Source organism: Zea mays, chromosome 10 (assembly GCF_902167145.1).
Source record: "Zea mays cultivar B73 chromosome 10, Zm-B73-REFERENCE-NAM-5.0, whole genome shotgun sequence".
Taxonomy (NCBI): domain Eukaryota; kingdom Viridiplantae; phylum Streptophyta; class Magnoliopsida; order Poales; family Poaceae; genus Zea; species Zea mays.
In genome coordinates, this window is record NC_050105.1 from 9,802,995 (window position 1) to 9,875,083 (window position 72,089).

A 72,089-nucleotide genomic window follows, 5' to 3' on the forward strand; every position below is an offset into this window, starting at 1 on the left:
ACTTTGAGAATATATCAGAATATCATCAATAAATACCACCACAAACTTGTCAAGATAATCCATGAATACACTGTTCATCAGATTCATGAAGAAGGCTGGTGCATTTGTTAGGCCAAAAGACATCACAGTGAACTCATACAACCCATATTTGGTAATGAATGCCGTCTTCGGAATGTCTAAAGGTCGAATCCTGAGCTGATGATAACCTGACCTCAGATCTATCTTTGAAAACACGCTGGCTCCTCTCAACTGGTTGAACAGATCTTCTATTCTGGGCAAGGGATACTTGTTCTTGATTGTGACTTCATTCAGAGCTCGATAATCGATACACATTCTTCTGGTGCCATCTTTCTTCTCCACGAATAAGACAGGGGCGGCCCAAGGTGAGGTGCTTGGCTGGATGTATCCTTTCTCTGTCAGCTCATCGATCTGCTTCTTAAGCTCAACCAACTCTGGTCCTGATACTCTGTAGGCTCTTTTAGAAATGGGAGCAGTTCCAGGAAGAAGCTCTATGGCAAACTCAACTTTTCGCTCTGGTGGCATACCTGGTAAGTCCTTTGGAAACACATCTGGGAACTCAGACACAACCTTGATAATCTCGAGTGGATTGGCTTCACTGCTATCAATAGCCATCCGATAACAACTTCCTTTCTTTGGCTCAGGCGGGACTAATTCGGTCACCACTTCCCCTCCAAGTGGGGACATCAACTTGATTGTTCTCTTATCACAACTGATATCTGCCTGATATTTATCTAGCCAATTTCATCCCTAGGATGACATCTATTCCCTGAGTATCCATTACTATGAGATTAGCGAGAAACAATATCCCCCTTATTTCCACACTTACATTCAAGCAAATGCTATCGGCTCGAATTCTACCACCGGCTGAGTCAATTTGAATGGGGGTTGACATGGTAGTTATTAGAAGATTATGCGCTTCTACCCATGATGCAGTAATGAATGAATGCGTTGCTCCAGTATCAAATAACACTTCTACAATACGGGAGTCGACTGGAAACATACCTACTGTCAAGTCGGGGTTTTCCTGAACTGCTTCAGCCTCCAAGTGATTCAGTCTCCCTTGGTTGTAGCGTGGCTGAGAGCGGTTGCCTGCTCCAGGCTGAGACACATTCTGCTTGGCTAGGGCATTGGGGCCTGACTGCTGCTGGGCTGCCTTCTTCGGACATTGCATCACCCAATGTCCTTGCTCTGCACAACGGAAACATGCTCTGTTTCCACCTTGAAATGGTGCTGCTTGACTGTTCTGCTGGGTTGCTGGGGCAGGAAGACGAGGTGCCTGCTGATTCTGTCTCTGGAACTGACCTCCTCCTGACTGATTGTTCTGGCGATTCTGTTGCTGGTGCTGAGGATACTGCCTTTGGAACTGCTGCTGCTGAGGTGGATGCTGGTTCTGCCTGAACTGCTGAGGTGGATTGCCTGAGAAACAAGGGCGATTGCTGCTTCCAGGCTGAGGCCCACTGATCTTGCGCTTGCGATTTTCCATTTCTTTACGCTTCCTCTCTGTCATGATTGCTCTGTCAATCAGGTGCTGAAATGTGGGGAAGGTATGATTCATCAGCTGATACTGCAGAGGGTTGACCAAGCCTCTCAGGAAACGATATTGTCGCTTGGCGTCGGTGTTGACATCTTCAGGAGCATAGCGAGATAGCTACAGAAACATGTCTCGATACTCACTGACAGACATTGACCCTTGCTTGAGTGCCAGGAACTCCTCTTTCTTCACTGTCATCAGACCTGCAGGAACATGGTACTGACGGAAACTAACTCTGAATTCTTCCCAGGTGATGGTGTCGGGGTTGGCATGGGTGGCGAGCTAGGACTCCCACCAAGACTGGGTTGCTCCTCTCAACAGACGGGGACCATACAGAACTTTCTCCCTGTCATCACACTGAGCGGTATGCAACTCCCGCTCCACAGTGCGTAGCCAGTCTTCAACATCCATGGGGTCAGAAGAGTGAGCAAACGTTGGGGGATGACCTCTCATGAATTCAGCACGCTTGTCCCTGGGCATCTGAGGCATCTGAGGCTGGGGTGGTGGCTGCTGCTGCTGCTGCTGAATGGCGGCTAGAGTTTGACCGATGGCTTGAACCGCATGAGTCTGCATCAGGAACATCTGCTCAATGGACATCGGGGGCGGGGGTGGCAGCTGCTGTTGCTGGGGTGCCTCATCCTGCAGGGCTGCCTGCTCCTGCTGAGCACGCCTTCCTCCTCTGCGCCTGTTTTCTGACATCTGCAGAATGCAACCACACATCAGAACTGATCTTGCAAATCTTGCAGCATAAGAAAAGAGTATAGAATTCTCCACAACACTGAACAGATGAACGTCTTCACTGATCTCCAACACAAACCAACAAAGCTTCTCAGATAAAGAGGAGAGTAGAATAAAAGGCTTCCCAACTAGATAACTAACTTCATTAACATATAACAGGTAAACCAAAATGCAGGGGATACCCACACTCTGGTGACAGTCATTACAAAGATCCAAATCCAACATAGTTCATCATGACAAACATAAATGCACAGGATAAGCAAACTACCCTGTCTAACTAAGACTAACTAAAAGCAAGACTAACGCTAAGACTATAGCTTTTATGTATATATTTTCGCATTAATTACAAGGTCCGACGCTGACGATCTATGGTTCTAAATTTATCTTGGTCCTGCAGTCGGGGTTGCCATAAGACTGGTGTCCACGCCGAGGTGAGCGGTACGGGTGCTGAGTCCCGACGGGAGCGAGGGAGCCATCATCCAGGTGACGACGCTCCGTGCGCTCAGCCCGCAACTGGGCGATCTCAGCACGAGCCCTACTCAGCTCGTCTAATGCATGGTCCAGCTCCGTGTTTAGCACGGCAGCTAGGTTGACTGTGCTGCTCAACCTAGGATTGTCCTCACCAACAGGTGAGACAATCACGCCTCCTGTGATGCCAGATGGGCGGCGGGGGTAATACTTCAGGTTGAGACCATCAGCTACCCCACCGAGCACTGAACAATAGTGCGAAAGTGCACGCCGTGCGGCATCTTGCATGGCCGCCTCAGCTGAGTCCCGCTCAGAGATGGAATAGTGCTCTGAGCAGATCTCCGCACCCCAGAGACTGTTCTCCGGACGGTGCACCAAGCAGGTCGTCTCCCAGCAGTCCGGGTAGACCCCGCGACTGTGCTGGAAGACCACACAGCGATACTCGATAGACCAAGTACGCCGGTCGAGTGCCTGGCATAGCAGGGTGTCGAGCGCGTCGTGGAAGTGACACCCGCGAGCAGCATCGTGAGTGATGGGTCGAGCAACCCATCCTTCCAACTCCTGCTCCTCAGAGAGGTCGGTGTCGTGGCTCGAGCTGCTGTCACCACCTCCGTCGTCTGGGTCTCCTCCAGTAGCTACTCCAGGGGCTGGGGCACTCAGTGGTGGTGCAGGGGGCGCCTCCAGCGGGAGCACACGGGAGCAGCTCCTCACAGACTCTATCTCCTGCTGGAGCGAGAAAAAAGAGCCCTGCTGGTCCTGCTCCTGTCGTCGACGCTCCTGCTCCTCGTGCAGGTGGTGGTGCAGCCTCTCCAAGTGGCTGGACTGACCGGTCACTGGACGGCGAAGCGGACACTCCGCGAGACGAGAGGGTAAGAAGGGGATGACAGACTTTCGTGCAGTGTGTCTAAGATGAGCCATCTACAAAATACATCGTAAGCATAAGAGTGAGAACAGAACTAATATGACCAGCAAGTAATAAACCATAAATAAAATGAGGAATTAGAATAAGCAAAAGATTTTTACCAAGGTATAATATATAGTAGAACATAGGTTTGGTCGATATGACCAACTTTTGAAGGGATACCAAAGTCAAGGCAGGAATAGGGGTCTATAATCCTTAGAATGACCATTCTACTCTAGGTTAGCGGTCCTACAGTCAGCACGGCTCTGATACCACCTATGTCACACCCGGTTTTAGAAGGCAAACTGAATGCGAACCATGTACGTGCCAGGATCAGCAATTCACGTACACAACAGTTACATAACTGGACATCATCACACAGTGCTCAAATAATAACATAAAAGGGTAATAATATTCGATTACATCATATGTCTGAGACATCCACATAGTCTTTACAATAATCAAAGTGCGGAAAAGAAACGTAGATACACGCGACTTCACAGGCAGCCGACTGGGGGTTGCCGCTAACCCACGCCTAGAACTCGTCGTAATCTTGGAACTCCTGGAAGTCTCCTTCCATGGCTTCATCTTCTCCTGAGCAGTGGTTGCAATGTGGACAACCTAGGGGGTTTGGTGTGTAGAGCAAGGGTGAGTACACAATCAACATACTCAGCAAAATGTCCCGTTTGGCTGTAGTGGACTAGCTTTATGTGGGGGTAAGTCAAGCAGTTGCTTTTAGTTGGTCAGATTATTATTACTAGTAGAGAAAGCCAAGTTTTAGAATTAACCCACGTTATTAACTCAAACGTACCCTTTCCAAACGGAAGGAGTACCACTTACCATTACCAGAGTCAATACCAAGACCATCATTCTCATTGCCACCTATAATCCGAACATCTCTAATCAAGTATCACTAATCACTGGAGCTCCCTTGGCCGCTCATAACCGCGAGAACGGCTGATATATCAGTTTTCAAACACTCTGCAGAAGTTGCGCACTTTACCCACAAGCCATGATTCCCTTTCTGCCCGGAGATCATGACTCTCCATTGATCACTACCAAGGTGACCCAACAGGGCATCACTACGTAGCCTTTACAAAGATTCCCCGAGGCTGTAGCCGCCCGTTAGGTTTCCTAAATGTACCGCACTCCTCCCCAAGGGGCAAACCAACCTTGGCAGAGCGAGCCGCATACACCGAGCCCCATTGACGGCACGACGGCTAAGCGAACTACACCCTAGTTCCTCTAATTATTCAGCTAAGGGCGTCATATTCCACCCTCATGGTTCCACTGTTTTCCCGGGCGGTCATCCAACGAACAGGTCCTTACGGAGAGGCACTCGAGAAACCGCTCGAGCCCCCTTGAATGCCACAAGTATAATATCATAATAAAGAAGGGAAACAATGTATCATTGATAAATCTCATCATGTTCATTGATTAATATTAAGCACTAGCATAAAGCTAAACAATAATAATCCAACCCAAATAGGTAAACAAGGACATGGATAACAAAAGCTAGTCAATCCTTAGGTATAACTGTGTAAATGCGGGTAGTGAATTATAGAATGTATAGGACAAAGATAGGTCAAGGGACACTTGCCTCCACCAACCAGCTGCTGCTCAGGGGCTTCTCATGCGAGTTCTTCAGGTTCCTCAACCAGATCGTTCTCTATACGAGTTCAAACATGCATTCCACACATTTAATACCAAAAGAACAGTACACCATACAATGGAATGCAGTAAATAAACACACGTTCGACGCAGGGCTCGCAATTATGGTTAAGAGAGAAAGAGGAAATGACAGTCGAGTCTACAGTCGAGAAGCGATCACGTTACACAATTATAAATTAAACTACTCGTTTAAACAGAAGGGTATCAATTTGGACACTGCATTTAGCATAAAGTAAGGTCATGTTCCATATTTCATCATTATAAGCAGATAAAGGTGAATTAGAAGAAATGGTCGCGCGGCGAGACGCGCGACGCAGCATTTAAATGGAATTAAGAAATAAACGACTCGCCGCGCGACAGAGCGCGCAACGAGATTCTTGCATTAATTATAGATAAACATTAAGTGTTGCGCGACGAAACGCACGACGGCTTACGTCAACAGAACTGCATTAAAAACGAATCGTCGCGCGATGAAGCGCGCGACACAGCACCTTAATAAATATAAATTTAAAATGAATCGTCGCGCGACGAAGCGAACGACACAACGCATTAATAAAGACGAATTTCGAATGAACCGTCACACGACGAAGCGTGCAACGCAGCACATCGATTAAATAAAAATTAAAATAAATTAAGACGAGGGTTGAACGCAGCGCGACTACGGTTGCATGCGCGAGAGCACGCTGCGCGTGCCGAGGGCCAGGGCGCGGGGCCGGGGCCGGGCGCAGCCGCCGGGGAGGGGGTCGCGTCGGGGGCGGGGTTCGCCGGGGAGCAGGGGCTTGCGGCGGGGCGGGGCGCGCTGGGGGCGGAGCTCGGCGGGGCGGGGCGCGCGGGGAGGGGTTCGCCGAAGCGGGGCGCGCGGGGCCGGGCCGAGCCGCTGCCAGGGGCGCGCGACGGGGAGGGGAGGGCGCGGTGCGGGCCGCCGCCGCCGTGGGCGGGGAGGACGCGGGGAAGTGGGGCCGGGCGCGGGAGGGCGCGGCGCGGCCGAGCCGCCGCCGGGGGCGCGCGACGAGGAGGGGAGGGGCCCGGCCAAGGGGAGGGGAGGGGCATGGCCAAGGGGAGGGCGTGCGTCCAGGGGAAGAAGAAAGGGAGGGGGAGGGAGAGAGAGAGGGAGAGGGAAGGGGAGGGGAAGCTCACCTCGGGGATCCAAACTCCGGCGATCACGTCTCCAAACCCTAGGGCACCACGGGGGAGAGGGAGAGGTGGGAGAGGGAGAGGGAGGTTAATGCGCGGGAGAAATCAAATGAGAGGAAGAGGGGATAGGGGAGGGGGCGCGCGCATGGGGAGGGTAGGGGCGCCAGGGGCGCGCGGGCCGAGCTGGGCTAGGCCGGGCTAGGCTGGGCCACACCGCGTGTCAAAAACCCGTGGCACGCACAACCACAGATCAGGATCAATCCGCGAAGCAAAATCCAAAATGAGACTATGCAACACATGCGATTAAGCACGAAATCAGACAAAGAAATATGATTCAACATGATGCAACACCCATGTCAACTTAGGTTTTGTTTTCACATGACATGGACACCGGTCACTATACTGCTTTGAAATTAGGGACGAAGGAGCGAAACGGGAAGAGAAAAGAGAGTAACGCCTGAATTTGGTGAGTAAAAAGAAGAAAAAAATTCTACCCCCAAATTCAGGGCGTTACATGCATGAAGAGCTAAACAACTTCAAAAGGAATGAAGTATGGAGCCTGGTGCCACGTCCAAAGCAAAACGTTGTGGGATCCAAGTGGGTGTTCCGCAACAAGCAAGACGAGCACGGAGTGGTGACAAGAAACAAGGCTCGACTTATGGCAAAAGGTTATGCCCAAGTCGCAGGTTTGGATTTCGAGGAGACTTTTGCTCCTGTGGCTAGGTTAGAGTCAATTCGAATTCTATTAGCCTATGCCGCTCACCATTCCTTTAGGCTATTCCAAATGGACGTAAAGAGCGCTTTCCTCAATGGGCCAATCAAGGAGGAGGTATACGTGGAACAACCCCCTGGCTTTGAGGATGACAGGTATCCCGACCATGTATATAAGCTCTCTAAGGCACTCTATGGACTTAAGAAAGCCCCAAGAGCATGGTATGAATGCCTTAGAGATTTTCTTATTACTAATGCTTTCAAGGTTGGGAAAGCTGATCCCACTCTTTTTACAAAGACTTGTGATGGTGATTTGTTTGTTTGCCAAATATATGTTGATGACATTATATTTGGTTCTACTAACCAAAAGTCTTGTGAGGAGTTTAGCAGGGTGATGATGCAAAAGTTCGAGATGTCGATGATGGGCGAGTTGACCTACTTCCTTGGATTCCAAGTGAAGAAATTCAAGGACGGCACCTTCATCTCCCAAACGAAGTACACTCAAGATCTTCTCAAGAGGTTTGGAATGAAGGATGCTAAGCCCGCGAAGACACCGATGGGAACTGACGGACATCTTGACCTCCACAAAGGAGGTAAGTCCGTTGATCAAAAGGCATACCGGTCAATGATAGGTTCATTACTTTATCTTTGTGCTAGTATACTAGACATTATGCTTAGTGTATGCATGTGTGATAGATTTCAATCCGACCCCAAGGAGTGTCACCTTGTGGCCGTTAAGCGAATACTTAGGTATTTAGTTTCTACGCCTTGCTTTGGGATCTGGTATCCAAAGGGGTCTACCTTTGACCTAATTGGATACTCAGACTCCGACTATGTCGGGTGCAAGGTTGATAGGAAGAGTACATCAGGGACGTGCCAGTTTCTAGGAAGGTCCCTAGTGTCCTAGAGTTCGAAGAAACAAACATCTGTTGCCCTGTCCACCGCTGAGGCCGAGTACGTTGTCGCAGGACAGTGTTGCGCGCAACTACTTTGGATGAGGCAAACCCTCCGAGACTTTGGCTACAATCTGAGCAAAGTCCCACTCCTATGTGACAATGAGAGTGCAATCCGCTTGGCGGATAATCCTGTTGAACACAGCCGCACTAAGCACATAGACATCCGACATCACTTCCTAAGAGACCACCAGCAAAATGGAGATATCAATATTTACCATATTAGCATCGAGAACCAGCTAGCCGATATCTTCACCAAGCCTTTGGATGAGAACACATTTTGCAGGTTGCGTAGTGAGCTAAATGTCTTAGATTCGCGTAACTTGGATTGATCTATAGCATACATGTGTTTCATGCCTTTGATCATGTTACTTTGAGTTTTTTCTTCATTTATTTGTGGTGCTCAAGTTGTACAAGTCATCCCTGGATCTCACAAGTTCGTATGCAAATGATGCACATGTTTAGGGGGAGATGAGCTACAACTTGACTCTTTTGAGACTAACGTATTTGTTTGAGTACACTTGAAGTAGTCTTGAAGGACCATTGAAAGGGAAAATGAACTTGGACAACGCAAAGACTTCCACTGCACTCCAGTGTACGTGTATTACATTCCAAGTTCATCCTAATGCTCTCATTGCTTTTTTTGCTCTTATTTGACATTTTGGTGAGGTAATGAGGTTAAAGGGCCAAAAATGATCCTGTTTTGGTGCTTAATGCCAAAGGGGGAGAAATTAAGGCCAAAGCAAATGGATCAGCCAACCACTTGTGAATTTTGAAAATAGAATAGAACTAATTTGTATTTTTGTCAAAATACTCTTATTGCAAAATTTGGTCTCTTATGGGGGAGAGTTTTGACTATGGGAAAAAGGGGGAGGTTTTTGGCACTCGATCAATCTTACACTTAGAATATCTCTCGATTTGCCCAAACAAGTGTGTTTGACTTAGAGACAGGAAAAAAGAATTTGATTTGCAAAAACAAACCAAGTGGTGGCAAAGAGTGATCCAAATATGCCAAATACTAAGTCAAGAGAATTTAGTCTTCAAATTGAATTGATATCGCACTTCTTTTGTTGCTTTTTAATGTGTTGGCATAAATCACCAAAAAGGGAGAGATTGAAAGGGAAATGTGCCCTTAGGCATTTCTATAAGTGTTTTGGTGATTAGATGTCCAACACATATTGATTGAGTCCTTATGTGCTAAATAAGTGAGAAGTGCAAATCGAAGAACAAGGTATGTTTCTAGACTTAGTAAATTGTTTTTGAATACTAACGTGTTTCTCTAAGTGCTAGAAATAGTGACAAGAGAAGAAGAAAAGAAATGGAGAAGAATTGGCTAAGTCAACCAAAACCAACTCCAGCCTGGCACACATCGGACAGTGTCCGGTGCCCCAGACTGGCCCGACAGTGAACTAGCTGCTCTCGGGAATCGGCCGGGCGACTTCGCTAAATATCACCGGACTGTCCGGTGGTGCACCGGACTGTCCGGTGAGTCATCAGCGCCCGCGCCACTCTTCGGCGACGAACTCGTCGCTCTCGGGAAAAGAATAAAGCGCCGCAGCTAAAATTCATCGGATTGTCCGGTGATGCACCGGACTGTCCGGTGAGCCAACGGCGCTCGCGGCCAACGGTCGGCTGCGCAATCATCGGGCGACGCGTGACCCGCGCCAACGGTCGGTTGGGCACACCGGACTGTCCGGTGTGCACCGGAAGTGCACCGGACGGTGTTCGGTGCGCCAACCGGTCCCGAGGACCAACGGTCGGCTGCGCCCGATATGGAAGGAAATCGTGCACCGGACATGAACAGTAGCTATCCGGTGGTACACCAGACTGTCCGGTGCGCCACTCGACAGAAGGCAAGATTTGCCTTCCAAGTTGATCTCCAACGGCTCTTAACTGCCTTGGGGCTATAAAAGGGACTCCTAGGCGCATGGAGCAGAACACCAAGCATTCACTAAGCATTCTAAGACTCCCAGACTCCGCCTCCACGCATTTGATTGACTGTGTTAGTGATTTGAGCTCCGTTTGAGTTGTGAACTCTCTGTGTTGTGTTTCGAGCTCAAGTCTTGGCTTGTGTGCGTGCGTGTGCTACAAATTTGAGTCTTGTGTGTGTTGCTCTCCCTCTCTTACTACTGTGCTTCTTATGTGATCATTATTGTAAGGGAGAGAGGCTCCAACTTGTGGAGATTCCTCGCAAATGGGAAGAGTACTCTAAAAGAAAATACCATGGTATTCAAGTTGATCATTAGATCACTTGAAAGGGGTTGAGTGCAACCCTCGTCCATTGGGATGCCACAACATGGAAGTAGGCAAGTGTTACTTGGCCGAACCACATGATAAAACATCGTGTCTCTTGTGCTGCTTTTCTCTGTGATTGTTTGTTAGCAAGAGCTCGCTTCATAGCAACTTGATTAACTCGCACTAACACTTTTATAATCAAGTTTGTGGTTATTTAGTGTTTGATTTTACAGGATCACCTATTCACCCTCTCTAGGTGCTCTCAACTGTGACAACACTTCTATGTTGCTGAAAGTGAATAGTTGAAAGGACAACCAAAAATCCTCGAGGCATATCAGAAGATGACTTGATTCATGTCAGCATGCTAGGGAGACGGGTGTAATAATCGTAGATTACATCAAGTCTGAAAGGAACCTTGCTGATCCTTTCACCAAAGGACTGGCTCAAAAGCTAATCCAAGCAGCATGCATGGGAATGGGACTCGTACCCTTTTAGCAGTTTCAACTGCGGATAACTAACCTGTGTGACCGAAGGTCCCGAGATCCAGGCTCCAGGAAACGAAGCACTGTGGAACCAAGAGCACAACAGACAAAGAGTCTCATGAGTTGTTGTGCTCTGTCTGTATGGCAGGTTGAGCGATATGCTCTTAATGAAGTTAATGCTATAAGCAGGGAAATTGTCCTATAGAATTTCCTTAATGATTTCACCTATATGAGCTGACTGTGGGGTCGCAGTCCAGGAGAGAATGGGGTTTTCTCTCTAGTGAGCTCATGAATAGATATTAAAGGGCATGACCATAACGCCCTACCCCGTAAGAGAAGCAGATAATCTGCCTAGTACTATGTGCCTTTTGTGCGAAGATTCTCACACTAGGGTTTGTGGATCAAGGCGTAGTCCTCCGCTTACTCGTGCAGGGTTGGAGTACACTGGGATAGGCTTTGGTTCAAACCTAACAAGTACCTTTGCCGAAAAGTAGTATATAAACAGTATGGGGAGCTCAATGACATTGATCAAAAAATAAGAGTGAAAATGGTGGGGATTGCTGTCCATTTTGAGGTTTTCACTTTATTTAAAAAAAAGGAAGGCCAGCCGGGTGGGCTGCTACAAGGCCTGGTGGCCGAGCAGCCCACCAGGAGGCACGTTCCTAGGGTAGGCAGACGGCACGCGCGAGGAAAAGCTAAGCTGCTACTCAGGCGGCGGCGCTGAACAGCTCGGCGACTCGTTCGCCGCTCGTCCGATTTCTACACCGCCCCTGCGCAACCTCCTCGAGGTCGGCTCCTTAAGATGGGCGGGCTATCCCCTGGCTGGAGGTATGGGCCCTTCCTCTAGTTCGCTCGGCATACTGTTGTTCTTCCTCCTCTCTCCTGGCTTGCTGATCCGGTGACGAACTCTACCGGTTCGGTCGTTCTCTGGTGTGCGTCTCACTGGTGAGCAAGTGAAAGAGGGAAGAGTTGCCTCTGTGCTCGTCGAGTTTGGCATACCTGTGCTCTGTTGCTGGAATCGTGCATCTGTGTGGTGCTGCGGTTCTTCTCTGGTCTTTGTCCACCGTGGCCTAGTGCTTGAGCTCCCTACTACGCGGTGTTCCTCTTCTCGGGCTGGTGCCGTGGACGTCTCCCTCGGCTCCGGCAGTGGCTCTAGTATCTCTGTCAACCTCCCGCCGTGCAGGTCCGAACGTGGGCGGCGGAATTAGTTTTCTGGGACAGAACCTTGTGTTCGCTGAGTTGGTCTTCCTACGTAGACAATCTACGTGTTGTGAGTTACCTGTTGCCTCTCTATATTTATTGAGTAATTTTGTGCAATCTGCTAGTAATTTTACTTGGGTGTGATTGCACAATTTGTGGGCGGATTTGATTGCTCGATGATGATAGCGGTGTAGTGAGACGACGTGACAGTCTGAGTTTTAGTGTGTTGTTATTTTCAGCATTAATAGTATTTATGCCTAGTTATTTATTTCACTATTGTGCAGGCTGATTATTTAAGTTCATTATTGTTCTTTAATTCTTGTGCATACTGTTTTGTCTTGATAATCATGCTTGATTTCTAGGCGTATAATATTTGTTCTAAAACCCGAATTTGGTAAGGTAGGACTGTCACGTTAGTCGATGATCTCTGATCACCAATTAGCGTTGGAGGACTGTCTAGTGCAGCAACCCGCTATTTTGAGAGCAATATCTTAATATAAAATTTATGTTTATGTGTTTAATCTGTCTTCTTCATCTACAAGTCATGTTTAATTTACAAATGGATCTGAGTAGCTATGTTTCATGTTTTCATTTACTGGAATTGCTATTGTTCGTTGCTGTTATAATTGCATATAGCATTTATCTGAGTTATATGCTTGTTTTATTCGGAATTAAAATATTTAATATAATTAAATATGTTGGAAGCATGTCACTTATTTTTCTAAAATTACAACACTTTAGATGACACATCCTTCACAGGACTGACAGGAGCATCATCATAATCTGCAAAATGAATGAATGCTTGACATTTCACGAACCAAATTGAGAAAACTTCAATTACACAGAAACACATTACACCGGAGGTAAACTGCAAATGTGACTCTTTGCATATTTTTGTCCGTATTTTTGAGCAATGTAGCATTATCTAAGTGCTTTGATATCACTGGAATGAATGACAGAGCAATAACTTTTGTACTATCTAAAACATTCAAGATCATGTTCTTTGTCTCACTATAACAAATCATGTTCTTTAATTGTCTCACCTGAGTGTTAGATTGGACGCACTAAGTAGTTCAAAATATGAGGTTGGATGACTTAAGAAAAGAGTTAGTCCAGCTCCTAGAAAAACATAAGAACTAATCTCATAGTTCTTGATGACCTATCCTCTATTGAAGAATGGAACTTGGTTAAAGATCAATTGGAAAAAGCTAAACGGATCATAGTCACCACAAGAGAAAATAGTGTTGCCAAATATTGTTCGGGAGGAGACAATAACACGCACAAACTTCGAGACCTGAAACAAGAGTTCGAACAACTGTTCCAAAGCGAACGGCGCCAAGAGGAGGCACTTGAACTCTTCCAAAAGAAGGTACTTCTGAACATTTCTTTGTCAATTATTATTTACTAGTCCATCAACATGTACTCTCACACCGGTTGGAATTTTAGATGGTGTAAGTATATTATAATGTCTAATAATCCTTTCATTCTAAATTACAAGATTTTTTTTGTTTTCTCTCTCTCTAGGCTGTTGGTAATGAAAGTCTTGGGCTTCCGATAGACGCGGGGGAGTAGCGGATACGCGCCGGATCGGTATGGGCCGAGCGGGTTGCGCCAGATGGTGGGACGCTTTTATGCATGTATAAATATTTGATATATTTTGTGTAACAGAACGTGGGCCAGCGACGAGAACGTGGGCCGGTGACGTGTTACCCGCATATCAAGGTGTTGGTTCGTAACAGTGTTTATGGTAGTATATGTCCTGATTCGAACTTGCATAAACTGATGTTAGGCAACAAATACTTCTATGATTAGCGCGCCCACGATCCTAGAATGTAGCAGATACGCACACGATGTCGCCAAGAATAGCGCACCCACATTGATGGATATGTGTATGGGAAAAAGGTAAGAATCCAACATTTCCAAATTAGATAGACACTTAGAATCGTGCGTCACGGCAAGGTGACTGCTGCAAACGGTGCGACGGCCAAAGGAAGTACTCCAGCACTGGAAAATGGCGGCATCATGGGGTAAGGAGTCCATCGGAGAGGACACAACGCCGGCAAGTGTTAGACGAGCAAATCCATGCTTGGAGATCGTATCAATGGTGCCGGAAGAACAACTAGCTGCAAACGAGTTTGGCTCGGATGCAGCTGAACATGGGCACACAGAAACTGTTGTAGGGGCAATTACTCCACCAGCAGCATTAAGGGCGCCGGGGGTTGATGATCATAACATAACAGATGCGTCGGGGATGGCAATAAATCAAGGAGGACAACAGCTGCCTGCGAACTATTGATGAGCATGAACAGGACACACTAGTGATTCTGCAAAGACATGGAAGTACCTTATACCTGTTGGTGATTGTGATTACTGTATATTAGATTGCAGACGATATATGTAGACGTGTAGTGTGCAGCGGTAATAGTAAAAATTGGTCGAACACCATGCATCAGACAATTATTGTTATTTGTACATAAATTTACTTTTTATTAAATTGCACAAGCAGTGACAATTGATCCGAGGTTAGTACCTAAAGTTGGTATGACATTCAGTGGTGTAGATGAAGCATATCAATTTTATAGTCGGTACGCATATGAAGTTGGTTTCCCATTGAAAAAATATAGGGAACGAAAAAACTGTAAGTGGTTGAATTGTTCGATGGAAGGAAAGAGTGCGGTAAGGGGAATAGCGAATCCAAAGGTACGTAATACCAGCTCAAAGCGGACGCAATGCAGGGCCAGGATGAAACTTAAGAAAATTTATGATGATGCCAAAGAGAGAGTTATATCGGTGCGTATTGATCTGCTGCACTTGGATCATAATCATGAATTTTTTAAGAAGGATACAGAAAAGGATCAATTGCAGTGAAACAAGACTCATGATCCTGAATACATGGAGTTCATAAGTTCAATGCAGGAAAGCAGAATCCCGCAACATTATATTATGGATTATGTTTCAAAAATGCACGGTGGTCCTGAGAGCATCCCTGTAATAGCACATGTCATGTATAACATGTAAGTTGTATTTTTTAGATTCTAATTGTGGATTGAAATTTGCATATATGTTGATATCGCATAATGCTGAAAATTGACAATAATTATAGGAAAAAGGCAAAGCAACGAGAGAGAAATGCCAATGATGTGGCTAAGCTACTATCTTTTTTGCATTATATGATAATTCACAATTTATCTCTGACTTCCAGTTGGATAAAGAGGGAAAGATTTTGAGCATATTTTGGTCACATGCAAGCCAGCAAGGGGACTACATGGATTTTGGTGATGCAGTTACATTTGACACAACGCATAAGACTAATCTGTATGAAAAACCACTAGGTATGTTTGTTGGTTCAATTCACCACCTGCAGTGCACCATATTTGCCTTCGCATTATTGGGGGATGAAACGGTTGATACATTTGAATGGGTATTCAACGCCTTCAAAACATGCATGGGAACCGAAGGGCCACGAGTGATGCTGACAGGTACGACTGATAATAATGCAGACAATGTATATACATAACATATGTTTTAAATTTATTTTTAGTTTCTTTCTAACAGACAATAAGGTTCATGCAATTTTGTCATTTATGATTGCAGATCAAGATCCTACAATGCCAGTAGCACTCGAGAGGGTATTCCCAAACACAATCCATCGGTTGTGTCTATGGCATGTGCAAAATAGGTATATGCCTTTTCTAAACGAGTTGTATGCAAGGTTTGAGAAGATGGACTTTAAGACAAGGTTCCAATCTATAATACATCATCCTTTGACTGAGTTGGAGTTCGAGACTGCATGGTCAATGCTGCTTGAAGAGTTCCATCTACACGATAACATTACTCTCAACAAGATGTATGGAATACGTAAGGATTGGGTGCCTACCTTTTTCAAAAATGATTATTGTGGGCTGATGTTGTCTACACAGCGTAGCGAAAGCATAAACAAGCTGGTGAAGAGTGCACATGTCGATGCAAACACTTCGCTACATCAATTCGCCAAGCAAATGATGAAGCTTCTACACAGTAGGAAGATGAAAGAGTCAAAAGAAACAGTGGGAAGCATGGTGAGTATAAAATGTTATGTAGTATTTATATTAAAATAAGTGTCGTCTAATCTGAAGTATGTATGACACAGGGTCAAAAGGAAACAAACACGCTATATATGTTTGAGATAAGGGTTGCAAGAGCATACACAAGGGTTGCGATGAATAAATTCCAGGAGTCTTTGAAATATGCAACTGTGTTCAAGATAATGCATGATCAAGAAGGGGGGTGCAAATGATTGGGTAGTGCAACATACTACAAGATCGAAGAAAATTGTGTGGGGACAACACCAATTCAATGTGACAGCTGATGAAGAATCCAGAAAGTATACATGTGAATGCAAACATTGGGAACATACAGGTATGATGTACGCAATAGTAATTATATACATTTATGTGAAAAACATATATAAATAAATTCTTATGATCGTTATTGTTTTCTAGGACTATTCTGTGTACATATATTACGCACATTTATGCATCTTCAGATCGAACGGATACCTAAGGAATACATTTTACAACGATACACGTACTCAGCAAGGCAAGATGTTCCGTTTTCAAGAGATGATAGGAATTTGAAGTGAAAGGATGGAGAAACAAAATCATATGGACAGAAGATGTTGCTTAAAAAAGCAATGAAAGTAGGGCATCATGCTAGTCTATCGAAGGCGGGGAATGATAGAGCCCTAGCAGTAATGGATGAGCTTCTCGAGGTACTTTGGCGTTTGGAGACAAATATAGGAGTTGAGGAGACTTGTGGAACTAGTGGGGGAGATGGTATACAGGTATGTGATGTTTTTCTATTATTATTGATAACATAGTATTCGTCCTAATACATTGATGACATATAAAAAAATAACAGGACGATGGTGAAGAAAACAGAGACATTCAAAAAGATGGTGAATCGGGTGAAAGGAATGGCAACAGATTAAAAGTAAATATTGACGCATAGTGATTATATTGTTGTGTATGTTGAATTGTAAATGAGATATAATGCGCTTTCAACAATTTTTTCAGGAAATTCAAGTAGTATCTAATATACTTGAAGGGGGTGTGGACAATGTTGAAATTCCTATACTGATACGTTCCTTTGAACATGTAATAACTTTAATCACGATATTGATTTGTGGTTCTACATAAAAATGTGTTATTGGTTTATGTTTGTACTTAAAAATGTGTTGGTGGCTATAGGTTAATTTGCAGGATCACGCGGATATGAATGAGAGTGGTGGCCATGAACAAAATGTAGATGCTAGAAAGGTAATAATGGTATTAGAGTGAATGTGAGACTGCATAATATTATATGCTGAAAAACAATTGTACTTTTGAACTGCAGAAACTGGATTTTGCTATCGATGGAATAAGCTTGGCAAGACCAAATAACGCAAAACCAAAGGGAAGAACAATCAAGGGGAGTGAACAAAAGGTTATTAAATTGGGCGCAAAAGGTACAAAGAAAATGAATAGGAAATGCCAAAAGTTTGGTATTGCCGATGGTCACAATAGTAGAACATGTTTGTCATTTGAGGAGAATAGAGTTCGGTTAGCTAGCCTTGCTGGACATAAGAGAGGACGACTACACCATGACACAAAATTAGCGTCAAACATCTGTCGGTAAAAAATGACTTTTGGCGACAGCCAGTCTATCGCAAAATATTACCATCGCACTTTCCGTCGGTAATTGTTGTGTTGGCATCAAACAATCTGTCGGCAATAATGTCGTGCTATTGTGGCAGTCTATTTGTCGGCATAAATGATTATGCGTGGCGCAACATCTGTCGGAAAAAAATTTGCATCGGATCATTTGTCGGCAAATGGACGTCCTGACCCGGTGAAAAAATGATTTTAACGTGAGCTTACAAGGAATCAAACTCGTGACCTTTTGGAAAAAAGGAGCATATATCCATTGCACTAGTGAGGATTATATGCTATATTTTTCGTATATTTTCTAATAATCATTTTTTCGTTAGTTTATTGGCAAAATCTGAGGAGTGCGTACACGAGGCCCATTTTGTCACAGCCCACCGTATAACCTAGAACACACTCATTGTCTAGCACGCCTCGACGGCAGCAACTTACAGCCAGCTGGAGGAGTTGGCGCCAGCGGTGGCAGCGGCAAACGAGGAGGCGCAACCGACCGTAGTTGTAGTACCCGCGTTGTACATCGACGATCTGCACGAGCGAGGACGTGGTGGAGGCACACCTATTCGAAGCCTTCAGCAAGATCATCGGCACGGTCATGTCCGTGCGTGTTTGCCATGACAACACGTCAACGCCACCAAAAGATCTATTTGATATGGATACATGAACTACTTCTCTCGCGCCGATGGTATATGCTTGTCGATCGCGCTTGGATTTTGATTAGTAATGCAACTACCACCTGGAGGGCGGGTAGGAAGGCCTCATGCGTGCTGCATGCAGGGATGAAAATGGTTTCGGATTTTTTTTGGAATTCCAGAAACCGTTTTTGATTTTTTTTCGATCGGATTTGTTGGTAACGATATTTCTCGGAATCGAAATCGGTTATCAGAATTTTCTGTCAGAATCAGTATGGCAGTTTACCAATCGTTTTCTTTGGTTACCAATTTTGATCCGAATTTACTAGAAATAGTAACTAGCCCAACCCAGTCATGGTGTTAGTCACGGCCCAAGAGCTCACGATGGGCCACCGGCCACTTGACAAGTCTGGACTCCAGGTTCTCTGCTATTCGCTCGTTCTAGACTTCTGGTTCCCAGCACGATTAGGGTTCTGGGTTCCCAAATTAGCGTTGTCGCTGATGCACAGACGCGGCATGCCACCCGCCGGCCCGTCGTGGTCCCTCCCTTCTCCGGTCATCTGCCCATCTCGCCGGCAGCCATCGCACTTCGGCTCCACAGGTCCGTCCTAGCTCCCAGCTCCTCGTTTGACCGCCATTGTCGTCGTCCGTTCACTGTCGATGTTGCCGCTCGCTAACTCGCCTTCAACCTTTGCAACCTCGCCCTCCCCTCCTGGCCTCTCTCGCTCTACTCTTAGTCTCACCGGGCCAGCGACCCCTCATTTGGTCGTTCCTCGCCTTCACGATTGTTCAGCAGTTCAAGACTACATGTTTTGTTTGCTTATATTCTACTGATGTCATTAATTCAGATCGTTTGTATTTATTATGCTTGTTATTTTAAAATCCTGCTAGTTGCATGCTTCACTCGTGAATACTACCTAGGATGAGACAAGAAAATTCTTTCCGAGTAGTACAAGTGAACTTGACGTCCAGCTGCATTCTAGAAAATGTAGAGCACTATCCCTGTGGTTTCCTTTATGCTACTTCCAAATGCTAAGCGCTGCATTCTAGAAAATATGTATTATATCTTTTTTATCTTCTAATTCCCTAGTTTTTCTTTCTAGACGATCTTTTGTTCGTTAGTAGTTTTTTTTTGTCTGGCCAATAGCTAGTGAGGGTGAGGCTTCACCTCCAAGAAAAACTTGCCTTGTAATTTAGGCTTCCTTATCATTTAGATATTTAATATCCTTTATATATATTTTAAATATTGCATCTTGTCACTAGTATTTGAACAATTTTACTTTATAATCAATTATATGCACTAGAAATCAAGGAGTGCGTGCGAGTGCATGCGGACAGCCGGCGATGACAGATTCTTGGATGACATGCATTGGTCATAGTGGTAATATCTAGTCTTAACTTTTCCATCTTTTGTTGATTAGAACTATCGGCACTAGAAAAAACTACTTAATTTGGCTTTTATTTTTGACAATTGTAATGATTCCCCTTTTTATGCCCGTTGCATGGCCAATGAACAAGGTAATACTATAGCATTGTATTTTATTTATGTAATTGATGGATTCTAATGTTCTGTATTTTTAGATGAGTCGTAAGAAAAAAATCAACATTGGCCCAAGGTTTTGCAGGTAAATATAGATGTGACACTATTTTCTTCCCACCATATATAGATGTGTATATGTGTAGGGCTTGATTAAAAAAATTATCTTCTACCTGCCACCATATATAGTTGTGTACCATGAACCAACATCCTGCCATATTAAAATTGCAATCTACTCGCAGTAAGTCTTCCATTAAAAACTGCAATAGTGTTTTCAACAGTTAAGGTTGTTGTACACTATTAATCGGGATAGCATTAGCGTCGTTATAATGGTTTCAGAGATGATGAAGATATGTAAAGAGGATGAGCTGAGGAGATAATTGAGTCTCAAGCTTTTGATTATCTGTTGGGAGCCGCATGTGTACTTGCCTGGGGTGTTCCAAACTTTGAGTTTGTGTTTGTGGTTGGGCTTTAGGTTAGGTGATGCTCTAAAATTTATTAGTCTGCCTAATGATTTGTATTATTTGGTTCATGGTAGGTTTGGCGGAGAGTTTGTCATGTTGTTAAGGCTTCGTGGTTCTCCTGACTGAGTGTATCTATACATATTGATTGATCTAGTGAGTTGTTTATTTCTAGGAATATAGATAGCAGTAAATTTTCGAGTTATATCTGATTTAGTTCATTAGATCGTTCTTTTATTTTGGGTGGCCATATTTCCATTTTTATTGGAGCATGTTTTCATGTTCTATTTCTTTGTAATCTTGTGCATTCGGTACATAAATATATGCACTAATAGACCTTTGTTGCACTTTCAGTTTGTATTTTTGTTGGGAGTTTATAGACATGTTGATACAGTAATTAACAAATTATCGGAATCTGCTGCAGGAAGAGGTGCTTGAAGCACGTAGGATCAAACCGAGTTGATGCTTCAAGTGCGTGAGAAAATGATTACTAGCATGCATGCTAGCCGTTGGCGTAACACCCAGCCGATGGAGAGATTTTAGTAGGGAGTAGATGAATCTTTAGACTTTTTTCATGTAATAGAACTGAAAGATCACTTCAGAATTTAGGAAGCATGTATGCTATTATATTTTATACATTCATCACACAAATTGTGTTCCAAACAAATATATGTTGGAATCCAAAGTCAAAGGTCGATCTCTCCTGTAGTAATCAAATTTAATATATTCTGAGCTACATATTATTCAAGTTGTTCTGCAATGTTTATCATAATCACTTTATTATTTGTTTCATTAGCAATATTTATATGCTTGGATTTCTTTTAAATGCACATAAGGAACAACATCAGACAATCTGTCGGCATATAGACTTTTAGCGACACACAGGGCGTCGACACAAGGAATATGTCGGCAAAACGTTGTCCGACGGCAAAGATATGTCTGTCGGCAATAACATCAACATTGCCAACAGATAGTCTGTCGGTAGATCTATGTCTGTCGGTAAAGGATATTGTCGATAGGGCTTTTGTCGACACACATTATTTGTCGGCAAAACACTTTACCGACGGACTATGCGACGTTATTCAGTTGTTTTACCATCAGACAATCCGTGGGCAATATTGTGTCATGGTGTAGTAACGCTCCTCATTGGAATGAGACAAGGTTGGAAGTAACACTCCTCATTGGAATGAGACAACAACTTCAAAAAACAAGCAATTGATATCGACAACAGTGAGTCACCCAGTGAGTAGTATGTCGTATGTTATGTGAACATATTGTTTGAAATGAACATTACATGTGGCACAAATGATGTCTATAAAGTTGATTGTTGAAGTCTATGAAATGTGACATATATTTTGTACTAATGTTGCATAAGTGGGACTAATAAAACATCGTATATAATAGGATATGAGAACTGTATAATGGATAAACTATATGACCAAAAAAGTGATGAATGAGCAATATGCATTGTGAATAAAAAATAACAAAGAGTGTGACTGTGGTCGGCATACCAATAAGTATATAGACAGATTAACCAAAAGTATAACATTAAATGAATTGGTCATAATAATAAGAAATGTGGTATGCAGAAATCATGTATGTAAATTCACAAAATAAGAACATCATAACATCTAAAAGATCATATTTAAGCTTAACCAAAGTATCGGAACATCTGATGTTCACAAAAAGAAAAGCATCGTCACAGCCTAACCAAAGTATCAGACCATCTGATGTTCGCAAAAGTAGATGCATAACCGCCTAAGTAAAGTATCATAACAACTGGTGTTAACAACCCATCTAAGGAAGCGCCCTAACATTGTTAACTAAGATGCATGACCAAAATACCACAGTACGATACATGGTCCGCTCCATGACTTAGATATGACACAAACTTGACTACTTGCACGCAAAATAAATCTCTGAATGTCTATTGGAATGTGAGGTAATATAGGGCATGAGCACGTAGGTCTCGAGAATTGTCATGCAATAAAACCATAACATTAATTAGACACGCATATAGCTAACATGTACATCGAGGGCAACATGAACAAAAATCATTAGCATAGTCACTTACTGGTTGAATGTAAGAAGTGATAGCACCTGCATTGTGGTCATAATACTTTATGTAGCTCATTACATAAAAGCCACAGTCGTTTGACCCTGTTCTCATTGTTGGACAATTTGGTGGCATATCCATTGGAAAGTTACCAAATTTGGGGAAGGATGCATTGGGGCAAACATGTTGTAAAGCTTTGCTCAACCTACTCATTATAACCCTAGCCCATGGGAATTTCCTTCCACATATATACATTTGGTCATAATGATAGTCCTTCCATGTAGTGCCACCGAGTTCTATACCATACGGATTCGAATCTAAAATGTGGATACATCGATTCTGTAGGTTGATTACGTACAGTGACCAATGTCCCCTACTAAGCATAGGTACCATTATCTATTTATGAAAAAATGTAAATAAGTTACATGTTGTTGTTACACTACCATGATGAGTAAAAAGTATAGTTAATGTGATATGTGTTTTCAAAGGAAAGATAACAATGAAGTTGCAAATATGAATACTGCTCAATACCGATTTGCATTGATCTAAATTGACCAACGAAGGCAGTGTGTTATGTAAGCAATTCTGCAACACATTTTGGTCAAACGGCTGAGGGTTCTTACTATGACGTTCCTGCTCCTCAAAATTTAGTAGAGCCTAGAAACAATATAGAGAGTGTGTCTGTATATTTAGCAATGCATAATTAAAATAGTTGTGAAACAAGAACATACCCCAACATTGACATCAAGTATTAATCTATTAGTAGTCATAGTTCGACGATGATTTTTGGAATCATCGCAAACACACTCAATGAAACACTGCATGAACACGTTGTCAAGACACTTCCCATTTGAGAAAGATTCATAAATATCGAGACAGTTTCCACTGTATTCACCATAATCTATGACAATCTCGTATGATGATTTGAAGAATATTGTTATATATTCATATTACATACGTCAAATAAACTAATAAATATGGTCTTCATAATTTATGTAATATGTACCTGCTTGGGTCAATGTCCTTGGAACACAGTAGATCCCACAGAGAACAAACACAGTCAAGCTCTGTAAGGAGTGGAGCAGTTCCAGAATGTGTTGTCCATTTGAATGTTTCATCCTGAGATGCAACCTGGAAATAAGTGTTTAGCATTAGAAAAAATCGTTTAATGCCATAAAGTGCAGTAGAGAAGATGTATGTTATTATACTGACATGGGAAGTTGGTGTCTGGTCAAATACTGGTCCATTGTCATTGTGTTCTATGTCATCTGCAGTCATGTCACCTCCCTACTTAAAGGTATATGCTTAGTAAAGTATTTACTATTTACTGTACTAATGTAATTGTAAACTGGAAGTATAACATGAGGCAGAGGCTGCTAAACAAACATTTTTTGCGGTGTCACGTCAAATATCGGCAAACGGGTAGACATATTTGATCTCATAAAGGTGCATGCTGATGTGGGTTGAGGTGCGATATTTGTGTTCCTCAACATGTTGTTTTGAACATAAAAGCAGAATTCCTGTTGACAATTAGTGTGGTTCGTGTCCAACTAAAATAAAGATGCAAACAATATACGTATGATGCGTAAAATCCCATGGGATTGTATATATTACCTGATGTACTGTATCAATGTCCGCTTCGTCAGGGCAAGTCTCTAATACTCTCCGAATATGATGTTGTCTTTCATGAATTTCCTCAACCTGGGTACCACCCAGCTGCGTCTCAAGCTGCGATGCTTGGCTTGATAGGTCCGGAGTGGGTTGGGTGTCGTGGGCAGTGTGTCCTTATACAAAAGTATATTATAAATAATGTATGTGAAAACTTACATTATAGGGTAAACATTGCTGCATATGTTAAAAAACAACATGTCTGTACTTTATGCATAATGGCATTATTATATCCATTATACTTGAATACATATAAGCAAGATGCATTGATTTAAATAAACCGAAAGTACTAAGTGTTAATTTTGTTTACTGTGCATATAAAAAAACCCCTTTACAAATGTACTCTAGGTAATGTTCTGTATGTATGAAAAATAGTGATAATTAGATGACTGACCTACTGAATCATTCGAATTTCTTGATTGTTGTGGTGCATCTGTCTCATTTTCTAAATTATCAGACTTAACACGTAGTACCTTGTCGATCAGCTCTATAAAGTTGTCTGCTATATCATATTGCTTCTCAACAATTTTGGTAAGGGTATCTTTTATGGCTAAGCATGCCTTGCCAACCTCCAAGTCATATCCAACAAGTTTCTCTGTGAATTTAGTACAGTGACAGGGTGGGAGCTGGTTCATCTTACTTGACATCATATCCTTGATCGATGGAAGTTAGATGTTAATGGTGGGCCGAGCAGTAGGGGCGGGGCGTGGGGCATCATAAATGTTAGTCCTGCAGTTCGGCTGGTTTTCAGAAAAATTAGTAAGAATCCATCACCACATTCCTAATCCATTTGTTTTCATAGATCTTAAAAAAGATGTAGATAATACAGCATAGACTTGCCTCGGATTGGCGATCGAGCTAAGGTACAACTGAATAGCATGTCTCGGTCGAGCTTTGAAACTAAAAAATGTAAGTGTAAGTTGAACTTAACCATGAGTTTTTATTTGAAACAATGGTACTCAAAACTAATCACGTATATTTGACATAAAGTTTGTCAGAAAATGAAAATACACTTGTTTAAATGTGAATATCTTACTTCACAATATCTGAAAGGTTTGACCCCATGGCGTGTCTTCCTCTTGTTAGCTTTAGTCAATGCTTTTATGATATTCTTATCAAAGTATTTTATGCAAGGTGTACCAAATTTATTTTGAGGGGCAGCGGCTGCATGCAGGTGATCCAGGTAATATAAATATAGAAAAAAATTAATGCGCAAATGTTGTGTAAGTAAACATAACAAACATCATAAAATATGATATAACATGCCCCACAAAAACAATGAGCTAAAAAAGGCAATATATGTACAGAAGACAAAATCTATACTTACAAGGACAACAATCGAGCATCTGTATATCGTCGTGGAGACATTTGTGGTGCTTCTTGTATGCCACTTCACATAGGTCATTGAATATAAGCTGGCACCAATCGGTCTCGTGGAAACGGTGCATTTCTTCAGAAGCACTTCATGGTTTGTTATGCCCCAGCTAGCAGTGGGAAACAACAGACGATTGAATAAGATAAGGAAGAAACATCTAATGGTAAGGTCGTCATCATCCCCTTTCCTTAAACGATCCTGTAGCAATGTAACATTGAACTCATCTTTAGCCAATCCAAGCTCTGACCTCAAGTTACTTGCAGCAACTGCTTCATCAATCCCCAATGGTTTTCCACCGCCATGATTTGGTACACCAAGGATAAGATGCACATTATCCTTTTTGATTTTTAATTCCTTTTCTGGACCAGGGCGAATTGTCATGTCCTTGTGGTCAAGCTTATCCATCAACCAGCGAAGGTGGGATCTACTACACAGCGCATCTACTGTCATATCAAGAATGTTCGAGAACCCTTTTCGCCTTATGGCCTGACGTTGTCTGTCATTCAATATGTGAATGCTTGCAATTACATCTTGTGGGTTGCACCTGACATTGAGCCTCTGGTATAAAATATAGAAACAAAAACAGTTGTGTTATAACCAAAAAAACTAATCAGAAGCTTAAGAATATGATATTCTTTGATGAGTATGCATAAAACAAAATAACATTTCACTCCACATATCTTTTTGACAAAAAAATCATCACTACATCTAGCCGCAACAATTTAAGAAAAAAGTAGTTGCAACCAACGCTGTAATCGTAAGTGGTAATCATATACATATTACATATTACACCTAATTACATAAAATAATTATGAATTGTTATATTAGTTGTAGTTATAATTGGTGCGCAATAATAATAATAAAGCACATAAGAATAACAAATTAAATCCATAACTAACCTGTCGGGGGAGATCCTTCACTTTTATCCTCCTTGTCAGAACCTTTCTGAGAACTCTTGTATGGCTTCCAGCAACATTACGCTTCTTAACAGCTGGCATAAAGTCATCGTCATCAGAGTCCAGCTCTACTGTTTCGTTGAGAAAAGTTGGTCTCTCAACATTTGAAGGATTTCCCACAAGTTGACTTGGATTGGACTGTTCTGCGCGCGGAATGTCAACGCTGAAGCACTCCTGGCTTGACTGAATTATTATGCGCTTGGGATTATTCGGAGGACGGTCCACGTGCTTCATATTTTTAGCAGAATCTGCATGCATAATACACAAAACTATAAACATAAATCTGTTGGATATGCGAATGTATTGATTGTGTGGTATGATTGAATCCATTCAGTTCGTGCATTCTTAAATTAACCTAAATGTTTTCAATAACATGCATAAACAAATCTGGAATTTTTGCATAATACTTGTAATAGTGGTAATAAACCTCGTTTAACATGTTAGCTAGGAACAAATGCATAAAACCAATGCATCATGCACACATTCTGTCATGTTTTATTGCTACCACTACCATGCACACATTCTGTCCTGTTTTATATGCATAAAAATCTGAATATGTTTGTATAAAAAAACTGGATGTAAACAGTAATGTATTAACAATAACCTGATGGAATGGTAAATGTAAAAGATCACTAAACATATATGAAATTTTGAATAAGTCATATACTCTGTCAAAATCAACTAACTGTCTCCTCCTTTATCGCTCCAACATCATCCACACATAAAAAACCTATAACTGAAATGCATAAAAATTTATGGTAATTTGCATAACCATCTATGGTAATTTGCGTAAATTCCTTACTGCAACTGCATATGTAGTTGTACATGTCCAGAATCTGTAAAATGCAGTATGAACCAAATGTCGAATTATAAACATACACATATCTAAAAACAAAAAACAACACAACACATGTGTAGATCAGGTGATCTATTTACCCTTTTAGGGTATGATACTTTTGTTCACGGCCGAAGATGATCCTGGGTAATGCGGCTCACTAGGGTTGGGGAGAACCTCGACGAGGTTGGCCGAAGACGACTACGTAAAATCCGCTTCGATGGTTGGGGGAGGTCGAGGATGCGGCTACCTTCGGACTGGTGCAGGAGCGGCGCCCGTTGACGGCGGGTTGGACCACTCTTCTGCCGCAGAAGTGTGGAACGACAGTGAACGGCGAAGAATGGGGTAGCAGTCGCGTCGGCGGAGAATGGGGTTTTCTGCGATCCCGTCAACTGTTGCAGCAGCAGCGAGCGTGGACCGCGGAATGGGGACAACCAGGGGGCACCGCTCTACTGCCGATTACGACTGGAGCGACAGCGAGCGGCGGAAAAGTGCGGAGTCATCGGGGAGGGTGGAGTCGGCGGAGAGGATGGGGTTTTGCTGTGGTATAGGCGATTATGGAAACTATGATCGGGAGAAGAAGCTGGAGCTAATGACGGCTGATTACGATATTATATATGGGATATGAATAGTCAAGGTTTGGTCGGATGTCAGTCCACGTGTGGTACGGTCAGATTTCATATATATATATATTATATATATATATATATATAACATCTAAATATATAGCAAAAGCTAAAAAGTCAAAACATCTTATAATTTAAAATAAAGAATAAAGGGAGTACATCTCATTGATAAAGAATTACTTATATTATATTTATTTATTTTCTAAATGATAGATATAATATATAGATTTCTTATAGTCTATATCTAGTAATCATAAATTTATTAATTACTATTTAATTTAACAAACTATTTTATTTATTTTTTATCCATATGCATATGCATCTCCCTATATTTTAATAGCAATTACTTTGAAATCTTACCATTAATTGTGGTGGCTCTTGCTGCGTTATATACCATACAAAAATTATAAATTAATTTTCCTTAAATTTTATTCTTATCTACTGCTATAGATTTTTTCTATCTTCAAATTAAGTTGAAAATCTCGTGCTTATTTTATTTTTCATTAACTCTCTTTTTCCCATATTTTGAAATAAGGGTTCCAGGTCATAGCATACGTTCTTAAGTGCTACAAAAAGCATAAGTCGTTATTTAATTTTTGCACCGTATCGCCTAAGATAATTTTTAAAGTGGAACCTCAAATTGGGTAGGAGTGCTAACCTCAATAAAATTTTAATACTTAAACCTTATAATGGTTAACTTTTTACTCCAAAGTATTCTTAAAGAGCACAAAAATATAGCCACAAGTAGTCACTCATATTTCTCAATATAAATGAATTTTGCTATCAAGAAATTATATTTACGATTATGGTTATAATATGGGTATAGACATGTAAAACATTTAGTTTTTATAGGGAAGAGATATTGAGAGCCTAGAGCTTCCAATAGTTACAAGAAGCTCTGGCCAGGGCGTAGTCCGCCACTACCAGTCATGTGCATGTCCAATTAGGCTCGCATGTAGGATTTGATTTTATGGCAGTAACGATTTTTATGGCAGGTACAATTTGTTGATTGGTTTCATGTTAGAAAATTATGGCAGGTTTTAGGAATTGATTAGGGGATTTGTTTTTTATGGCAGTTACGGACAACATAAATCACATGATTCTTTTTTGTTGTACACACGAAAAATATAGCACGTGGGACATTGGTGGGCTCACCTCAGTTTTGATCGTAAAAATCCTCATGTTTGAGCGTAAATAATGTCAGATATAACATAAATGTTGTTATAGTGGTTAACGAGATGTCACGTACGAACCCGTGTAACACAAGTGCGTGAATCAATGTAGTTACCGTAAATACCAATGTTATCCTAAATGGTCGTTTAAACCGGTCTAAACGGTGAACAGGGGAACACTGCACATTTTAGGGCCTAGGCGGTCCTCTAGACGGTCAACAAACGGTTTTAAACAATTTTAAATAGAAATTTATGTACTGTTTTGTTGATAGGAGAAATGTGATGGATTGATAATGAATTGTTGGTGTTTATATGTTGCAATTAATAAGATATGTAAACATTGGTTGGTTATATTTATCATAGTATTGCTGAACCAAATATATGTGGATTTACTCATCTACTCTTGTTGAAAGCTAATTTAATTTTGTTGAAATGTAGCTACATTAGAAAACCGTTTAGACTATTTAATTATGTTTAAACACGTTTAGACACATCTAAACACTAAATAGAGCCTCTCGATTCGGCTATAGTTTACTGTTTACGTTAACACGGGTAAATACTGAGCCAACATGAATGTAAAAATCCTCAACTTTAAGCGTAAATAGTGTCATGTATATCGTAAATGATGCTAACCCACCGTTCCACCCACATCCACGCATAAAATTAGGGGAGTTGATTAAGGGATTTGACTAGGGGAGTTGATTGGAGGTTGAATTTTTATGTCAGTTACAGACACCATAAATCACGAGATTATCTTTTTGTTGTGCATGGTAAAACATGGCATGCATTACATTGGTGGACGCACCCGCTAGGTTTGAACGTAAAATCCTCAAGTTTGAGTGTAAATAGTGTCAAATATAGCATAAATATTATTACAATTGTCAGCGCGATGTCACGTCCGACCCCCCCCCCCCTCGCGTAATAGACGAGTGTAACAGACATATGTGGTGAGGCGCGGTGGTTACTGGTGGTATGCAGCCGCTAGGTCGTGGCGCATGGTGCACCATATCTTATTCGGTATGGACAACAAGTGAAGCATAAAATTGTGTGTTAACTATCATAATTTTAGATGGAAAGTGGATGTAACAGATGGAACCGAGCATGTTGTTCGCATATGCAGATATATGACCATAAAAATCATCTATACATCTCGTAAAAATGTTGCACGAGTATCGTAAGTCCATGAAAATGTGTTTAAACATGTAACAAAAATCCATAAAAAGCTTGTATTGTTACCATAAATAGTAACAACATATAACAGAACTGATACTCCGAAGGAGTAAAATAGGAGATCGCTATATAGCATAAGTACTTAATAAAATTAGCATAAATGGCTACCAAGTTATCATAAATAGTACGTTATAATGTTGTTACTAATGAGACAGCTAGGATTGATAGCAAATGCCACCACCGTCTACCTCCAACGGATTTAATTTCCTCGTTGGTGGTCGCCATTCGTGGCTGGTTCCCAGCCGTCGACCTGCTCCCCCTCGATCTCCACTCTCAAAGTGGCATCCTCCTTTCATCATATTACAGCGTTCGTGTCTGCTTCTCCCCGCTTGCAACATGAGTGCAAGCGCTCATCCGCCTCCATCTAATGCGCGGGAGCTCCCCCCCACGCAGCGCTGGCACGGTGCCCATGTCGCCATTGGTTGCGCCCACTCTCTCCACCAGCGCGGTGCTTGCGTGATCGCACCACCTATCATCATTGACCATATTTGCCTCCATTTAGAACGTCGCGCTGATGTCCCTCCTGTCTGCCCCTGTTATGGCCTCCTGGTGAGATGGCTAGGGTTGAGAGGAAATGCTGGTGTTGCAGACAATCAGGTTGGTTATATATATATATATATATATATATATATATATATATATATATATATATATATATATATATATATATATATATATATATATATATATATATATATATATATATAGGAAGCCCCAACCGCCCCTTGATCTGCACTAGCCACCCCCTAGTCCGCACCAACAACCAGGCACTAGGTCAAACCTTCCCCATACGCCTTAGTCAAACCTCCGATCCAACATCCACCCTAGTGTGGGATGCACACCATAAATTATTATTCTATTTTTTTGCGCAAATAGCTTAAACAGTTCAGAGAAATAGCGTGAATATTTCATTTAGATAACATGAAATCCCACCTAGCCACTGGACCACATCCATATGCGTAGGCGCATGCATACATATCCTATTTTTATGGTAGACGCGTCTCATAGGGGACGGGTTTGAATGCATGTTCTCGGTGCAGTGACGATATACAATCACGTACATATTTTAATATCACTTTGTATACATATATATGCCAACATCAAGAGGTTTTCAACAGATTTCATGTTGTATCAGTATTTTACGCTTAAAACTAAAAGTTTTTATGGTCCAACATGGAGATGCGTCCACTAGTAAACCATATTTTATGTAGTGTACCGCATTGCATAAATACATACACCGTATACCATAATTAGTATGAGTATATATCATAAACTGGTTCTAAAGAACCTAGCTGCATGGGTGTTGTATATGATCCTATATTTATGGAGGAAATAAAACATTTCAATAAGATTTTTTGTTTTCATGCATGCCAATCTATTTTCTTTCATCGCACATTCCTGCCAATTGACATCCTAAAATTTGTACGCATACAGCAGGAAACAGATTTTCATATAGTATACTGAATTGCATAAATACCTACACCGTGTAGCATAATTAATATCAGTATATATCATAAACTTGTTCTAATGAGCCTATCTGCATGGTTGTTGGAGCGATCCTATATTTATGGAGCCATCCAATTTTTGCCTGCATGCTATAGAAACGAAAATACCATTTAAAATTTGTGCATGCAATGAAAATACACACAATCTGTCATAATTATTGGATTTACTAAAAATAGGATATGCATGCATGCGCCTACGCATGTGGACGTGATCTAGTGGGTGGGCATGTTTTTATGCTATCTCTATAAAATATTTACACTATTTCTGTGAACTATTTATGCTATTTGCGAAAAAAAGAACCACAATTTATGGTGTGCATCCCACCAGGAGTTGAGTATTGCACCGAAGGTTTGACTAAGACGCATGAGGGAGGTTTGATCTAGCACTACAGTAAAAACGTAAATCTCCGACGGCTTTCTTATGTCCGACGGTCTCGTAGGAGACCATCGGAGATATGGTTATATCCGAGCACCTGTGGTGGCCGTCGGAACTAACGAAGTATCTCCGATGGCTGTTAGACAGCCGTCGGACATAAGCTAATGTCCGACGGCCAGCCATCGGACATTAGCTTATGTCCGACGGTCAGCTGTCGGAGATAAAGGATTTTAACCACACAAGCCAGGCGGCACCGTTTCATTTGCATCTTCACCGCGCCTTTGAATCCCCTGCCCGCTGCCGCCCCATCGCCGCCCCGCCCACCGTGCTGCCCCGCCGCCCCCGCCACCGCCACCGCCGTGCTGCCCCGCCCGCACCGGTCACCAGCGCAGTCGTCCCCGCCACCGCCGTGCTGCCCCGTCGCCGCCGGCCGTAGCCCCGCCCGCGCTGGACGTGCCTCGCCCCGCACTCCCAAGTGAGTAATTTAAGTATTATTTTGTATATGTTAATATTGTTTTGTAGTTGCAATTTTTGTTATTAATTAATTAGTATGTTAAATATTATTTAATTTATTATGTGCGATGGCCGAAATTTGATTATGTAATTAATTTAGTTTGTTTTCGTTTACTTAGTGGTGCTTAGATAATTTAAACTTTTAATTTCCGAGGGTAATTATTATGCCCTCGGAAATAAGATCATTTTATATGATTTGTCACCCGTGACAATGTTATGTAGTGGTGCCTATATAATTTAAACTATTAATTTCCGAGGATAATTATAATGCCCTCGGAAATAAGATCATTTTATATGATTTAGGGTCCCGTGAAATGATTTTCCTTGTATTAGTGTGGTTTATTAGATTAGAGGTGTGATTTACTTAACTAATCAAGTTAACATCTTGTTTCTAGTATGGAGGAGGATCGTCGATGGATGTGTGAAGGTTGGAAGAAAAGATGTGCTCTATCAAGTGAGTGGGTTGCCAAGACTGATGCTTTTCTCGACCGTGCTTTTGCTCGGTCAGAGACTGGAACCGATGTTAGGTGCCCTTGTAGCAAGTGTCGGAACATTTATTTCCTTGACAGGAGGACTATGTCGATAGATCTTTACAAGAACGGTTATATGCCAGGCTATGAGGTGTGGGTGCACCACGGTGAGGACCCACCTCCTCGTATTGTATCGGAAGTTCAGTCATATGAAGAGGGGGACTACGATAGGATGGAAGAGATGTTTGACGATGTACGCCATGAGCTTCTAACCGTCGATTCGGAGAACCCCGGTCAACCCACCGATTATGAGGATCCAGCTACACCTGAGGTTCAGAAGTTCTTTGAGCTCCTTAAAGCTGCCGAAGAGCCGTTGCATGAGCACACGAAAGTGACCGTCCTTGTATTTGTGACTCGACTTATGGCTATTAAGTCTAAGTTTGCATTCTCAAACAACTGCTACAAGGAGCTTTTGAACTTGATCAGTGATGTACTTCCGGAGAATCACAAGATGCCAAAGGACATGTATCAGTCCAAAAAGTTGCTCTCTGGGCTCGGTATGGACTACGAAAAAATCTATGTCTGTGACAATAATTGTATGTTTTTCTGGAAGGAGACCGCGGGTGAGAAGAAGTGTATTGTATGTGGTGAGCGTAGATTCGTTGAGGTTGAAAACGACGATGGTTTGACCGTGACGACGAAGATTGCACGTAAGCAACTTCGTTACATGCCTCTTATACCTCAGTTGAAACGTTTGTTTATCTCCAAGAATACAGCTAGACACATGAGGTGGCACAAAGAAGGGGTACATGAGAATCCAAATATCATGGCGCACCCAGCTGATACAGATGTATGGAAGGCACTAGATGCTTTTGATTCCAGCTTTGCTGATGAAGTGCGGAATGTCCGCTTCGGTTTGGCAACAGATGGTTTCTCGCCTTTCAATCTAACTGCAAAGTCCTACTCATGTTGGCTCGTCTTTGCTGTTCCATACAACCTTCCACCAGCTCTTTGCATGAAATATGAATTTATTTTCTTGTGTCTTGTAATACCTGGTCCGGATCATCCTGGAACAAAGATCGATGTGATGATGATACCCCTGATTGAAGAATTGAAAATTTTGTGGGAAGGAGTCGAGGCGTACGATTGTTACAAGAAACAGAAGTTCAACCTGAGAGCCGCGTTTTTGTGGTCTATTCATGATTTTATGGCTTATGGTATCTTTGCTGGATGGAGTTGTCATGGGATTTTGACATGTCCGATATACGTTGAAGACACTTTATGCTTTCGACTAAAGTTTGGTGTAAAGATATGTTACTTCGATTTGGATTTCAAAATTATCCTCATATGCTTGCGATTCAACTGAGCCATGAATTACTATACTAAGTGCATGGTTCACTCTTGTAGGTTGGGTATTTTTGATTCTACGATTGATTCCAGGGAGCTGAGACCAACTGAGCCATGAATTACTATACTCTTGTAGGTTGGGTATTTTTGATTCTTGGATGAACAACCTTTTCAACACGCATAGTCCAGCCGGAGGAAGTGGCTATAACTCAAACCAACCAGGCGATGGATATGAGTGATAGTTCATCAAATGTGTTTAAATTGGATCTATTACTATTTATGTGAAAGACTATGTCGTCGAACAATGTCAGTTTTTATTTTGGACCTATATGTTGATGTAAAACACTTGTTGCAACCATTTGGAACTATATGTCGTTATGTTAAATTTGTGAATGTGAATACTTATGTGAGTATATTTGTGATTGTGAATACTTATGTGAGTATATTTGTGATTGTGAATATGTATATCTGCATGAAATCTGTTTTGTTTTTGTAAATATCAGATTTTTAAAAAAATATAATTTTGTGTAATTTCTGAAATTTGTTATGTTCGACGGCCTTAGCCGTCGAACATAACGGCATCTTATGTCCGACGGTTTATATTTAAGCCGTCGGACATAACGGGTGTGGGCCCACCAGTCGACCGGTAAAACGGTTGATAGCCGCTATCTCCGACGGGTGGTTGCGGCCGTCGGAGATAAGTTATGTCCGACAGCTGCCGTCGGACCTAACACTATTTTCGACGTGTTATTTCCGATGGCTTTAATCGTCGGAAATTGTTTCGTTTACTGTAGTGTAGTGTCTGGTTGTTGTGTGTCAGTGTGTGAACCTAGGAGTGGCTAGTGCAGACCAGAGGACGACCGGGAGGCTTCCAATATATCCACTCTATATATTAATTTTTTCTATAGGTCGTTCTTGACTCGTTGGCACGATACATCAATCCACTGTGCTTTTGGATCATACTATAACCGAGCTCAAAATTGTTTATTATCATGCTGGTTCGAAAAAAAATAACCCAAAACACGATGGTCCGGACTGTGCCGACCCAACTTTCAGCTGTAGGTGTACTCGTGCGATCCTCAATCTGGTAGAGTGGTTGGTGTCCACGACCGTCCGATCATTCACCGCTCTACTACCACCTGCCCGGTCTTCCTGAATCCTGCCCAGTTAACACCACCATCAGTTCAGTTGAGCATGTCGTCGCCGGCGGCCGTGCTCGTCAGCAATGGCGCCATCTCCCCGCACGCCCCTCCTTCCTCGACTCCACTCCGGGCGCCTACGCCACTGCCCCTGGAACCCTCCTCTGGTCGACACCCCACCTCGGCCGCCTCGCCGAATTTGCCACGCTCCTTTCCCGTTCCCACCCCAACCTGCTCGGCCTCCCCCTCCCCCGATCGCTCGCCCTCGACCTCGACTTCCTATCCATCCATTCTCTCGTGAACCCCTCCGTACGGGTCGCCATCTGCGAGATGCGCACTAGGATACCCATGACCAGGACGAGGATTTGGCGCTCACGGCCCTGATCAGGGGAGCCGATCCCATTTCTGGCGGTGGCGGGCCCAGCCTCGACGTCGTCCACGTGGGTACGTATACCCCGCCGGTATTCGGAGAGTCGGGGAAGGGACGCCGCCGCTGCCAGCCAAGTACGCGTCCTGGGTTCGCCTGTTTCTTCTTTTATTTAATCTTATTCTTCTCCTATTTGTTCTATATAACTGATGTGATTCATTGCAATCTTCCTGCAAGTTTTGGTTGCTGCCTAAGATGGTGAGCTGATGTTCCATTCCTTACCGCACGTAGGATCCGGAAGAGCTTGGAAAAGATGAGGCCCTCCTGGGGTCACTGAGCTCTTGCTGACTAATGAAGGGGATCACATTCTTGAAGGCGCTGTCACAAACTTCTTTGTTGTCTGCCAACAAACAAGTCCAACTTCTAAGACACCTTCTTGTGATTTTTTTTACCGATACAATATGAAGGAGAATCCTTCTGCACTTATACTGATGAATGCCAATGATATTATAGAGTTCTCAGTACTCATCACTTAACTAGTATTATGCTGTTTTTGTTCCTCAGAACCGAGAAATGAGTATAACCATCCATGTAATGGCAACCACAAGTGAAGGTCATATGCATTTTCCTTTCGCAATTTTTTTCACCATTTCAGATCCTTCTACTCTACTATTTACGTCTGCTGCTGCTGCTGCTGCCTTAATCATTGTCCTATCATCATATAAACGCACTTACTGATTAATTGTCTGGGCTAAAATGACAACCCTTGGTGCCTTCCTATGAGTGGATTCTAGGATGTCCAAGCCTCCAAGGAATTACCAGATGTCTCTACGCTTTTCAGATTTTATTGTTGTATTTACCTGATGTCTCTAGAATCACCCGCAGCATATAGCCAGCCACATGGATCTTCACTACTAGTGGTGTTTACTGCAATTTCTAAACTTAAACAAGTGCATTGTCATTTTGGAATTTTGAATATTTTTTTTACTTCTGTACAATAACTGATGTATTTCTCCATAGGAGAGGGACGCGAGAGGAAAGGAAAATTCTCGAATCAAACAATGCCTACTAAGTTTGAAGTGCAAACAGCGCCATTGAGTGATGGAGTTCTTGGGATTATACGTCAGATAGTGATAGAGTAAATATTCTTTGATACTCTGAATTCCGCGTGCTTTGGCTTTATCATCTTATATGATTTTGGAGAGAGTGAAGAAAATTTCAGGATACTGTATACTGATAAAGTAGCTGAGAGGCATCTTATGCTTGCTTTGAGATTACCTTGTTTGATCTCATACTTTTGCACTCTGTACTTTCTGCACTAGGTCCAGTGACATATGCTAGACCTAATAATCGCATACTAAAGGAGTTGCGTAAGAGGGAGTGATTGACGTTGTTATCCTGACTGAGTTATCATGAGTTAGAGATAATTACCAAATGCTGATGCCTTGCAACATATGCTGTATTTCTTTGGAACAGGGTGTGCCATGATATTGGAATCCCAGTACGAGAAATCTCACAACTGCAAACTACTGAAAGCAGTACCATATGTTTGTCATTTGTTCAGAAACAATATTATTTGCACCTGCAAGTCTGCAGGCGAGCTCCAACGACGAACACTGGCGTCCAAACGAGTCCCCCCGGCGAGCAGGCGAGCTCCAACGCGGCAAGAGGGCGATCTTCGGCGCAGGGAACTCCGGCGCGGGCGGCGGCTGGGTGCCCGCCGGAAACAAATAGATCGCTCAAAGCAAAGTCAGGGGTAGCATTGGAAATAGAAAAATACGAATACTTGCCGGTGCACGTGATTCTAAAAACCAGCACAACATACAACATGGTATATTCTAAATCTAAGAAAAGTTTAATGGCAAAATTAAAAGCCTAAAAAGTTCAATGGCATGTATCAAAACCAGAAAAATTGTAATGGCACACGTCTTGCACGTGATTCTAAAAACCAGCACAACATGGTATATTCTAAATCTAAGAAGAAGTTCAATGGCAAAATTAAAAGCCTAAAAAGTTCAATGGCATGTATCAAAATAAAAAAAAAAATGTAATGGCACCCGTCTAATTAACCCTTGTTACAATTAATAATACTCTCTCTCTCGGATAACAAGACCGGCTGGTATATGATGAGCTTTCACATGCCAAGGTACATCACTCCATGTTTTAGATTATATGTCCTCCCAAAATAAAGGCACTTGAACTGACTCTACATGCTGGATAAACTTTAAGCTACCTGTTACTGCAGCTATAATTCATAGAGACGAAATACTATAGAAACTGCAGCCGGATTAAAGACACAGCAAGCCACATACATGGTCTACCGAAACATCTAGCGTTATGCAGTGTAGATAGCCTAATAGGCATCACATGATCGATGGGATCAATTACACATTTTTTTTATCGTATATATGATCGATATACTGGTGCTAATCCAGCAGTAGAGTAGTGATACGGTTTATTAAGACCCACTCTGCTTTCTATAATACAAAAGTGTCTCTGCACAGAGCCACAGAGTATAAAACTAAGCCTAGCCAGTACATCAATGATGCACCTGTATGTATAGATAGGCAGCGATATTTCATTTAAATAAGATTTAATTTAGTGATATATATATAGATATCGTAGTAGACACTTAATTGTTGACGGAATCCAGGAGAGTTAGAACGAGGGGTTAGTAGAGTCTTTTATTTTCTTAATCATGTATTTGCTTTTAGCTAATTGGGTGTGAAACTAGGGCAAACAGTGCTAAAAATTATAATATTTAGGGAATTTTTATTGAAAATTATTGGAAAGAGAAAGAGCAGGGAAGTTTCCGACCACGTTGTCTTCCTTGGTTCCTCCGGTCTTCCCCTTCCCGCTCTCGGCCGTTAACTATTTAGATAAAATACATCTAAATAGATCGTTAACTATTTAGATAAATCTTTACCTAGGTAGTGAATGTTAGCTACCAATATCAAATGCCCCACCATAAAAAAAATATGCACTGCTCTCGGCTAGAGATGGCAATGGGTAAATACCCACCGGGTATTACTACCTCATACCCATACTCACGATAAAAAATAACATCATCGGATCACCCATATACACTGGTGGGTATGGATTTACCCCATACCCATACCTATGTGGGTATGGATCACCCATCGGGTCACCTGTACCCACAAAAATTAAACATCTATCAAAATATTATATTATACAAATGTCAAGTATATCTATCCAAATATCATTACAAAATTTATAGCATCATTTAACCATCCATTCAACACCAAAGAAATTAGATAAAATAGTAACACTAGGACAATACTACATAGCACATTATATGTTCCATTACATGGTCATTAAATTGTCGTTAAGCCTTCTATGACATTATGGCCTAAAATGTTGTTAAATAGTAAAAAAGATGGATGACTAAAGTCCAAGTTCATGCTTGGGCTAAGTTTATATTGGGTATTTTATACCCATAAGTTAACGGGTATAGGTGAAGGTAGAACGTTTTAATACCCGTTTACCCATTGGGTGAAGATTTTTGCCTAACAACATACACATAGGTAGAATATTTAGTCCACATACATACCCTAATAGAGTAAATACCCATCGGGTATCGGGTCGCGGGTACCCATTATCATCTCTACTCCCGGCCGTTGTGCGTAACACTTTCTCTCCCAAATGAAATTAAGGCCTGCATGATGCGTGCAGCAGCCAAACCGAGAGAGAAAAAAATACATGTAATATATATAGTTATTTATCATCTTCTTGATGAATTATTATTGGTTAAACGATTAAGATAATTATATGTATTATTTGCTCATCTAGGAAGAGGAAGAAAAAATAGTATCTTCTTCAATCCACTTATACATGAATAATCGAGTTTCATATATGCGCATCCAAATAAAGCTAGGGAAACACGTGGGCTTGGAGACGAGCTGCTGGTACAAGCTGTGTTGTACAGCTATAATCTATAAAGATAAAATACTGTATAAGTTATAGTTATAACTGGATTAAAGCCACAGCAAACCGCAGCGAACAAACAGTCACTGCTCCTGGGTAGCACTCGTACTCATTGCGATCGTTTTGATGTAATCTTTCCTGACCTTCTTTAGCGTCACCACCACATCCTTCATCGTCGTTCTTTGGTCCGGCGAGTCAGCTGAACAGAGCAAACCCAGCTCCATCACTGCCACAAGAAATCCATTCAGGCTGCTGGTAGCAGCAGAAGCATCATCGAGTAGAATACGAGCATCCACGACCTGGACAAGCCCTTCAGGAAATGCCTGATGGACCCAATGCCTGAGGCTCAGTTCACCAACAAACATAGCATCTGTGGGTTTCTTTCCAGTGAAGACTTCAAGGAGCATAATCCCATAGCTAAACACGTCGCTCTTCCGTGAAGCTTTTCCAACAGAGCCATACTCTATCCATAAAATTCATATACACAAATAAATAAGATGGAACAATAGCATCACACTTACACATGCTACATGATTAAATATAGCGGGACAACTCAATGCTGGATGGTTATTGTTGATTAATCAAATGAATGCAACAGCTGTGGAGAAGAGGTACTGAGTATTTCCCAAATGTCTAGGAAATGGGTTTGATAGACCCCTCAAAAAGCAGTATTTGTATTTCCCTTCTATTTGGTAATTGGCCAATAGGAATTGATGCAGGTTAGTTAAAAAAACAATTTTTTTGTCTGATGCTACTTCTCTGATGAGTTTTATGAGTAAAAAACAACATTTTCTCTTTGTTTTTTGCACCTTAATTTGACGCAGCAGCCTAAACACGTACCTGGTGCCATGTATCCAATTGTTCCAGGCATGCTCGCGGAGATCATGGAGTTCTCATCATCAAGCAAGATCCTCGCAATGCCAAAATCCGCCACATGCGCGGTCATGTCCTCATCAAACAGCACGTTGCTAGGCTTCAAGTCGCAGTGTAGGACCACCTCGCAGTGCTCGTGGTGCAGATACTCCATTGCCATGGACACATCTAGCACGATGTCCAGCCTCTCAACGAACCCTAGTCGCATTCCTCCGTCGGAGCGCAAGAGCTCCTCTAAGCTCCCGTTGGGCATGTACTGGAGCACCAGCGCTCTGAAGTCCAGGTTGGAACAGGTGTTCAGTATCCTTATCAGGTTGCGATGCCGAGCCATTCGAAGCACACAACACTCTGCGTCAAACCTTGCAGCAGCTTGCTCCATATGCATGCGTATGACCTTTACGGCAACCACCAGGCCATTGCTCAGCTGGCCCTTAAAAACCTTCCCAAAGCTTCCAGACCCCAACAGGTTAGCATCACTGAAGTTTTCGGTAGCACGAGCGAGCTCGTGGTAGGAGACCAACTGATGGTTAGCCATGTCGTCGTCCGTGGCAGTAGAATTCCCTGCTTGATGTCGTTTCTTGTTACGCATTACACATAGGCAGGAAGCTACAGCTCCAACAGATGTGATGACGACGACGACTGCGGGGAGTAAATATTTCAGAATGTGAGCATAGCCCTGATGAGCGGGTGGTTCAGTTAGGCATGGAGGAAACCCTAAGCGTGCAGCGCCGCATAGCCCTGGGTTCCCCTCCAAGGATCGCCGCGTGATGTTTGAGAAGACGACGCCTGCTTCTGGAATCTGGCCTCGAAGCTCGTTGAAGGACAGGTTCAAACTAGTGAGCACGGTAAGATTAGCCAGGTATTTTGGGATGGCTCCGGAGATATTGTTATGGGAGAGGTCTAGAGTTTTCATGCTGATCAGCTTCTCAAAAGAGGGCGGGATCGGGCCGTGGAACGAATTGAGTGATATATTCAGGTAGGTCATCATCTGAAGCTGTCCAAGTGAATCCGGTAGGCTGCCAACTAAGAGGTTGGCGGACAGATCCATTATGTTCATTTGCTTCAAAATTATATCAACTGGCAGTGTGCCACTCAGCAAGTTCTGAGACAGATCTATTCCGATGAGCCTATCATGATGGAACAGGCTCGCTGGTATGGTAGACGTGAACTGGTTTTCACGTAGTCCTAGGAGCTCTAGGTTGGAGAGATTACCGATGCCGCTAGGTATGGAGCCGGAGAACTCGTTGCTGTCAAGGAACATGATCTCAACGTTCTTCAAGTTCGTAGCTGCATTCCAGGGAATGGTGCCAGAGAGCCTATTTCCGCTGAGGTCAAGAAATTGGATGCTCTCCATCATCATGATTGGCTCTGGGACTGGGTTCTGAAGCTGGTTTCCTGCGAGATCTAGAATCTCAAGATCAGTCAAGTTCGAGATAGTAGCTGGAAGACTACCGGCTATCATGTTGTCAGATGCAGCGAATACTCGCATATTGCTTGAGAGGTTCCCAACGTGGTCCGGGACGAGGGTCCCTGCGAAATGATTCGTGCTGAATTGGAAAACTGAAAGCATCCTGCAGTTGGAAAGAACAGACAGGAATCCGAGATCCCCGCGCAGATGGTTTTCTACGATTACAAGTAACCTCAGCGAGTTCATGTCACCGATCGTCATAGGCAACGGCCCATCCAACATGTTTACTTGCAGCTCCAGGTTCGCCATGTTAGACAGGTTACCGAGAGAAGCAGGAACATGTCCAGTCAGTAGGTTGTCGTAAAGAATCAGCACTGAAAGCTGGAGTAGCTGTCCGAATTCTAGCGGAATGGTTCCTGTGAGGTTGCATGCATGGAGGTCTAGCTCACGTAGCATGGTGAGGTTGCTGAGTGCAGAAGGGATTGGAGCTGCATCCAAGTGATTCTCGTCCAGGCCGATGGCTTGGACAGCCGTCAGCTCGCCGAGCCATGCAGGGACGACGCCCTGGAACGAATTCTCGGACAGGAAGAGCCTTTGGAGGTGCCGGCAAGCAGCCAACTTGGATGGAATCGGGCCGCTGAATCGGTTTCGACCGACCGAAAAAAACTCCACAGCAGGCAGACTGAAACTTGTGTTGCTCGGTCCTCCCGGCATAGCTAAAGCCCCGGACAACGTATTCATGGCCAGGCCTAGAACACGCAAGGAAGACATGTTGAAGATGCTCTGTGGCACCAGCCCGGAGAGATTGTTGACCTGCAAGTTGAGGTACTGCAGCGGCAACGAGCCGATGCAGCGTGGTATCGGCCCTGAAAGGCTGTTGTTGCCCATGTTTAGGTGAGTCAGCAGGGGGGTGTTGTTGAACAGATCGCTCGGTATGGAGCCAGCGAGGTAGTTTCTCTGGATCTTCATGGCGCGGAGCTCACGCAGGCGCCGCAGCTCCGCTGGGATCGGGCCAGAGAGGAGGTTGAACTGGAGGTGAAGGAGCTGGAGCCTCGTGAGGTTGCCTATGGTGGCCGGGATGCCACTGGACAGGGCGTTGTGGCCGAGGTCAAGGACCTTGAGGCGACGCAGCCTGCCGATATCGCTTGGGATTGCGCCGGCGAGGCTGGCGTTGGTGAGGTTGAGCACGGAGAGGAAAGATAGGTTACCGAGGTGAGGACTGAGCGATCCCTGGAGAGGGACGCCTGGCAGCTCGATGGCAGCCACGCGCTGCCGCCAGCGACCACCGCACGACACGCCCACCCATTTGCAGAACGACGTGGTGGCGGTCCAGTTGCCGCCGAGGACGCCGGCGGGGTCGGAGAGCTGCGCCTTGAAAGCCAGCAGCGCGGCGAGGTCAGTGCTGCTACCGTTTCGCTTGCTCGGGCGACCTGAACGAGACGACGGAGCTACAGCGATGGCAGCAGTGGAGGTGGACATGATGAGCAACAATACGGATATGCAGAGTGGTGATGCCATGTTTGCAGCAGCAAGAATGCAGGGAGTGTGCAATAATCAATTAGAATGGAGACTTTAAGTAATATTTATAGATGTCTAATAAGCACGAGGCCTGCGAGCCCGGCACGAAGCCCGCTGTTTGGGCCTGGTCCGAGCCCGACAGGTCCGGTTCTATGAGTGTGCGGTCGGCTCGGCACGAATAAGTGGGTCGGGCTCGGACATGAAACTAGGCACGGTGGGTTAGCCCCGACACGGCCCGTTTACCTCTAAGCCCGTTTTTTTACACTAAAACATGTTTCCCGACTCGATTAGACCGTTTATCGGCCCGTTTTTTTCGTGCTAAACGGCCCGGCCCGTTTAGACCCGCTGTGAGCCGGGCTCAGACAGGAAATCGAGCATGTAGGCTTAGACGGCCTGGCCTGGTTTTCTAATCGTGCCTGGCGGGCCAAACTAAAAACGGGTCGAACTTCACCGAACCTGGACCGAGCTGGGCCGGGTGGCCCATTTGACCATCTCTAACATCCAAGGCCTTGACTAGTGGTCAACGCAAAAGTGGCGAGTCGTCCCTTTATGATAATGGAAATGACACTATCGGAGATATTGGAGAATAAAGTTCTCACGTCATTTACAAATAAATAAATTGGTTTCACGTTTGAATGACAATTATTAGTAATGAGTATAATATAATTACAAAACTAATTATATAGATAAAGAATAAACAGACAAATTTATTGATCCTAACTAATCTATAAATATCAAATACTTATTACAGTATTGTATAGGCGAATTATAAACTAGTTAGACTTAATAGGTCGTCTTATCCTTTAGTTCTCATCTGTGTAATTAATTTTATAATCTTTTCTTCTATAAAGCGTTATTTTCTATGGTTTTATGGTTCCACTATCATTATGTGTTGTTGATTAACGTGGGTCGTTACCTTTAAGATGGAATGTGTCGGCGTTTCGAGACAGGGGGTCCCTAAGCCGACGAGTGAGTGTGCTGCGTGCCCCAGCCCAGATGGGTCGAGCGCGTGGGCGAGCGCGAAGAGGGGAGAGGCGAGGTGGCCGGAGACGGGCGTGAGAGAGGTGGAAGTCCCGCGGCCTTCGTGTTCGTCCCGCGCCCAGGTCGGGTGCGCTTGCAGTAGGGGGGTTACAAGCGTCCACGCGGGTGAGGGAAGCGAGCGGCCCCAAGAGAGCGCCTGTCCCGTCCTCGGTCCCGCGCGGCCAACCTTTTCTAAGAAGGCCCTGGTCCTTCCTTTTATAGTCATAAGGAGAGGATCCAGGTGTACAATAGGGGGTGTAGCAGAGTGCTACGTGTCTAGCGGAGAGAGAGCTAGCGCCCTGGGTACATGCCAATGTGGCAGCCGGAGAGGTCTTGGCACCTTGCTGGCGTGATGTCGTGGCTGTCGGAGGAGCGACGGAGCCTGGCGGAGGGACAGCTGTTGGAGCGGTCGAGTCCTTGCTGACGTTGCCCTGCTTCCGTAAGAGAGCTGAGAGCCGCCGTCGTCACAGAGCTTGTGGGGCGCCATCATTGCCCATCTGGCGGAGCTGGCCAGATGGGACGCCGGTCTTGTTCTCCGCGACCCGAGTCGGCTCGGGGTAGGATGATGATGGCGCTTCCAGTTGACGTGGCGGGCCTGTGCCCTAGGTCGGGCGACGTGGGAGCTCCTCCGAAGCCGAGGTCGAGTCTGTCTTCCGTGGCCGAGGCCGAGCCCGAGCCCCCGGGTCGGGCGAGGCGGAGAGCGTTCGGCCGAGGCCAGGGCGGAGTCCGAGCCCTGGGGTCGGGCGAGGCGGAGTTTCGTCGTCTTCTGGGTCTTAGCCCGAGTCCGAGCCCTGGGGTCGGGCAGAGCGGAGTTCGCCGTCTTCCGGGTCTTAGCCCGAGTCCGAGCCCTGGGGTCGGGCGGAGCGGAGTTCGCCGTCTTCCGGGTCTTAGCCCGAGTCCGAGCCCTGGGGTCGGGCGGAGCGGAGTTCGCCGTCTTCCGGGTCTTAGCCCGAGTCCGAGCCCTGGGTCGGGCGGAGCGGAGTTTCCCATGGCGCCTTTGGCAAGGCCTGACTGCCTGTCAGACTCACTCTGTTGAGTGGCACTGCAGTCAGAGTAGCGCAGGCGGCGCTGTCCTTCTGTCAGACCGGTCAGTGGAGCAGTGGAGTGACGGCGGTCACTTCGGCTCTGCCGGGGGGCGCGTGTCAGGATAAAGGTGTCAGGCCACCTTTGCGTTAAATGCTCCTGCAACCTGGTCAGTCGGCGCGGCGATCTAGTCAGGGTTGCTTCTAAGCGAAGCCAAGGCCTCGGGCGAGCCGGAGGTGTGTCCGCCGTTAAAAAGGGGGGCCTCGGGCGAGACGGAAGTCTCACGAGGTCGGCTGCCCTTGGCCGAGGCTAGGCTCGGGCGAAGCGTGATCGAGTCACTCGTGTGGACTGATCCCTGACTTAATCGTACCCATCAGGCCTTTGCAGCTTTATGCTGATGGGGGTTACCAGCTGAGAATTAGGTGTCTTGAGGGTACCCCTAATTATGGTCCCCGACAGTAGCCCCCGAGCCTCAAAGGGAGTGTTAGCACTCGCTTGGAGGCTTTCGTCGCACTTTTTTGCAAGGGGGACCAGCCTTTCTCGGTTGCATTTTGTTCCGGTGGGTGCGCGCGAGCGCACCCGCCGGGTGTAGCCCCCGAGGCCTCGGAGGAGTGGTTTCACTCCTTCGAGGTCTTAATGCCTTGCGTAACGCTTCGACTGGTCTGGTCGTTCCCTCATGCGAACTGGCCGTAGCCCGGGTGCACGGTCGGGGCCCAAGCTCTCGGGCTGGTATGTTGACGCTGTCAACGGTTCGGCCGGAGCCGGGTTTGCGAGAGCAGCCCCCGAGCCTCCGCACAGGGCGAGAGGACGATCAGGGACAAACTCGACTTTTTACATACGCCCCTACGTCGCCTTTCCGCAAGGAGGAGGGGGGAGTGGGCCATGTTACCCTCGATGGGCACCGAACATGGTGTCTCCGGTGAGCTGCAAACGGGTAATCCGAGTGGACGTCCGTGCCCCGTTCGTTGGGGTCGGCTAGGGGCCCAGAGGCACGCCCAAAAGTACCTACGGGTGATTTGTCGGACCCGGTCCCCTAGCGACGGGGTCCGAGGGCTCGATGCCTCCCTCCGATGGGATTCCATTACAAGATCGTTCCCGCTGGTCTCGGAAATGTCCTAGGGTACCTCGGGAGCGCAGCCCGAGCCTCGGTTATGTATCGAACGTACCCCTGGTTATCCCTCGCTCGGCGTCTGAGGCGACTGTGAACCCTTCGGGGGCCAGCCTTCGAACCCCTGATCAGTAATGGGCGCGGAGCCCGAGTAGCCTGAGGCGGCCATGGAGCCCTTCGGGGGGCTGGCCTTCGAACCCCTGACCAGTAGTGGGTGTCGGGCCCACGCGATCTGAGGCGACTGTTGAACCCCTCGGGGGGCCAGTCTTCGAACCTCTGATCAGTAGGGGGGGCTTGGAGCCCGGTTCCTTCGCGGAGAAGGATCCTTTTCGGGGAATCCCCCTTTCCCGGTCCCTGTTGCAAGACATAGAGAAAGAGGAAAAAAAGGAAAAGGATACGAAATCGAATGACGTGGCGTACCTTTTTTGGCGCGGTTATTACGGCGAAGGCGAAGCGTCGTCCGCTTCTCCTGCCGGACTGGAGGTGCGTGTAGCCCCCGGGCGCCTTCTGCAAGGGACCGACGAGGTCCAGACCCCATACAGCAAAAGGCCAGGTGATGGGAATGGTCTGCAGAGCCTGAGCGGGCAGGTGAGTCTGCTTCGCATAGAATTGGCACCCTTCGCAGGTGCGGACAATTCTAGTGGCGTCAGCCACCGCCGTTGGCCAGTAGAAGCCTTGCCGGAAAGCATTCCCGACAAGGGCTCGGGGTGCCGCGTGATGGCCGCAAGCCCCCGAGTGTATTTCTTGCAGGAGTTCCTGACCTTCGGCGATGGAGATGCATCGCTGGAGGATGCCCGAGGGGCTGCGATGGTAGAGCTCCTCTTCATCGCCCAGCAAGACGAACGACTTGGTGCGTCGCGCTACCCGCCGAGCCTCGGCTTGGTCGGGGGGTAGCTCTCCTCGGCGGAGATATTGTAGGTACGGAACCTGCCAATCTTGATCAGGCGTGGCCCCGCTCGTCCTCCTCGACGTCCAGTGCCTCGCCCTCGAGGGCCGAGGGTGCCTCGGGCTGAGCCGAGGGCGCCTCGGGCTGTGCCGAGGGCGCCTCGGGCTGTGCCGAGGGCGCCTCGGGCTGTGCCGAGGGTGCCTCGGGCTCGGGAGCGTCGTCGATCTTGACGGAGGGTTGATGCAGATCCCGGGAGAAGACGTCCGGGGGAACCGTTGTTCGCCCCGAGGCTATTTTAGCCAGCTCGTCCGCAGTCTCGTTGTAGCGCCGAGCGATGTGGTTGAGCTCGAGCCCGTAGAACTTGTCTTCCAGGCGTCGAACCTCATCGCAGTAGGCCTCCATCTTCGGGTCGCGGCAGTGGGAGTTCTTCATGACTTGGTCGATGACGAGCTGCGAGTCACCACGAGCGTCGAGGCGTCTGACCCCCAGCTCGATGGCGATCCGCAACCCGTTGACCAGAGCCTCATACTCAGCCACATTGTTGGACGCCGGGAAATGGAGGCGTAGCACGTAGCGTAGGTGCTTCCCGAGGGGCGAGATGAAGAGCAGGCCCGCGCCGGCTCCCGTCTTCATCAGCGACCCGTCGAAAAACATGGTCCAGAGCTCCGGTTGGATCGGAGCCATCGGCAGCTGGGTGTCGACCCATTCGGCCACGAAGTCCGCCAACACCTGGGACTTGATGGCCTTCCGAGGGGCGAACGAGATTGTTTCGCCCATGATTTCCACCGCCCACTTTGCGATCCTGCCGGAGGCCTCTCGGCACTGGATGATCTCCCCCAGGGGGAAGGATGACACCACAGTTACCGGATGAGACTCGAAGTAGTGTCGTAACTTCCGCCTCGTCAGGATCACAGCATACAGCAGCTTCTGAACTTGTGGGTAGCGGATCTTGGTCTCGGACAGTACCTCGCTGACGAAGTAGACTGGCCTCTGAACGGGCAATGCATGCCCTTCCTCTTGCCTCTCGACCACAATCGCGGCGCTAACCACCTGAGTGGTAGCGGCGACGTAGACCAAGAGGGCTTCTTCATCAGCTGGGGGCACCAAGACAGGCGCCTTTGTAAGGAGCGCCTTCAGGTTCCCGAGGGCTTCCTCGGCCTCAGGGGTCCAAGCGAAACACTCGGCCTTCCTTAAGAGGCGGTACAGAGGCAGACCTCTTTCGCCGAGGCGTGAGATGAAGCGGCTCAGGGCCGCGAGGCATCCCATGACCCTCTGTACGCCTTTCAAGTCCTTGATGGGTCCCATGCTGGTGATAGCTGCGATCTTCTCCGGGTTGGCTTCGATGCCTCGCTCAGAGACGATGAACCCCAGGAGCATGCCCCGGGGCACCCCGAAGACACACTTCTCAGGATTGAGCTTGACTCCTTTCGCCTTGAGACATCGGAATGTCACTTCAAGGTCGGAGAGGAGGTCGGAAGCCTTCCTTGTCTTGACTACGATGTCATCGACGTAGGCCTCGACTGTGCGTCCGATGTGTTCACCGAACACATGGTTCATGCACCGCTGGTACGTCGCGCCCGCATTCCTCAAACCGAACGGCATGGTGACGTAGCAGTACATGCCGAACGGCGTGATGAAAGAAGTCGCGAGCTGGTCGGACTCTTTCATCCGGATTTGGTGATACCCTGAGTAGGCATCGAGGAAGGACAGGGTTTCGCACCCAGCAGTGGAATCCACGATTTGATCGATGCGAGGCAGAGGGTAGGGAACCTTCGGACATGCTTTGTTGAGACCAGTGTAGTCCACGCACATCCGCCATTTCCCCCCTTTCTTCCTCACAAGCACAGGGTTGGCAAGCCATTCGGGATGGAATACCTCTTTGATGAACCCTGCTGCCATTAGCTTGTGGATCTCTTCGCCAATCGCTCTGCGCTTCTCCTCGTCGAATCGGCGCAGAGGCTGCCTAACGGGTCGGGCTCCGGCCCGAATATCCAGCGAGTGCTCGGCGACATCCCTCGGTATGTCGGGCATGTCCGAGGGACTCCACGCAAAGACGTCGGCGTTTGCGCGGAGAAAGTCGACGAGCACTGCTTCCTATTTGGGGTCGAGCCCGGAACCGATCCGGATCTGCTTGGAGGTGTCGCCACTGGGGTCGAGTGGGACGGCCTTAACCGTCTCTGCTGGCTCGAAGTTGCCGGCGTGGCGCTTCATGTCTGGCACCTCCTTGGAGAGGTTCTCCAGGTTGGCGATGAGGGCCTCGGACTCGGCGAGGGCCTCGGCGTACTCCACGCACTCCACATCGCATTCGAACGCGTGTTTGTACGTGGGGCCGACGGTGATGACCCCGTTGGGGCCCGGCATCTTGAGCTTCAGGTAGGTGTAGTTGGGGACGGCCATGAACTTCGCGTAGCATGGCCTCCCCAGTACAGCGTGGTAGGTTCCTCGGAACCCGACCACCTCGAACGTCAAGGTCTCCCTTCGGAAGTTGGAGGGCGTTCCGAAGCAGACGGGGAGGTCGAGTCGTCCGAGGGGCTGGACGCGCTTCCTAGGGATGATCCCGTGGAAGGGCGCAGCGCCTGCTCGGACGGAGGACAGATCGACGCGCAGGAGCTTGAGGGTCTCGGCGTAGATGATGTTGAGGCAGCTGCCCCCATCCATCAGGACCTTGGTGAGCCTGACGTTGCCGACGACGGGGTCAACGACGAGAGGGTATTTCCCCGGGCTCGACACGTGGTCGGGGTGGTCGGCCTGGTCGAAGGTGATGGGCTTGTCGGACCAGTCTAGATAGACTGGCGCCGCCACCTTCACCGAGCAGACCTCCCGGCGCTCTCGCTTGCGATGCCGAGCCGAGGCATTCGCCGCATGCCCACCGTAGATCATGAAGCAGTCGCGGACCTCGGGGAACTCTCCTGCTTGGTGATCTTCGTTCTTGTCGTCGTCGCGGGCCCTGCCACCCTCGGCGGGTGGCCCGGCCCTGTGGAAGTGGCGCCGAAGCATGACGCACTCCTCGAGAGTGTGCTTGACGGGCCCCTGATGGTAGGGGCACGGCTCCTTGAGCATCTTGTCGAAGAGGTTTGCACCTCTGGGGGGCTTCCGAGGGTTCTTGTACTCGGCGGCGGCGACAAGGTCCGCGTCAGCGGCGTCGCGTTTCGATTGCGACTTCTTCTTGCCTTTCTTCTTGGCGCTGCGCGGAGTAGACGCCTCGGGAGCCTCTTCCGATGGGCGGCCCTGGGGCCGCTTGTCCTTTTGGAAGATAGCCTCGATCGCCTCCTGGCCAGAGGCGAACTTGGTGGCGATGTCCATCAGCTCGCTCGCCCTGGTGGGGGTCTTGCGACCCAGCTTGCTCACCAGGTCGCGGCAGGTGGTGCCAGCGAGGAACGCGCCGATGACATCCGAGTCGGTGATGTTGGGCAGCTCGGTGCGCTGCTTCGAGAATCGCCGGATGTAGTCCCGGAGCGACTCCCCCGGCTGTTGCCGGCAGCTTCGAAGGTCCCAGGAATTCCCGGGGCGCACGTATGTGCCCTAGAAATTGCCGGCGAAGGCTTGGACCAAGTCGTCCCAGTTGGAGATCTGCCCCGGAGGCAGGTGCTCCAACCAGGCGCGAGCAGTGTCGGAGAGGAACAGGGGGAGGTTACGGATGACGAGGTTGTCGTCGTCCGTCCCACCCAGTTGGCAGGCCAGGCGGTAGTCCGCGAGCCACAGTTCCGGTCTCGTTTCCCCCGAGTACTTCGTGATAGTAGTCGGGGGTCGGAACCGGGTCGGGAACGGCGCCCGTCGGATGGCCCGACTGAAGGCCTGCGGACCGGGTGGTTCGGGCGAGGGACTCCGATCCTCCCCGCTGTCGTAGCGCCCCCCACGCCTGGGGTGGTAGCCTCGGCGCACCCTTTCGTCGAGGTGGGCCCGACGGTCGCGTCGATGGTGCTCGTTGCCGAGGTGGCCCGGCGCCGCAGGCGCGGTGTTGCGCGTGCGCCCGGTGTAGACCGAGGCTTCCCGCATGAATCGGGAAGTCGCGGCATGAGGTTCCGAGGGGTATCCCTGCCTTCGGGAGGCAGTGCTCTCGGCCCGTCGGGCCGCAGCGCCTTCCAGGAGATTCTTGAGCTCTCCCTGGATTCGCCGACCCTCGGTGGTTGATGGCTCCGGCATCGCGCGGAGGAGCATCGCTGCGGCTGCCAGGTTCTGGCCAACCCCGCTGGATGCGGGCGGCGGCCTGACCCTGACATCGTTGGCGACGCGGTGCTGGAGACCTTCGGGCAGGTGACGTATTTCTCCGGCCGGGGGTTGGCCCGCCCATACCTGCCCGACGTCCCGACGGATCGGCTCAAGCGCTCCTGTTCCCTCGTTGAGCCTGGCCTGCGCCTCGCGGACTTGCTCGAGTTGTGGGTCGTAACCCCCCGCCGGAGCGGGGACCACAGCTAGCTCCCGTGGAATGTCGGCGCGAGGCACCGGCCTAGGAAGATCACCGTCCTCCGGCATGCCGAGATGGTTGCCTTCGGAGGGATCCCCTAGCTCGATGTGGAAACATTCGCGGCTTGGGCCACAGCCCTCGTCGTCAAGGCTGCGGCTTCCGTCGGAACAGTCGGAGAGGCAGTAGTCACATGCGGTCATGAAGTCCCGCATGGCACTGGGGTTGCCAAGTCCGGAGAAATCCCAACAGATGCTGGGATCGTCATCTTCCTCGGACCCAGAGGGCCCGTAGGTTGAGACGTCCGTCAACCGGTCCCAAGGCGACCGCATACGAAACCCCAGTGGGGTTGCACTCGCCTCAATGAGAGCGCCCGCCAAAGCGAGGTCGCTTGGCGGGTTGAGGCCGAGTCGAAATGACGTAAGATGGGAGTTAGTCAGTACCTTTTGGTCGACGAGGAGCGACGTAGTCACATCGGGGACTGGTTGCACCGTCATCCCAGGTACGAGGGCGACGTCCTGCAGGCTTTCCGCGAGCGCGCTGACGTCGTCTTCTTGCTCGGGATCAGCGCGTCGTGGGGGGACGGCGCACGCCTTCGTCTCGAACGCGAGGTCGACGCCCGGCGTGCCTTCCGTCGGGGCGTCGGGGGCGTCGATTCGCTCGACGGCCGACGAAGCGCGACCTCCCGCTTGGCCTTGATGGCCCCGCCTCCTCCTCCGTTGGTGGGGGAGAGGACGGAGCGAGCTCGAATGTTGTTCTCCCACCACGCGGGGAAGATGTCGTCGATTCCGCCGCCGGCGGGCGGGTTGTCGGCCGCCATTGTCGTTGTCGCGCGACGGTGGAAGGAGTATCATGTCGTAGCTGCCGTCGAAGGACATGAACTCAAGACTCCCGAAACGGAGCACCGTCCCGGGCCGGAGAGGTTGCTGGAGACTGCCCATCTGGAGCTTGACGGGAAGCTGTTCGTCAGCACGCAGCAGGCCCCTACCTGGCGCGCCAACTGTCGGCGTTTCGAGACAGGGGGGTCCCTAAGCCGACGAGTGAGTGTGCTGCGTGCCCCAGCCCAGATGGGTCGAGCGCGTGGGCGAGCGCGAAGAGGGGAGAGGCAAGGTGGCCGGAGACGGGCGTGAGAGAGGTGGAAGTCCCGCGGCCTTCGTGTTCGTCCCGCGCCCAGGTCGGGTGCGCTTGCAGTAGGGGGGTTACAAGCGTCCACGCGGGTGAGGGAAGCGAGCGGCCCCAAGAGAGCGCCTGTCCCGTCCTCGGTCCCGCGCGGCCAACCTTTTCTAAGAAGGCCCTGGTCCTTCCTTTTATAGTCATAAGGAGAGGATCCAGGTGTACAATAGGGGGTGTAGCAGAGTGCTACGTGTCTAGCGGAGAGAGAGCTAGCGCCCTGGGTACATGCCAATGTGGCAGCCGGAGAGGTCTTGGCACCTTGCTGGCGTGATGGCGTGGTTGTCGGAGGAGCGACGGAGCCTGGCGGAGGGACAGCTGTTGGAGCGGTCGAGTCCTTGCTGACGTTGCCCTGCTTCCGTAAGAGAGCTGAGAGCCGCCGTCGTCACAGAGCTTGTGGGGCGCCATCATTGCCCATCTGGCGGAGCTGGTCAGATGGGACGCCGGTCTTGTTCTCCGCGACCCGAGTCGGCTCGGGGTAGGATGATGATGGCGCTTCCTGTTGACGTGGCGGGCCTGTGCCCTAGGTCGGGCGACGTGGGAGCTCCTCCGAAGCCGAGGTCGAGTCTGTCTTCCGTGGCCGAGGCCGAGCCCGAGCCCCCGGGTCGGGCGAGGCGGAGAGCGTTCGGCCGAGGCCAGGGCGGAGTCCGAGCCCTGGGGTCGGGCGAGGCGGAGTTTCGTCGTCTTCTGGGTCTTAGCCTGAGTCCGAGCCCTGGGGTCGGGCGGAGCGGAGTTCGCCGTCTTCCGGGTCTTAGCCCGAGTCCGAGCCCTGGGGTCGGGCGGAGCAGAGTTCGCCGTCTTCCGGGTCTTAGCCCGAGTCCGAGCCCTGGGGTCGGGCGGAGCGGAGTTCGCCGTCTTCCGGGTCTTAGCCCGAGTCCGAGCCCTGGGGTCGGGCGGAGCGGAGTTCGCCGTCTTCCGGGTCTTAGCCCGAGTCCGAGCCCTGGGTCGGGCGGAGCGGAGTTTCCCATGGCGCCTTTGGCAAGGCCTGACTGCCTGTCAGACTCACTCTGTCGAGTGGCACTGCAGTCGGAGTAGCGCAGGCGGCGCTGTCCTTCTGTCAGACCGGTCAGTGGAGCAGTGGAGTGACGGCGGTCACTTCGGCTCTGCCGGGGGGTGCGTGTCAGGATAAAGGTGTCAGGCCACCTTTGCGTTAAATGCTCCTGCAACCTGGTCAGTCGGCGCGGCGATCTAGTCAGGGTTGCTTCTAAGCGAAGCCAAGGCCTCGGGCGAGCCGGAGGTGTGTCCGCCGTTAAAAAGGGGGGCCTCGGGCGAGACGGAAGTCTCTCGAGGTCGGCTGCCCTTGGCCGAGGCTAGGCTCGGGCGAAGCGTGATCGAGTCACTCGTGTGGACTGATCCCTGACTTAATCGTACCCATCAGGCCCTTGCAGCTTTATGCTGATGGGGGTTACCAACTGAGAATTAGGCGTCTTGAGGGTACCCCTAATTATGGTCCCCGACAGAATGTGAGGAAACACTTAAGTCTAACACGACAAGAAGCCACACCGACACAACATTCTTGAATAGTACCATCTTGCTAGTTATATAGGGACGACCCACTGAGCAAGCTATAAAAAAGAATCGACTCCTTTTTCAACTCATACATTTCTCGATCTTTTGGTTAAGATAAAGTGTAGTATCTATACTTATCAATTCCCATATGTCCATTTCAATATTAGTTTTTTATGTGGAGCGTCCACCACACTAGCTTTACAATGTGTCCTCCTAATAATTAATATCATGAAATATGATTGTGTGGCAACGTAACACACATACATCATACTAGTTAGACTATAATTAATACTTATAAATATCATTTAAAAATTAGATGTGTCAAAGGACTAAAGTTGAATCCGTGTATCCAAACGGGCCCAAAACCCTATTCTATAAACAGCATGTACCCATCCAAACGTACACGACATGCTAGCGTTTGGGAAGTGGTGAATATGATTGAAATTTGGAAGTTTTATTAGTACTTTCCAAAAAGGAATTTTCAAGTCAACCGACTTTGATGCGTCAAGATACGCAAATCTTTTGCTTTTCCCAGCTATACCATTTTCAGAAATTTTATAACCTTGTAGAGTATGTTTATTGCAGTACACCTAACTTTTTTGTGCTAGCTTGTTCCATCATCTCTATCACATCTTCTATCTCACCTTCTATTTTAAATTTCACTTTACAAATAGTGTCATCTATAGTATAAAACAATACTTTACACAACCATATACACGATCTGCTGGACACATCATTAGTACTTGTTGATTCACTATAAGAAACACATAAAATTGATGGCCAAAATAATTTTCGATGGTCTATTTGACGGTCGTAGAACGTAAGGCTTTTCCAACCAGGAAGGATCGTGATACTTTTCTGGATATTAAATTTTTGGTCTTCTTTATTCGATTGTGAACAAATAGTATGTAGAATTTGATATATAAATTTATATTCTTGCTTTTAACATTGAGCCTATCAATATTCATAAAAAGTTAACGTCAAATTCATTATATATCCTTTCAAATATGATATAAAATTCGGATGCGTATTCAAATTCAGATTCATATGTTTCTTCACCTTTTTCATTGTAGGGCGAAAATAATGCACACAAAAAATTATACATAAATTTATTCTTGTCCTCCACATTATTCTTAATAACCACACTGAAATTAGCACCAAATTTTATGCATTTCTATGCTAGTCGCATTCCTCCGTCAGAGCGCAACGAACCCTAGATGATCCACAGGGTTCAAAGTAGTAGATCTGAGAAGGGCACTTCTCAAAATCCACACACCAAAAAGATATAAACAAATCTTTCACGGAATGGTGAGAGAACGAAGAACACAAACAAACACAATGAGCAAGAACACAAGAGACACAAGATTTATCCCGAGGTTCAGTCACACCACCAAAGTGCCCTACTTTCTCGTTGAGGTGCCCACAAAGAGCCAAGTCTATTTTAACCCTAATCCTCCCTTTGCCGACCACAAAGGTCAAGCCCACACACTATTTTGTGCTCAAACGAACGGGTAATACAAACTTTCTTGTGGTCTTCCACAAGATTTAGAGACTCACAAGAGACACCTAGTCGTCTAGGAGCTAGAAGCTCCAAGAGTAATGAATCAACAAAGAACTCAATGTAGTACCAAAGTTCAAATCAAGAAGAACAAAAGGCATTTAGAGATAAAGCACAAAAAACCGCAGCTCTCAATCTCACTCAAAGGTTTTTCTCCAAAGATTAGGAATGGAGTTTGAGTCGTGCTCTTCTGTAGGGGAGAGAGGTAGGAGTGAGTATATATAGGTGGGGTTCCAAAACTAGCTGTTTTTGACTTTTCTGCTCAAAAACCGACTGAGCCGGTTTCCAGTAGACTAAATTCCGGTTCAGTGGCCGACTGAGTAGGCGGGTGGACCGAAGCCAAAACCGGCTGAGCTGGTCCAAAACCGGTTGAGCTGGTTTTCAAAAAACTACACACAGACTTGTGTAGAAAGGTGGACTATGGCTAAAACTAGCTAAGCTAGTCCAAAAACCAGCTGAGCTGGTATTTGAATACCAGCTGAACTAGCCTGAAAACTAGCTGGATCAGTATTTTCCAGAGAGCAATTCTGGCGAAGATAAACTTAAAAAGGTTGTACTACATACTTTCACTAAGGATTAACAAGAGTAAAATAGAAGTTTTGGATTAAGGATTTTGAGCTTTAGTACCAACACCAACATTCTTTTTGGATCCCCCTTGATAGTACGACGATATCTATACTCAAGTTAAATAAAATATAATTAATTAAACTCCTTGAGTAATTGGTATCTCATATGTGATTTCTCCATGGCGTTGCTTCATAAGGATCACAAACATCTTTGTCTCACCTTTTTGAAGCAAACACAAATCAAACCCTATGACTTGTACCATTTCACAATATATGAGTTCAAATAATGGCTTCAAGTCACATTACTGATGCATCAACATATTATAACTCTTCATAGTTGATTAGTTCATCGACTTAGTGCAAGTACTCTCTTCTTCACCTTAGCCATGGTACCTCGGTCCACAAGCCGTCGCTTGGTGTCACACCCGGATTTAAGGGACGAAGCTGGGTGCATCTCATACATGCGCCAAAGAAGACAACATATATATTAACACAGTGTATAGGGATAAATGTCACAATAACATCAGAGTACTTATTACATAGCGAAAGTCTTACAAAAATAAAAGATAAATATAGAACGAACTAAATCCATCCTCGGCGTCAATAAGTCAATTGGGAGACAGTACCTAGATCAGATCAAACTCCTCGTTGTGTGGCTCCTCTTGAACCACCTGTTCTTCTCCTGTGGGGGGTGTGAGACAGTAAGGGTGAGCTCACACATGATCATAGCTCAACAAGTTGTGGGGAAACCAGTGGGCATGAACTCACCAAAGGTGGGAGTTCATGTGATATGTAAGGCTGATCATCAATAGTGGTTAAAGCTGAGCATTGCTTTTTTAATAAGTTGGTCAAATTTTACTAGCAGTTACTAAATGTAAGTAAATACCAAACCATAATAAATAATAGAACAAAATTAATAAATAATCCCATGCGAATGCAAATGACAAATTGAATTTAAGTTATATAAATTAATCATGTGAGTGTCTGAGTTGCTCATGACCGTGAGCACGACTAGTATACCAGTTTTACACTCTGTAGAGGTTGTACCCTGTACCCAAAAGTCATGTTACCCATCTACCAAGAGACGGCCAATCCCATACACCTCTATCGAGGAGGCGAGGCAGGGTAACACTACGAGGCCTTTACAAAGTTCCACTAGCTTCAGAAAACCCGCTACAGTTTATGGGAAGAGCACTTGCAAGAATCCCTCGTCTGACCGCCATCACAGCAAAATCAACCCGAGAACCTCCCTGCATGCAACTCCCCTACTGCCCTTGCCCCTTTCGGGTAAGGTAGTCTTCCACTAGCTTTCCTAATTAGTTAGCCAAGGGGTCCCATTCCTCCCTTGTGGTGGCACGTTTTCTCGAGTGGTTCTCCATGTTCCCATTAACATAAGGATCTTATCATGAACATAAATAACATAACAGAATAATTGGAACATGGATGTAATGAAATATTAACCCAAAACCATATAAAGCAATAGCAAAACTACCCAAGTGATTCAAAGGTACACAAGGTAAAAAGGATAAACAGACTAGGGTGACCTATTAGGTCCCATCAAAATTAACCTATGCATTGAAAGTCGCCTAGAGGGAGGGGGGTGAATAGGCGAAACCTGAAAATTATAACTCTAAACACAAACTAGATCCCTTGATTAGTGATTGGAACAAGATGCTCAATTATCAGAGTGTAAAACTAAGTCCCTTGCTTGTAAAGAGTGTTGCTTTCAAAGAATGCAGAATTGGCAAATCAATGCAACTAATAAGTTTATGGAGTATAGAGCAAGAGTGCTTAGATAAAAAGAGGAATAACGCAAGTTCTTTCTTGCAAGGCGTTGCTTCTCTAAATGAGAATTTAACTTGAAGCAACACAAAATAATATTAGCAAAGAATAGTGCAAAAGAACTTAGAGAGAGAAAACAAACGAATCACAAGCAATAAACACAAGAGACATGGGTGATTTGTTTTACCGAGGTTCGGTTCTCGAGAACCTAATCCCCGTTGAGAAGTCCACTAAGGACAGGTCTATTTCAACCCTTTCCCTCTCTCCATCGATCACCAAGACCGGCAAGTGCTTCTTCTTCTTTATCAACAAGAGATCGAAGTCTCCGCAAGGCCAACCACAAAGATAAGGGGCTCTTGCTAGCTTTACAATGAATGGGAGTCAAAACTCCACGCTCAAATGATCACAAGAGGTAGCACACACTTTCTCTCAATGATTCTCACAAGGCACTATCACTAAACGCACACGAGTAGCTCTTTCTTGCTTGATCTCTCTTTTGTGGCACTTGTGAGGCTTTGATGTGTATAGAAGTGTTGTTCTAGTATATAGGAGTGAATACCCAACTCTTGTGTATGAAATGGATCAATGAATAATGGTGAATGGGCTGGTTAGGGTGGCTTTTATAGCCCTCAACCACCCATATAGCCGTTGGGGAGCATCTGCCAGAAATTGCACTGGCGGACGGTCCATGGCTAGGGCTCGAACGGTCCGTGACCCTCCAACGGTCGATTCTAACATCTTCAATGGATATGCCTGACAGATCAACGACTAGATCAATGATTATCTACCTCGGTGACACCATGCGGACGGTCTGCCCTTGGTCCCGGACGGTCCGCGCCAGCTCTATAATTCCTTTGGATCAACTTGTCACCTTCGGGCTGAACCAGGTATTCACATGCGGACGGTCCGTGAATTATAGTCGGACGGTCCGCACTATATGGCCGGACAGTCCGTGGTTTAATCGGACTATCCACGATTTTTAGTTCCTGGCCGAAGTCGAAATGGTGTCACGGACGGTTCACCGAAAGGGGCCGGACGGTTCGCGCTAGGAAATTTTAGAACTTGAGTTTCTGACTTTCCGTTGATCTTTGAACAATCTTCTCCAAGTTGTTGCTTTGGCTAAACTTGAGACAGATCCTATGACTTAGAAAAATATCTCAAGTGGTTTTCCATCTAGTCTAAGTCATGGATTATGAACATTTTGATTCTTTCACTCATATTTCTTCTTTTGCTCAAAGTCTCAAACTAGCTCCAAAATAGCGATATATTGATTTTGAGCTTCCCAACCTTTCTAGAAGTGTCGAATACGTTCCTCGGGGTATTTTGAACTTATCCAAAGAGTAGAATTATTGGTAGTTCATCTATTCCATGTTTTACCCCTATTTGGTTGAGTCTGAGTTGATTCTGACTAAGAAACTAAACTTTTGAATCTTATGAACCTGTGAATCAAAGACTAAGCAAACTAGTTAGTCCGAATGGTTGTGATGATCATCAAGCACCAAAATATAAGAAATGGTTTAAGGTCATTTCCCTTTCAATCTCCCCCTTTTTTGATTGATGCCAACACAAACCAAAGCAAACATGAAGTATAAAATTGTAACTAGTTTGCAATTGGTCAAGTGTTCATAAGCTACTGAAATGAAAGTGGTTCTAAGTGCGTATGAGTGATATTGATATGATTGTAGTTTTGGACCACTTTTGCACCACATGTGATGATTTTTGCAAACTTTTGATAAAATATTTTTCAAAGTTATTTGCGTATGGCCTAAGGTACAAGAATGAAATTTTAATAGCATTTCTAAGATTTAAAGATTTCCCCTTTTTCCAAATGCTTTTCCTTTGGCCATTTACAAAACTCCCCCTGAAGAAGTTCTCCCCTTTGTTATAAAATAGTTTAAAACATTTTTCAGAAAATAGTGGTGGTGCGGTCCTTTTGCTTTGGCCTAAAACTTTCTCCCCCTTTGGCATTAAGCACCAAAAATGAAGAAATGTTGAGGCTTTTTCAATAGATATGAAATTGAAGTACATGAGTTTGAGCAAGGGTGGTTGATACCGAACGAATATGAAGTGGAAGCGCTCCTTTTGCTCAAAACTCCATTTCCCTTTCAATTTGAGACTAAGCACAACATATACTTGAAGAACGGTTAGTCTCAAGGATTTAATGTGTAGAGAATTGCTCCCCCTAAACTTGTGCATACAAGTGATGAATACTTGTAGATCAATGCACCTTAGGACTTGTGAGGTCTGAGGATGCAAGTTCTACACATTGAACTTTGGTATAAGCAAAAAAAATATGAATGAAGAGCAAGTACCAACTGAAAGAGATATATGATATCAAAAGTTATGTAAGTTAAGCTTTATTATAGTTCTATAATATAGATTGCTCCTGACGAAAGCATGTTATAAACATTTGATGCATTTACCCTTAAGGATTCAAAGAAGCTTAAGGAACCTCCACCTTTGGAATAAAGGTAGCTTATCCTCGTTACAAGGTTAAGCTTTAAGCTCTTTGACAAGAATATCACTTCACCGAGTTTTAACAAAAATGCATCAAAGTAGGAATGAAATTATGATAGGTTAAACTAGGTATGAAGCAGAGTTATGCATAAACATGCTTTTTCTTCCTCTTGTAATTTAAAGACAAGCAATATACGTATAAGAGGGAAATCTAGGTAAATGTGTAAATGATTGGAAGTAGTTTACCCTTTTGTACCTTCACATAGAGATGCTCTCTTCATTGTGCTTTGTCCTTAGTCTTGGTTATTTAAGTCCTATGCTCAAGACAATGTATAGAATTATTTTTGCACAAGAGAGAATTCTCCAGCTAGTGATCCTTTTCTCTAAATAAATCATTATTATCACACATCAAGTAGATCACAAATTGCATAAATTTATCCTAAACTCTCCTTTTAACTTAGTGCATATACATGAGAGACAGAAATTGATAGTACATGAAGCACTAAGCAACATAAGTATCAATTGAAGATATTCAATGATCAAAAGTATAACAGATGTGATCAAATCATATGCACTAGGTTATCAAATAAGCTTATAACAGGAGAATCTAGTAATTATGCTACTTGAATAATGAAGGTTGCAATCCTGGATAAAAGTGACACTTCTTTACCAAAAAGGATTGAGTTGTAGTAGCATACTTCATGAGAAACTCATTCTCATACATGATCAAGATATAGAAATGGGCTCCCCCTAAAGGTATGCATCAAGTATTTGAATGACTTGGTTAGATGCACTCTTCTTTAAAGACAAATAGGGGAATTCATTGAACATCTTGATCAAGGCATATGGAGAATTTGCAATAATCAGCTTATGCCTGGTATTCTCAAAATGAAAAAGGTCTAGAATACTTACAACCACACCATCTTGACGTCTTCCTTTTCATTTGAGTGTCCTCCCTTTACTCGAGAAAGAGATATTAGCAGCATAAGGGGGTATATAATAGATGATGATTTCTTTAGACAAATCATCATCCATAAGTCACATAGACATGAAATAAAGTTTTTAATATTAGTGCATAGCGACAGGAAAGAGGAATATGCACCTTTTAACATTTATAATCAAATCATAGGAATTTTACTTCTTCATATCGATGTTTCTTCACACAGAATTGATTAACATAACTTAGAAGCATATCAATATGAGAACAGATATAGCAAAGGCATGAGTTAGATTCTAATGGACTAGTGCACATATGAAAGCAAGATTGTATGCACTTTTAGCTGATTTAAGTCAAATAAGGAATCTAATCTTCATATTGGTAGATTATGATAGTTTAGAAGAAATACCAATTGATGGGAACTATTATGATTGGATATTGATAAGGACATGAGTTCCCATACCTTTGCTTTTACCTTTCTTCCTTTAGGTGAAGAGCAACCTTGAGGCTTGTGTCTTTTAATAAATTGAGCATGCACTCACTCTCTTGTATATTTTCATAAATGTGCTCAAGAGAGATATTATTAGTAACACAAGTACTAGTTTCCTTTTTAGCAATCATTTTTGAATAGGAATGACTGGTAGATTACTAAAACATGGAAACTTTATAACATGAACTAGATTATCCCATAAATGAAATCATGCACAGTTTTAACTCATAAAACAAGCATAATTAATCTCTCAAGATCATGGGAACAAATCTAATTCATAATATGGATAACGATTAATGTAGAAGAATCATATCCAATTGAAGCAAGAAGAAATACATCATATACTATTGGATTGATCTTCCTTTTATGTTTAGAGTACGCATTCCATAGCGAAACTCATTCTCTTGATGTAAGACTACTTAAGTCACTTAGACAAAAGCATTAGTCTCACGATTCTAGTCATAAAGAGAACTTTCCTTTTATAAGTGTCCTATTGAATTCCTTATATGACACTTTATTCTTTTAAGAACTTGGAATATCTTTCTCTATGTCTAGAACATGGCAACAATAGGATAATTAGTGTAAAAACATGCCATATAGAATTACAATATTTTAAAGCATGTAGATTGCCATAATATTGAAATGATGAAAATTCAATCTACCATTTGAGAGGAACTTTCTCCAAAGAACGGTGACATAATTTTAATAATATTCTTAAGTGCTTCCTTTTTCTATGTGACTACACAATACACAAGAGAAATGGTAATTGAAGATACTTGCACTTAAAGACATAAGTGTTACCATCCTTTGTCTTTCCTCCACGTTGTAGGCTTTGGTTTTTTTCCACACAGAATAATCCTTTAATTCCTACAACTTCAATATCCTGCTTGAGATGATATGAGTAGATATAATAACTCAAAATAACTTTGGGTCAATTTTAGAGATATAGATCATTGTAAGATTGATGGCTTGAGTTAATATGAATTGAATTGATCCTCTCAAGCACATCCAAAGCTTCATATCATCTCCTTTCCCTGCAAAGCTTGTCATGCATATTTTGGTCCCCATCTCTTGATGGGTGCATCAAGGTTAGTCAACAAAGATCTAGGAACCCAAATGTCCTTTGTGCTAGCACTTGGTAAGCTCATTACCTTTCTAGCACAAGTTGCCTTTTTGGATTGCCTAGTTACATATGAATCAATTGACAAGTTGGGGGCGGGATAGTTACCAATAGGACAATCCTTAGATTGATGTCCTTTCTTTCGGCATATGTAGCAAAGGTGATCTTCATGCCTTGAAGATTTCTTATTTCCTTATTTCTTGCTTGCTACATGGTTAGTAAATATTTTCTTTTCTAAAACTATGCCTTTTTGTTTTACATAGGGACATGAATTAACTAAATGTCCCTTCTTAGAGCATTTAAAACAATGTTTATCATCCTTATTAATAATCAAGCCATTCTCTTTAATATAGGGACATGACCTAATCAAGTGCCCTTTTTCAAAGCATTCACTACACTTCTTACTTTTATTAGTGTGAAGTGTGTCTTGATCATTACCTTGGATGTTACCTTGTATGGAGGCATGGTTGAGGCTTTTGGCAGAGGTATTGATTTTCTTCTTTTGTTCCTTCCTCTTGACAATCCTCAAGTCCTTGACTTTTCTTCAAGGGATTTTGTGCATGCCACGGTTGTTCCCGTCTCAAGCTTTTTCACCGTGTAATTACGGTTATCTTGAGAAGGTTGGGTAGTGCACTTCCCTTTTAGTTGTGCAAGCTCGTTCTTAGCCTCTCATTTTCTTCCTTGAGCTTTTGACATGTATCATCTTTTGTTCCTGGAAATTCTAGCTCAAAGGAAGAATTACTTGTTGACGAGCAACAAGCATTAGCACTTGGTAATATAGTTTCAATTTGAATACATGTGCATGAGTGAGGTTGTTGGAATTTTAAGTTTTCTATCACAACCTCATGAGCAATATTTAACATGATATGATCATCCATAAGATTTTTATGAGAGCATAGAAGCATGTCATGTTTTTCTTGAAAGGCTAGATTTTCAATTTTTAGCCTTTCTACTTGGTCCTTAAGCAAGGCATTCCTATTTAGTAATTGAGCGACACAAAATAAGGAGTTCTCTTGCTCAATTGAAATAGATTCATACCTTTGGACTAAATCAACATGAGAGCACTTTAGCTCCTCATGTTCTTTACTCAACTCTTCAAAGCATTACATTTTTATGGTGAGAATATCTTCTAGCATGTGAAGAGCTTCGCTTTGCTCTCTCGCTCTTTTTAGAAGTTTGAGCATGACCGCCTTATCTTCTTGACTTAGATGAGCGTAGAGTTGTGTAAAGCTTCTTTCATCCTCCTCATCCTCATTTGTGCTTCCACTATCATTTTCATTAGCAACACAACATATGTGGGAATCGAAATGGGAAGACAAACCTTTTGGAGAGGTGGATTCATCGTTTGGTCTCCAACGTTCATTTTCTTCTTCTTCCTTCAAAGGGTTAGTTTCACAAGGACTAGAGGAAGTAGAAGCATAAAATGAACTATGATGTTTGGACTCATCAAATTTACTTTTAATTCTAGTCCAAATATCATGCGCACCATGAATATGTTCATTATAATTCATTATGAAGGCATGATAATCTTCTTTACCAAGAGAATTACTTAAGATGTCATAAGCAAGATAGTTTAAGCGTATACATCTTTGATCTTCCTCGGAAGCATTTTCCTTATCATAATTAGAGGGTATAATACTCTTGTCTAAAATTTGTTCTAATCGTGAGTCTATGGTTCTAAAAGCATTTACTACTCTAGTAGACCATGAAGCATAATTAGAACAATCGGAAAGTAATATCTCAAGAATTACCTCATTGTTTTCCTTCGGAGGTGTCTTCTTGTTCTTTTGGGATCTTCTTCGAGCCATCACTTCGAGTTGTTAGACTCAATACGAAGTGCCTAGCTCCGATACCAATTGAAAGTCGCCTAGAGGGGGGGGGTGAATAGGCGAAACCTGAAAATTATAACTCTAAACACAAACTAGATCCCTTGATTAGTGATTGGAACAAGATGCTCAATTATCAGAGTGTAAAACTAAGTCTCTTGCTTGTAAAGAGTGTTGCTTTCAAAGAATGCGGAATTAGCAAATCAATGCAACTAATAAGTTTATGGAGTATAGAGCAAGAGGGCTTAGATAAAAAGAGGATTAATGCAAGTTCTTTCTTGCAAGGTGTTGCTTCTCTAAATGAGAATTTAACTTGAAGCAACATAAAATAATATTAGCAAAGAATAGTGCAAAAGAACTTAGAGAGAGAAAACAAACGAATCACAAGCAATAAACAAAAGAGACACAGGTGATTTGTTTTACCGAGGTTCGGTTCTCGAGAACATAATCCCCATTGAGGAGTCCACTAAGGACGGGTTTATTTCAACCCTTTCCCTCTCTCCACCGATCACCAAGACCGGCGAGTGCTTCTTCTTCTTTGTCAACAAGAGACCGAAGTCTCCGCAAGGCCAACCACAAAGATAAGGGGCTCTTGCTAGCTTTACAATGAATGGGAGTCAAAACTCCACGCTCAAATGATCACAAGAGGTAGCACACACTTTCTCTCAATGATTCTCACAAGGCACTATCACTTCAGGCATGAAAACAGAATTCATCAGATACATAAAATATGCTGGTGCATTAGTCAGTCCAAATGACATCACCAAGAATTCATATAGCTCATATCTTGTCGAGAAAGCTGTCTTCGGAATATCACTTGCCCGTATCTTGATCTGATGATAGCCGGAGCGAAGATCTATCTTAGAAAACACTTTGGCTCCGACCAACTGATTAAAAAGAACATCAATACAAGGCAAGGGACACTTGTTCTTGATAGTCACCGCATTAAGGGGGCGGTAATCTATACATAGCCTCAAGCTTTCCTCTTTCTTCTTTACAAACAAGGCTGGACATCCCCAAGGCGAAGTACTTGGGCGAATAAATCCCTTGTCCAGCAACTCTTGCAATTGCTTCTTCAATTCTGCCAACTCAGCGGGTGGCATCCGGTAAGGCCTCTTGGAAATGGGTGTCGTTCCCGGTTGTAACTCGATGGCAAATTCAATGTCCCGGTCTGGTGGCATTCCTGGCAATTCATCAGGAAAGACATCTGCATACTCACAGACCACTGGAATCTTCTTCAAGGGTAACTCCGTCATAGCAAAAACACATGACGAGTCTTGACTGGGCAAAAACAAGGTGAGACTTCCACAGATCGGGGAATTGACTTCCATGATGTGGCTGGCTACATCAAGCACTACTTAGTGTAGGGTCATCCAATTAGTGCCTAGAATAATATACACATTTTCTAAACCCAAAACAAGAAGGGTGGTTTGAGCGATGTTAGCAAGATGTGCCATAGTGTCGCTCTGTAGGGCCTGGAGGCGGTACAACGCACTCATGCACTGAACAGTGACCCTCCCAACCAAGTCAGGATACATTGCCCACACATCTTTCACGTGGCTCACACAGTTACACCACATGGGGTCATCCTTCTTCTCAGCAGGGAAAAGTCCCAAGGGGTGCATCACCATCTCCAGGGGATGGTAGCCACAGAAAGTCATCAAAGTCTTCATGGCTGCCGCTTCAGTGGTGTCGTCCGCCCTGAATCCAATCGTCTCGGAGTCAAGAGAACGCCAACCCGGCTAAAGGGGATGAGCCTCCAAGGTCAGTCAGACTCGGCAACGAGGTACCCGATGCTCCTCATACAACTGCACCGTGTACAAAGGGGGCGTGGGGTAACCGGCAGAGTTAAGCACTTCCCACAAGATGGAAGAAAAGCCATCGTGAGAGAGGAAATCAGAGCTGAAACGAGTGTCTCCTCCGCTGGCGGGGGTGGGTGAATTCATCTGCGGAAGGGTATCAGATGTAAAGATTATGGTGGAAGGAAGAAAATAAAAGAGCCTAGATGGTTTGAAAAGAAGCGGGTTAGCTCGAATTTTTACTTCTTTAATTCTTAATCCTTCAAATTTTATAATGCATGCATGTTGAAAAGAATAACGACTCCTCTCCGAAATAAAGGGTGCTCCTAAGGCATCCTTTAAAAATCTAAGTACTGGCCCACATGGCCTACTTACTTAGCCACCTATTTCTCCCACTATCCCTAAGGCCTTTTGATAGTCACCTAGAGGGGGGTGAATAGGCAAATCTGAAATTTATAAACTTTAAGCACAACTACAAGCCGGGGTTAGCGTTAGAAATATAATCGAGTCCGAAAGAGAGGGCGAAAACAAATCACAAGCAAATAAGAGCGGATGACACGGTGATTTGTTTTACCGAGGTTCGGTTCTTGCAAACCTACTCCCTGTTGAGGTGGTCACAAAGACCGGGTCTCTTTCAACCCTTTCCCTCTCTCAAACAGTCACCTAGACCGAGTGAGCTTCAATTCTCAATCAATTGGGATACTAAGTCCCCACAAGTACCACCACACAATTGGTGTCTCTTGCTTTGATTACAAAGATCTTAGGAACAAGAATAGAGGAAGAAGAAAAGCGATCCAAGCGCAAGAGCTCAAAAGAACACAACAAAACTCTCTCTTCTAGTCACTATTGCTTTAAGTGGAATTGGGACTTGGAGAGATTTTGATTCACTCTATTTGTGTCTTGTATTGAATGCACTAGCTCTTGTATTGAATGTGTTGGCTGAAAACTTGGATGCCTTGAAGTGTTGGTGGTTGGGGGTATTTATAGCCCCAACCACCAAAGTGGCCGTTGGGGAAGGCTGATGTCGTATGGCGCACCGGACAGTCTGGTGCACCACCGGACACTGTCCGGTGCGCCAGCCACGTCACCCAACCGTTAGGGTTCGACCGTTGGAGCTTCTGACATGTGGGCCACCGGACAGTCCGGTGGTGCACCGGACAGGTCCTGTTCACTGTTCGGTGCGCCATCTGACGCCTGCTCTGACTTTGCGCGTGCAGTCTGCACTGTTCACTGTTCACTTTTGCAGTCGACCGTTGGCGCTGTAGCCGTTACTCCGATTGGCACATCGGACAGTCCGGTGCTACACCGGACAGGCCGGTGAATTATAGCGGAGGGCAATTCCAGAAACCCGAAGGTGGCAAGTTTGGAGTTTATCTCCCTGGTGCACCGGACACTGTCCGGTGGCACACTGGGCAGTCCAGTGCGCTAGACCAGGGCAGCCTTCGGTTGTCTTTTGCTCTTTTTATTTGAACCCTTTCTTGGACTTTTTATTGGTTTGTTGTGAACCTTTGGCACCTGTAGAACTTATGAACTAGAGCAAACTAGTTAGTCCAATTATTTGTGTTGGGCAATTCAACCACCAAAATCATTTAGAAAAAGGTTTGACCCTATTTCCCTTTCAATCTCCCCCTTTTTGGTGATTGATGCCAACACAAACCAAAGAAAATATATAAGTGCAGAATTGAACTAGTTTGCAAAAAGGTAAGTGCAAAGGTTACTTGGAATTAAACCAATTTACATTTCATAAGATATGCATGGATGCTTTCTTCTAATTTAACATTTTGTACCACACTTGCACCACTTGTTTTGTTTTTGCAAATGTTTTGGAAATTCTTTTTCAAAGTCTTTTGCAAATAGTCAAAGGTATATGAATAAGATTTCGAGAAGCATTTTCAAGATCTGAAATTTTCTCCCCCTGTTTCAAATGCTTTTCCTTTGACTAAACAAAACTCCCCCTCAATGAAATTCTCTTCTTAGTGTTCAAGAGGGTTTTAGATATTATTTTTGAAGGAGGTCAAACCAATTTGAAATTGTATCAAAAATAAGATACCAATTGAAAAACTTCTTTTAATACAAATTGAAAGACTACATTTTTGAAATTGGTGGTGGTGCGGTCCTTTTGCTTTGGGCTAATACTTTCTCCCCCTTTGGCATGAATCGCCAAAAACGGATACTTGTGAGTGAAATATAAGCCCTTGTACTTTCTCTCCCCCTTTGGCAAACAATACATGAGTGAAGGATTATACCAAAGTTGGAGAGTGGAGCGGAGTGACGGCGAAGGATGAATAATTCGATGGAGTGGAGTGGAAGCCTTGTCTTCGCCGAAGACTCCATTTCCCTTTCAATCTATGACTTAGCATGAAATGCACTTGAAAAACACATTAGTCATAGCAAGTGAAAGAGAGATTATCAAAGGTACATAAATGAGCTATGTGTGCAAAATATCAATCAAAATTCCTAGAATCAAGAATGTTTAGCTCATGCCTAAGTTTGGTAAAAGTTTTCTCATCTAGTAGTTTGGTAAATATATCGGCTAATTGTTCTTTGGTGCTAACATAAGCAATCTCGATATCCCCCCTTTGTTGGTGATCCCTCAAAAAGTGATACCAAATGGCTATGTGCTTAGTGCGGCTGTGCTCAACGGGATTATCCGACATGCGGATTGCACTCTCATTATCACATAGGAGAGGAACTTTGGTTAATTTGTACCCATAGTCCCTAAGGGTTTGCCTCATCCAAAGCAATTGCTCGCAACAATGGCCTGCGGCAATATACTCGGCTTCGGCTGTAGAAAGAGCTACAAAATTTTGTTTCTTTGAAGCCCAAGACACCAGGGATTGTTGGGAACTTGTTCTCAAATGCTAAGAGTTAAGAACAAGGCAACATAAAAAGTGTTAAGTGTTAAAGTCCTTCGTCCTTCGAAGCATTATGTCCCTTCGGGAAATAATGAGTTTCGGACGAAGGTCATAAGAGACATACCTTCGTAAACATAACAAGTAATGACGAAGGATTCATATAAAGCATGAAATATAATATAAGCATCATCATAGAATCATTTCTATTTTATTAACATGGAAAAATAGAAATGATTTCAAATTACATGTGTACCTTCGGTCCTGAGAGAAGGTAAAAAGTACAAGCGTGACGCAAAAGCAAATGCCAAGTCCGCCTGAACAGTACGGGAGTACTGTTCATCTATTTATAGACACAGGACGCAGCCTGTGACGAATTACAATTATGCCCTTTACAAAAGTTTACAACATTATCTTAGACCTCTATGGATAAAAAGGTCATTCTATCTTTATGTCGGTTTGCAACGCCGAAGCTCTATAAAAAGGAACCTTCGGCCATTTCCTGGGGACGATTTCAGCCGAAGCTGCTTCTTCACGCAAGACCTTCGGCGCAACGAAGCATGGGCCCAACAGTAGCCCCTTTCGCGGCGCTAGATCGTTTTTCGTAACGAGCTTGAACCGTGAAAAAATCCTCTCAAGCTTCGGGAAGCCGAAGGTCCGAAAAACACCTTCCCTGAGCTCGTTGCCGAGAAACGATTCATTTCCCGAGATCGTGTCGGTCCCACCTTGCAGAGTCACTGTTTGGTCTTTGCGGTCCACTGCGCAGCGAGTACAAGTTACTGCCCGCCTGGTGTAAAAACCCTGCCGCTTCGCCTTCTTACCTGCAGCACTATATAAACAGACGAGTAGGTGTGAAGTTACCACAGCATTTACTGCTATTTGCACTGTTTTGCTGCCAAAATTTTTAACCATCACCGAAGCTTGTTTGTCAGGTTTGAACGAAGCTCCATCTTGAAGCCTGCTTCGGAGAAAAAAGTATTAAAGTTTCTCAAGTTCATAATTAAATGGCCAGAGTTCGCTCTACAGCTAGGGTTGAGCGTGAGGGGGACGAAACTGAAGCTTCGGAGACTGTGCCCATCTCCGAAGCGATGCAGCGCTCCGGACTGGTGACTACGGAAGAAATGGCTGCTGCCGGAGCAAACCCGACAGCTGCCGAAGGAGAAGGGAACATTGAAGAAACCGACTCCGAAGATGACTACCGTATTGCCATGCCCAGCAAACCCAGCCACCTAGATTTCGGAAAATCGACTGTTTCAAAGGTTGATCTCACCAAGATGGTGAAAGCAGGTTTTTTCAGTGAAGATCAAAAAAAGCTACTTCGCTTCGGGGGAGAAGAGACCACCCCGAAGCCAGAGAAGGACGAGGTTGTCATCTTCAAAAGCTTTTTAAAGGCTGGGCTAAGATTCCCTGTTCACGAGATTGTTGCGGAGATATTGAAGAGGTTTGGCATCTACCTTCATCAGTTAACTCCTAACGCTATCGTTAGGCTTAGCGTTTATATTTGGGCCCTCCGAAGCCAAGCAGTGGAGCCTTTTGCTGACAGTTTCTGTCGAGTTCATGAATTGCATTATCAAACAAAGGCCAGAAAAGATGGGCTTCATGAAAACTTCGGTTGCTACAATTTTGCCTACCGGAAAACCGCAAAGTTTCCTGTAATTAGCTACCGAAGCAAATGGCCGGCAGGCTGGAAATCAGAATGGTTCTATGTCAAGGTTGATGAGGACAAGGAGAAGCTTGTGCAAAGTCCACTCGAGCTAACTTTCGGAGAAACCCGACCCCACTGCAACATGACACCAGAGGGTCAAACTCAACGGGCAATGGATGAATTCAGAATCATTGCAGAGCATAT

The 72,089-nt window shown here is 45.1% G+C and overlaps 1 protein-coding gene and 1 pseudogene across 3 annotated transcripts; one reads left to right on the plus strand and one right to left on the minus strand.

The window, feature by feature from the left end:
• Positions 1–35,554: 35,554 nt before the first annotated feature.
• Positions 35,555–37,387, plus strand: LOC103640835 (uncharacterized; annotated as a pseudogene).
• A 2,591-nt stretch (positions 37,388–39,978) lies between these two features.
• LOC103640836 (receptor kinase-like protein Xa21) lies at positions 39,979–43,744 on the minus strand. Of its 3 annotated transcripts, none has more exons than XM_035963339.1 (3): positions 42,856–43,744; positions 40,777–42,486; positions 39,979–40,399 (listed from the first exon to the last, which is right to left on the minus strand). In XM_035963339.1, exons 1-3 carry the CDS (start codon positions 43,733–43,735, stop codon positions 40,020–40,022), a joined length of 2,970 nt encoding a protein of 989 aa, XP_035819232.1. In that variant the 5' UTR covers positions 43,736–43,744; the 3' UTR covers positions 39,979–40,019. The 3 variants fall into 3 exon arrangements, with proteins under 3 accessions (XP_035819232.1, XP_035819231.1, XP_020400863.1); XM_035963338.1 differs by having other exon boundaries at positions 40,777–42,511; positions 42,746–43,744; XM_020545274.3 differs by having other exon boundaries at positions 40,777–42,227; positions 42,645–43,744.
• Between the last annotated feature and the right edge of the window lie 28,345 nt (positions 43,745–72,089).

Coding starts and splice junctions, on each gene's coding strand:
- LOC103640836 (XM_035963338.1), bottom strand. CDS start 43,735: ATGGCATCACCACTCTGCATATCCGTATTGTTGCTCATCATGTCCACC. Junction 42,512..42,745: donor GGCTCGGCGAGCTGACGGCT/GTCCAAGCCATC, acceptor GCGAACCTGGAG/CTGCAAGTAAACATGTTGGA. Junction 40,400..40,776: donor AATTGGATACATGGCACCAG/GTACGTGTTTAG, acceptor TTTTATGGATAG/AGTATGGCTCTGTTGGAAAA.